Consider the following 72,089-nt stretch of genomic DNA (forward strand, 5'->3'; position numbering starts at 1 on the left):
GCAAATATGTGAAAATCAGGGACCCATAGAAGATAGTTACACCTGTGAGGTGGGAGGCACAGATGGAGAAGGCCTTCCACCTGCCTGCTGCAGACTGTATCCTCAGGATGGCTGAGATGATGCTGATATAAGTCACTGTAATGATGAGGAGCGAACTAAGAGTAAATCCTGCTAAAATAAAAATCACCAATTCCGTGCCAAATGCATCTCTACAGGACAGCGCCAAAAGAGCTGTGGTGTCACAGAAAAAGTGATTGATGCTGCATTCACAGAAGTCCAAACTGCTGATCATGCAGACAGATATCAGTGAGTTTGTGAAACCAATGGCATAGGGCATTGCTCCTAGCCAGATGCACACTTTCTGGGACATGACTACCACATAAAATAAAGGATTGCAGATAGCTACATAACGATCATAAGCCATCGATCCAAGAAGAAAACATTCACTGCACACCAAACCAACAAAAAAATACATTTGAACAAAGCAACCGAGAAAGGAGATGGATTTCTGTTTGGATTGGAAATTTACCAGTGCCTTGGGAGTTACAGTAGAGAAATAAAATATGTCAATGAATGCTAGATTGCTAAGGAAGAAGTACATAGGTGTGTGCAGCTGAGGGTCAGTTCTGATTAGCACAATGAGTCCAAGGTTACCCAAGACAGTGAATAGATAAATGAAGAGAAATATTAAGGAAAGACTGATGTTTAATTCAGGGTGATCTGCCAATCTAGAGAGTACAAAGAGAGCCATCTTAGTGAAATTGTTCCCAGCCATCATAACTCAGGGCTTTGATTGTACCTGCTAAAGAACAGAAGGAAAATGAGAGATGAACTCATGTCAAAAGGTCCAACAACTATCAGAGTTGACAGCCTCCAACACTGAGAACATTGTGAGTGGAACAAAAATATTTAGTGACAGCAAGTTAGTTGTGACTTATGCATGGGTTTATTATTTACAGAGATGGCAGACCTGGTTAAAAAAAAATCTAATTCATCATTAAGTAGACTTGGTAGTACTATGGAAAATAATTGCCTGTCATGATGTAAAGAGATTTCTCTATAAATATACCACTTCTATCTAAGACTACCATTGGGCCCCACATTCTATACTTAGTAATTTATTTACTAGAATTAATTGTATTGTTTTCTTAAAAAACTAAAGCTGGTTTAAGAAAGAAAACTATAATTGTGACTTTAATGATTTTTTTAAATTGAAATCTTATTTTCTTGGCATCTCATAGTTTACAAGATAATTTAGGATCTTAATTAAATCTCAGATGGACACACCTAATAATCTCTTTGGCTCAATAAAGCCTGCCTAGGAAATAGTAAATAGTAAAGGAAAATTAGAAAAATTCTTTACTATTGCATAGCAGTCCAAATATTCTTTGTGCTATCTTTACCCCTTGTCACTGCTGGTGAACTAGGACCACTTGAGGACTTTAATTGATAATGTAGTTAAAATTATTTTATGTGTATAAATACAAAGCAGGCTTGTTGCCAAGATAAGGCATACATAACCTCAGGAAAGGACAAATTCATTGTGGAATATTTGTTTCCACATTAGTGATAAGAAGGCTACAAATTCTTAAACCAAAGCATTTAAATGAAAGGTGATCTCACAGAAAGTAGAATCATATTTTCTTAATCAAATTGACCTAAATACATGATGAATACAGAAAACATAAACTAGCATGCACGCTTAAAACAAGTTTGTTTCAGACACGTAGCACAGAAAAACAAAAGAGACTTGAGCTGCGTTAAGCCTACTTAATTATTCAGTGTGCACCATGTTCACAAGTGATCCTATATATTCTTTCAACAAGTCCTTGTTCAATGTAAAAATATTGTTTTGCCAGTCACTAAAACCACTTTTCTTAACACCTACTTGATGATCCAAATACACAAAAGATAACGAGAATTCTAAGCATGAGAAAGCTGCACATATTGCATATACATGCACATTCAGAGTTATGGAAAGGAGAGGACTTACCTAGGATTCAGTCACTGAAGAAAGAACCCTTCTCTTCTAGCTATCTTCCACCTATTTTTACATTTTTTATCTTTCCATCATCCAAAATACTCAGTTTCATGAATTGTAAATATAGAGACTTGTATCTCCTATTACTGGTGATGCTACTTCTCTTATTTTTTAGAAAAGAACTACATTTCTTCTATCATGAACCCTTATCAATATTATAATATTGATAAAATATTATTGATGATAGTACTGGATATTCTATGTGTTACCTTCCATTGACAGATTAGAAGGAAAAGACAAATTAACCAAGATAATTATTTTCATGTCCTTCTTAAAAATTAAGACTTATTTTCCGTTCAAACCTCATTCATGATCAGGACTAGGTTTTTTGTTTATTTTTTCCTGGTGTATTTCTAAAGAAGTCCCACAACAAAGAATTTTCATTTGTAACACAGTGTGTTAGACTTCTAGCAGAATTACCACCTTCTCAAACTCTTAAACTCATCTCATAAAGAATTTCATCAATTAATGTCTTTGCTCTCTTGTGGTTTGTATTTTAATTGTACCCTGAGGTGAAACCTAATATGTTTGGGAAAATCTCAAATCCAAACATTAATAGATGCAAGTTCCTCACTTACATTTATTTCATTTATATAGCCTTGGACATATTGAAAAATGTATCAAGTTTTGAAAATGTTTACATTGATCTTATCAGTAAAAATGTACATGAAACACTTCCAAAAACATTTCCTCCTTATTATAATCTATGAGACACACTGTGCTACAGAATCTCAAATGAACTCTGTTTCTACTTGGTCTTCCCAGATACCCTTACTGCAAGAATCCAGTTTTTCTGTTCACTGAATTACATTTGTTAATGTATGCTGAAATTACAAAATCCTTGGCTGAGAATAGAATATGATCTCAGAAACAAGTAAGGAATCTGAAGAAAAAGTAAAACTTGTGGTCTCAGTTTGATGCTCAGATGATAGGTCAATACTCTTAAAAGCTGAATCACATTATTTTACAATTTTCGTTTGCTTGTTTTAAAGCAGCTTCTTGGACAACATACCTATAAAGAGTTGGTTTCTTAGTTCTGATGGTGGCCAATAAAAGTGAAATTTTCAAAATGGCCCAGAGCATGGACTATGATTTATAACCATTAATTTAAAAGGATCTCATTAGACTTGTCTAATTGATTTCGTCTAGTGTGATTATAATATCATCTTCTTTATTTTTAAAAGAATTCAGTACCACATAGTGGAATATGCAAATTCTCCATGTAGACTTCCATTTGTAGGGAAAATATTCTCCAATCTTCTCTGTCATATTAGATATATTAAAATAAATAGAAGCTCTTATAGATATGACTTATTGCTTCCTAATAATCAACATAATCATATAGTAGGACAAAAGAAAGGATGCAATATATATTCTCCTAAAACCTACATCTTAAGAAAACAAAACTTTGAAAGTGTTGTGCTGTACACCTGAAATCTCAAATTTCATTTCATTCTCTTATGTACCCATTCAATAGACATTGGTTTAAGAGGTGTTAGAGGAGAACCACTTAGCTTAGTGTGAACTATAAAGATGACAATGAGATTGCACCTATTTTTGCCTTAGACTTAATTGCTTGTTTCAATTTTCAAAATTTGTCTACATTATTAACTAATCTGATACTTGATGAACAAATAAATGGTCACTAAACTAAAACTGGTATATGGATACCAATGTCCATATTAGAGTATAAATGAATATAATATGATTGTTGGCTCAGTTTAATCCATAGCTACCTTGTCCAACTTGAATGTTATAATTTAAGTATTTCTAACCTTTTATTTAAATGTTTTAGACTTTAAAAAGTTTGTATATATGCTTTACTATCTACAATGACATTAATATTCTACATAATAACATAACAGTAAAATAATTAGCATTAAGAAATTTGCCATCATACAATTATATAACTACAGACCATTTAATCTCACCAGTTTTTCCACTAAAGTGTTTTTTTTTCTCTTTCAGTATCTAACACATAGTATTGTATTACAATTAATATTATCTCTCCTAAGTCACATGTACTATGGTTGGGATGTATTTTTTCTCCTTTTCCTTGCAGAACTGTGAGATATTTTTAGAAGCATTGGTAAAGTATTTTATAGAACGTTTCTCATCTGTATTTTACCTGATATTTTCCCATAATTGATTTGTGTTAATTCAAACTTTGTAATAAATTATGCATATGGGTTTTTCATCTTTTGACAAGGTATATGGTGTTGATAAGTGATATTATTTGTTATATTAATCTTGACTACTTAGCCAATGTAGTGTCTGCCACACTTCATTATTAAGGTATGATTTTTTCCTTGTAATGAAACAAAAATTAGGAGGAGATAATTTAGACTCTACAAATATTCTATTACAACTTTTTCCCATTGTCCGTCTGTTACCCATAGCAGTTACTATGTTACTTTGGTAGATTGTTCCTATTTTCTTATTCTGTTAACACACATTAACTGAAATAATTCTGTGAATAATGGTGATATTTCTTCCCTATATACTTGTTTATTCAGTTATTTGTATATAACAATATAAACACTGATAATGATTTTTTTAATGTTGGGGAGGTACCAGGAATTGAACTCAGGGGCACTCAATCACTACACTGCATCCCCATTTGTATTTTATTTAGAGACAGGGTCTCACTGAGTTGTTTAGCCCCTCATTTTAGCTGAAGTTAGCTTTAAACTCACGATCCTCCTGTGTCAGCCTCCCCAGCTGCTGGGTTTACAGGCCTGAGCCATTGCACCTGGCCTAATAATGATTTTATTTGGGGTTATTATCCAATAATTTTTATTTTTTTCTCAAATTATTGTAGCTTTGCTAATAGAACTATCAAATTGTGTCCTGTGTACTTTGCTTTTTCACATGTCCCTCTCTTTTAAAAATTATTTTATTTTTCTTAATTCCCTCGGGTATCTTGTGTTTTCCTCACCCACCTTAGCTCAAGATTTGAGCACATCTCTATGAGTCCTTGCTATCATTTGGAACAATAATATTTAGGAGATAGACTTTGAGAAACATCATGGTATTGTTTTATGTCTATCTATAATAATCTTTTTAGAGTGTATCATGTTATAATCTAATTTATTGAATTCCTAAGGTTTTATACTTATATTTTTTCAAGTGAAAATTATGATATTACAGAAAATGTTTATTTTGGGGAACCATAATTCTGATTTTTTTCCAGGAATTTCATATACTATCATTTTCACAATTTCTGAACTTTTCTGATTGTGTCTATGACTGCAAATAACAATAATATACTAGCACCTGTCTCATGCAATTGTAAAGATTATATAAAATTCTAGGGGCTGGGGATGTGGCTCATGTGGTAGCGCACTCGCCTGGCATGCGTGTGGCCTGGGTTAGATCCTCAGCATCACATACCAACAAAGATGTTGTGTCCACCGAGAAATAAAAAATAAATATTAAAAATTATCTCTCTCTCTCTCCTCTCTCACTCTTTCTTTAAAAAAAAGATTATATAAAATTCTATATTCAAAACATCAGCATGATTTTGAAAATATAACAGGTATTAAATTAATATTTGACTTGTGTCTTTAACATTCGTGACTTTAGAGTAATCTATTATATTCAAACATTAATATTCACTGAACTGTTCTCTCCATTTTGGGGTAATTATATGAATAACTCTACTTGACAATTTTTATGAAATGCAAAATAAATAATGATTTTTTTCTTTAAAGAAGTAACCAGAAGTACAATTCTAGATCCAAACTATGACTTTCTAGTACCTGGTAGGTGGAGGCAAGCTAGACTGGCCAGGCAATTGTTTATGTCTCTCACCATTGGTTTTATCATTAAGCACACACACACACACACACACACACACACACATATATGAGCAATTAAATTGTTTCGTAAAAACCATTCAAGAGATCAATTTGCAATAACTTTTTCAGTGTAAAAATCTCACCATTACAGATTAGTTAATGAAAACCATTCATATGAAAAATAAATTTTGCAGTAGTTTTTCAGGTAAAAATCTCATCTTTCTCTCTGACTGAAATGTGGATAGCATTGGATGAACTCTCTTTAACCATGTAGAACAGAAGAAGAATTGGCGGGTAATAGAGCAATAAAATGGGAGAAAGTAACAGTCCCAATTACCTTGTGAAAGAAAAAAAACTAGCCATCACAAACTATTCCTATTGAACAAGTCAATACAAGATGTATAAGATTAATACACAGACAAACTGCAGTTTAACCCAATGATTTTTTTAGTGTGGTTCCAGGGATTGAACCCAGGGCCTCCTAACTACTGAGTCACATCCTTAGCACGTTTTATATTTAGAGACAAGGTCTTACTAAATTACTTAGGGCTTTACTAAATTGTTGAGAATGTCTTTGAACTCATGACCTTCCTGCATCTGGCTCTTAAACCCCTGAGATTACATGCATGCGCCACCCCTTCTGGCTCAAGGATCTTTTTCTCTCTGATGATCCACTCTGTTTCTGAATTCCTTTATTAAACTAGAAAGCCTGTGTCCTAATACATTTTGAGGCCCCAGCATGCTCCCATCATCTGATAAATTGTTCTTGTATCTGTAATGCTATATTAATGAATTTATAGAGTAAATGCAAACAGCTGAATCTTTCATATTACATATAGATTATATTGAAAATTTTTAAAAAATCATATAAATCCGTTTTAATCCATAGTATAAAGAGAAAAATGCAGCCTTAATTTAATTAAACTTCAAGAATTTCCTCAACTTACTGTTGTCTTCTAATGTGGAGATTCTGTTGACCATCTGTACCAGCACAAAATGTAGCGAAAGATTTCTAAATCATAGAAATAAATGCAAATGGAAGCAATGTGAAACAAGATCTCATAAAAATAACTACAAAGGTGAAAAGAACCCATAAAGAAATGGATTGAAATGAGGAATATAGAGGGTAAGAAAGGAAACCAAACAGCATTTTTAAACAATAAATGTTTATTATATTCTTACTTCTAATAGAAAACAAAACCAGCCAGAAATACCTACAAACAAATTATGCACATCACAAATGTCAAAGAAAACCTAAATCATAATAATTTTTATATCATTGATGTAGGATAAGGAAAAATTTGAAATAGATTAAAAATATAGAGAAACATAATAAAGTCTAATTGATTTCAATACATTTTTGACAGCTTTGAATTAGGGGAAGATTGTTTAATTAATTAACTCAAAATAGATTTCACTTTAAACACACAAAAAGCACTTGGGAAAAGTTATCAAAGATAATTGTACCAAAAGCACTGTAAAATTTTAAAAAAACAACTTATATAATCAATCTTTGGCATAAATAATCTCAGTAGTAATTATAGAATTTTAAAAAATAATTACATAAATAGAAAAGGGAATTATACTTTTTCTTGTACTGGAGAATGAATCCAGGGTACTTTGCCATTGAGTTACATTCTAGCCCTTTTTATTCTTGTTTTTTTTTTTTTATTTTGAGACAGGATTTTGCTAAGTTTCTGAGGTTGAGTTGGAACTTGGGAATCTCCTGGTCTCAACCTTTTGATGGGGAACTATACCTTCTAAAACAACATTTAAAGAACAGAAAGAAAATTAACATTACAATTTCAGAATATGCAATAAAAATTTTTAAGTAAAGGAGATTTTAGTTTTCTAACTGACTAAAATTTATGGAATACCACAAAGTATACATTCATTGTCAATTATTTGCATTATAAGTTTTCTTTATTAAAATGTAGAAAATTAATCAAATTTACTTTAAAAATTTATTTTTAAATAACATTATTAAAGGAACCTGGAGAAAATAAATGAAGTAGCCTACTGTATATGTTACAGAGAAGAACTTTCTTAAATGTTCAGAAGGTACACACACAGGAGATTTAATTACTCACAGATTTTTAAATACAGCAGTAGATGACTAAATTTGATCCTGTACCCATTTATCCAAAAGCTTTCAAAGACAAAAATACTTTTGAGTATTAAGCATTCAAGAGAGTACAGCTGTAAAGAAGTACATAGGAAATGACAAAAATGTTCATTATATATGCAATATATAGACATAAATTAAGTTACTATTCTAGAAGGAAGTCACAAATATGTCAATAATTGCTACAATGTTTCTCTTTCTCTTACCATCTTTTACTACTACTAAATTGTCTTCAACATTAGCATATATTTTTCCCATTATTTAATTTCTACTTTATTATGTTACTTTATTCTAAATTCAAAATTAGGAATAGTAATAGTTTTTCCTTTTAGCTATTTGAGTGTTTTTCAGTTAAATTAACCAGAAGTAATTTTTTTAATAATAAAATTATCTGAAATTGGAGTGTTCAAGGAATATTTTCTGATATAGTTTTTAGAATGAAACTATATTTTCTTATTTTGCATATTAGTTGCCGTTAAAAATACATATATTGAGATCATAGATTTAATACATATTTAATGATTTTCAATTGTGATATGGATTTCTCAAAACATATTCCTAGGAATGTCAAAATTCTTGTTTGGTTAAGTAAAGAGCAGTTCCTGAGAAATCATAAAAAGTAGATTAAATTGTTTTTAGAGAAAGATCAAGTAAATACTCAAAAGAAAAAGATGAATTAAAATCCTTAGCATCACTTTCATTGCCTGGAGCCCTCTCGCTTCTGAATGACTCTAATGAGAGCGTTTTTCACTTCTTTGTTTCTAAGACTATAGATTAGTGGGTTCAGCATGGGAATCACAATAGTATATAAAACAGAAGCCACTTGATCCTTTCCCAAGGAATAGGACTTATTTGGTTTTAAATAAGTAAAAATCATAGTACCATAAAAGATGGTGACTCCCAGGAGATGGGAGGCACAGGTAGAGAAGGCTTTCTGCCTCCCTGAAGTGGAATTAATTTTCAGAATAGTATAGAGAATGAATACATAGGACACAGATATTGTAATAAGGGGCACCATTAGTGTGCAACTGGCAAAAATAAATATTATCATTTGAGTATCATATATATCCGTGCAGGACAGGGATAAAACTGGAGGTGTATCACAGAAAAAGTGATGGATTACATTGGAGTCACAGAAATGCAATCTGCTCATGAAAAACAAAGTGACAGAGGAATCCATAAAGCCAATCAAATAGGACCCAAAAAGCAGGGCACAGCAGAGCCTTGTGGACATAATGACTGGGTAGTGTAGAGGACGGCAGATAGCTACATAGCGATCATAGGCCATTGAGGAGAGAAGGAAACATTCAGTAGCACCCAAGAAGATAAAGAAGTACATCTGAGCAAAGCAGCCCATGAATGAGATATTCCTGGTGGAGGTCAGTAAATTCTCTAAGGTTTTAGGGGTGATGACAGTGGAGTAACTGAGGTCAAGGAATGACAACTGAGTGAGGAAAAAATACATGGGAGTGTGAAGCTGGTGATCCAGGCAAATGAGCAATATCATGCCTACATTCCCCAGCACAGTAATCAGGTATATCAGGAGAAATAGCATGAAGAGGACTACACGGATCTCTCCAGAATCTGTCAGTCCCATGAGGATGAAGTCAGGCACATTTGTGTTATTCCATCTGCTCATAGTGTCTACCTCTGCACTGTGGAAAAACCAAAGTCGAGACTTAGCAGAAAAGGTTTCAAAATGGTTTTGTCTATAGGAATGACCCAATATTTTTTATTATTAATTTAGTGTTTCTAGGAATTGATAAAAATTTATAACTTAGGACTAGAAAAATTTGATTGGCAAATATAGATAGAGACATCAATTTACAATTGGATATGATATAATGATTAAAGGTAGCATGCTACTGTTGTAGAATCACCCCACTATTTTTAGGAATGCTCTTTTTATTAATACATTTAGTTCTTCTGAAATGTGTTACCATATGTACTATTACTATCTACATATTGATGAGAAAAAGGCACAGAAAATGTATAATTCACCTGAAGTCAAAGCAACTAAATGCTGACTCTGTGATTCTACCAAAACACTGCAATTCTAGAAAGTGTATTCATACTACTACCACATTCCCTTTTGCAATTAGTTTGAACAAACCAGAGCAAGGTTATGTCATAAACAATAATATAACCCTGTTTTAAAGTACCACTTGCTGTTCTCAATATCCCCATATCATTTAACAGTAATTACAAATACATTTCACTTCTAGGGGACATTAAAAAGGGACATTAGAATTAGAGAATACACACAAGTAATAATTTTCAGAGGATATGATGTGTTCCTAACTTGCCTAACTTGACAATTGAAAATTAAATTTCTTCCAAAATTGTAATTTCAAAATATGTCCATTATTTGTAGACTCTGATTCCATCAACTCTATACCTCTGCTTCCATAAATCATGAAATTTCTTAGGACAAGAAATTTCAATGGGTTGTGTGTGAACATTCTTTAGAAAATGTCCCCATTTTATTTAACATAATTTAACACCGTAAGATTTTAAACAGAATACTTACTGTGAGCCAAAGTGAATGAAAAATACTTTCTCCAATAATATAGGTCTAGGAATTTGTTAACCTCCAATTTTTCACAGAAGCAAAATTTATAAACCATATGAGCTGAAAATTTTGGTAAACACCTATTTGTTTTTCTTTTAAGTTCTTTTTACATTTTTGTGCTTTCATTATTTTTATTATTCTGAGATAAGATAAATCACCCTAGAAATTAACACCACAGATGTACCATTAAGGTAAACAGAGCAGTGGACACCTTGCCTCTCAATCTCATTATTCTAGGGTTCCCCATATAAAGGGCATGGAGCATAGTGCAACATTTAGTCATCCTCAGGAATCACTTTCCAATGAAAATCACCTGGCATGTTTCCAACAACAAAATGCAAGGATTAAGTAAGCACACATTTTGCTTTAGAAATCCCCCAGGGGATAAAGTAGAGAACATGATTATTTTGTGCTATTTTGTGATGCTCTAATTTTTTTAAAAAAATAATATTAGTTTTAAAATTAATGCATAATGTGCAAACTTACAATGCATAATATTTACATTATATAGGCAACAAATCAGGAAATTTTTGAGTAGAGAAGAGTATAATATATTTCTAGACAAATACTTAGTTATCTTATGATTGACATTATTAAGGATGGAATTATAACTTTTTGATTAGAAATATATTAAATCTAAAATAGTCATTCAATCATAGGATTTAACAAGTTCATTACTGAAAAAAAGAATATACAATCTAATTTAAAAAACAATTAAAGCAATTCAAAACCATTATTATTCTTTTAAATTACTGCAATTCTTAAAATCATTTTTGTGACATACTACTTATTTGTATATGTACTTATATACTCACATAATAATTTTACCATTGTATAATTACTGTTAAATAAATTATATAAAATATATAAATATATAAATATATGATATAAACTATGTGATATAAATATATAATATATAATTATATAACATTAATATGTAAATATTATTCCATTGTACAACTTTAATTTTATAATATGCCATGACTTTCATGTGTTAACCTTTTACAAACCCCACAAATTCATATGTTATGCATACCCATCATTCATAAAGATAAGAATGGTGTGAATGTGAGGTTAAGAGAATAATTCTATAAATGCGCCCACGATGCTAACCACCAAATATTTTCTATGCAAAAAATCAATTTGCCTGCAGCACTGTCTGGCCTAAAGGGACAGGACATTTCATATTCCTCAAAAAACTACCTGTTTCTGCAAGGAAATGCAGGCAGGAAATAACATTGATAAAAGGAACCTAACTTACTTTGAAGGGAGAGATTTTATGACCCTTTTTACAAACCAGATCCTAGAATATAAGGATAATTTCTGTGTTAAGCCTACTTAATCATTCAGTGTGCACCATGTTCACAAGTGGTCCTATATATTCGTTCAACAAGTCCTTGTTCAATGTAGAAATATTGTTTTGCCAGTCACTAAAACCACTTTTCTTAAGACCTACTGGATGATTTTTTATTTTTGGCTACTGTTGGCTAGCAAATTTATTTTTATTTTTTTATTGGTTGTTCAAAACATGACAAAGCTCATGACATATCATCTTTCATACATTTGATTCAAGTGGGTTATGAACTCCCATTTTTACCCCAAATACAAGTTGCAGAATCACATTGGTTTAAAATCACATCGGTTTCAATATATAAAACATAAAGAGAATTCTCAGGATGAGAAAGCTGCACATAATACATATACATACACACTCAGAGTTATGGAAAGGAGAGGACTTAGACTTACCTAGGATTCAGTCACCCAAGGAAGAACCCTTCTCTTTTAGCTATCTTCCACCTATTTTTACATCTGTTATCTTTCCATCATCCAAAATACTGAGTTCCATGAACTGTAAATACAGGGACTTGTATCTCCTATTACTGGTGCTGCTGCTTCTGTTATTTTTTAGAAAAGAACTATATTTCCTCTATCATGAACCCTTACCAATATTATAATATTGATAAAATATTATTGATGATTGTAATGGATATTCTATGTGTTACCTTTCATTGACAGATTAGAAGGAAAGACAAATTAACCAAGATAATTATTTTCATGTCCTTCTTAAAAATTAAGACTTATTTTCAGTTCAAACCTCATTCATGATCAGGACTAGGTTTTTTGTTTATTTTTTCCTGGTGTATTTCTAAAAAAGTCCCACAACAAAGAATTTTCTTTTGCAATCTAGTGTGTTAGACTTCTAACAGAATTACCACGTTCTCAAACTCTTAAATTTACCTGATAAGGAATTTCATCAATTAACGTTTTTGCTCTCTTGTGGTTTGTATTTTAATGTACCCTGAGGTCAAACCTAAGATGTCTGGGAAAATCTGAAATCCAAACATTAATAGATGAAAGTTCCTCACTTACATTTATTTCATTTATATAGCTTTGGACATACTGAAAAATGTATCAAGTTTTGAAAATATTTACCTTGATCTTATCAGTAAAAATGTACATGAAATACTTCCAAAAACATTACCTCCTTATTATAATTTATGAGACTCACTGTCCTACAGAATCTCAAATAAACTCTGTCTCTACTTGGTCTTCCCAGATACCCTTACTACAAGAATCCAGTTTTTCTGTTCACTGACTTACTGTTGTTAATGTATGCTGAAATTAGGATAGTATCCATGCTAACAAATAGTGTACAGATTTAACACAGGCATTCAGCGATTTGTAATAGATGGCATGCAATGGTAGATACACAAAAGCCTTGGCTGAGAATAGAATTCAATCTCAGAAAACAAGTGAGAAACCTGAAGAAAATGTAAAACTTGTGGTCTCAGTTTGATGCTCAGATGATAGGTCAATACTCTTAAAAGCTGAATCACATTATTTTACAATTTTCGTTTGCTTGTTTTAAAGCAGCTTCTTGGACAACATACCTATAAAGAGTTTGTTTCTTAATTCTGATGCTGGCCACTAAAAGTGAAATTTTCAAAATGGCCCAGAGCATGGACTATAAACATTAATTTAGAAGCATCTCATTAGACTTGTATAATTGAGTTCTTCTAGTGTGATAATAATATTATCTTCTTTATTTTTAAAAGAATTCAGTACTACATAGTGGAATATGCAAATTCTCCATGTAGACTTCCATTTGTAGAGAAAATATTCTCCAATCTTCCCTGTAACATTAGATATATTAAAATAAATAGAAGGTGTTATATATAACATTGCTTCCTAATAGTCAACACAATCATATAGTAGGACAAAAGAAAGGATGCAATATATATTCTCCTAAAACCTACATCTTAAGAAAACAAAACTTTGAAAGTGTTGTGCAGTACACCTGAAATCTCAAATTTCATTTCATTGTCTTATGTACCCATTCAATAGACATTGGTTTAAGAGGTGTTAGAGGAGAACCACTTAGTTTAGTGTGAACTATAAAGATAACAATGAGATTGCACCTATTTTTTCCTTAGACTTAATTGCTTGTCTCAATTTTCAAAATTTGTCTACATTATTAACTAATCTGATACTTGATGAACAAATAAGTGGTCACTAAACTAAAACTGGTATATGGATACCAATGTCCATTTTAGAGTATAAATGAACATAGTATGATTGTTGGCTCAGTTTAATCCATAGCTACCTTGTCCAACTTGAATGTTATAATTTAATTATTTCTAACTTTTTATTTAAATGTTTTAGACTTTAAAAAGTTTGTATATATGCTTTACTATCTACAATTACATTAATATTCTACATAATAACATAAGAGTAAAATAATTAGCATTAAGAAATTTGCCATCATACAATTATATAACTACAGACCATTTAATCTCACCAGTTTTTCCACTAAAGTGTTTTTTTTTTCTCTTTCAGTATCTAACCCATAGTACTGTATTACAATTAATGTTATCTCTCCTAAGTCACATGTACTATGGTTGGGATGTATTTTTTCTCCTTTTCCTTGCAGAACTGTGAGATATATTTAGAAGCACTGGTAAAGTATTTTATAGAATATTTCTCATCTGTATTTTACCTGATATTTTCTCATAATTGATTGTGATCATTCAAATTTTGTAATAAATTATGCATATGGGTTTTTCATCTTTTGACAGGGTATATGGTGTTGATAAGTGATATTATTTGTGACATTAATCTTGACTACTTAGCCAATGTAGTGTCTGCCACACTTCATTATTAAGGTATGATTTTTTTTCCTTGTAATGAAACAAAAATTAGGAGGAATTTAAACTCTACAAATATTCTATTACAACTTTTTCCTTTTGTCCGTCTGTTACCCATAGCAGTTACTATGGCATTTTGGTAGATTGTTCCTATTTTCTTATTTTGTTAACACACCTTAACTGAAATAATTCTGTAAATAATGGTGATATTTCTTTCCTATAAACTTGTTTATTCAGTTATTTGTATATAACAATATAAACACTGATAATGATTTTTTTAATGTTGGGCAGGTACCAGGAATTGAACTCAGGGGCACTCAATCACTAAACTGCATCCCCTTTTGTATTTTATTTAGAGACAGGGTCTCACTGAGTTGTTTAGCCCCTCATTTTTTCTGAAGTTAGCTTTGAACTCATGATCCTCCTTTCTCAGCCTCCCCAGCTGCTGGGTTTACAGGCGTGAGCCATTGCACCTGGCCTAATAATGATTTTATTTGGGGTTATTATCCAATAATTTTTATTTTTTTTCTCAAATTATTCTAGCTTTGCTAGTAGAACCACCAAATTGTGTCCTGTGTACTTTGCTTTTTCACATGTCCCTCTCTTTTAAAAATTATTTTAGTTTTCCACTTAATGCCCTCTGGTGTCTTGTATTTTCCTCACCTACCTTAGCTCAAGAATTGAGCACTTCTCTATGGGTCCTTGCTATCATTTGAAACAATAATATTTAGAAGATAGACTTTGAACAATATCATGAAACTGTTTATGTATATTTATAATCATCTTTTTAGAGCATATCATGTTATAATCTAATTTATTAAATTCCCAGGATTTTATACTTATATTTTTTCAAATAAAAATTATGATATTACAGAAAATGTTTATTTTGGGGAACCATAATTCTGTTTTTTTCCAGGAATTTCATATACTATCATTGTCACAATTTCTGAACTTTTCTGATTGTGTCCATGAGTGCAGATAACAATAATTTACTAGCACCTGCTTCATGCAATTTTAAAGATTACATAAAGTTCTATATTCAAAACATCAGCATGATTTTGAAAATATAACAAGTATTAAATTAATATTTAAGTTGTGTCTTTAATATTCATGACCTTAGAGTAAACTATTATATTCAAACATTAATATTCACTGAACTGCTCTCTCCATTTTGGGGTAATTATATGAATAACTCTATTTGACAATTTTTGAAATGCAAAACAAATAATGATTTTTTTCATTAAATAAGTAACCAGAAGTACAATTCTAGATGCAAACTATGACTTTCTACCACCTGGTAGGTGGAGGCAAGCTAGACTGGCCAGGCAATTGTTTATGACACTCACTATTGGTTTTATCATTGAGCATTTACATCAAGCCCCACATTTAGTAGAGATTGACAAGTCAAAATTATCTTACTAGATATTTTTTTAAAAAACATGCATGAAGAACACTTCCACATGTTTATTATTAAATGTTGAAATGCCCATTTCTAAATATTATTGAAATCTTTGTTACACACACAAAAAAAAAAGAAAAAGAAAAAAAAAGCCCTAATGATTATTAGAGAAAAAGAACCTTATGGAAGGACATAGGGGAGAAAAATCCTAACCTAATAAGTCTTTAGAGAAGGTAAGACAAATGAATTGATGAATCAAGATCAATCTAGGGTAATGTTTCAGATATCTGGCTTGTGTTGACTGAGTGTATAGAAGGTCAAATATACTACAATGTATATAGAAAGTTTAAGTAGAGGACTGGATGACACTATCTGCAAAAATAAAATACTGGTTGTGATTTTCATATCAGAGTTATAGCATGTAAGAAGAGTCTCTTATTAAACAAAAAGAAAGCACTTTGCAATGATTAAATTTAATTCACACTGGTGATTTAGAAGTGAGTTGTATCTTTTAAGGGATAATGTAGAAACTGGCATTGAAAAACTGAATGTTTTTATATACAAAATGAGAAGAAAGAAACATAGAGAAGACTCCAACATTAGGCAAACCTAATTATGTCTCCAAAAATATTTTTAGTCAAGAACATATTCAAGACAGATGACAAACTACACAATATAAACCTTTTTATAGGCATTTATATTAAACTTTAACACCAAATAAGAAACGACTCTCTTCTGATTCAACAGTATCTGAAATAATCATGGAAAACTGTCATACATTAGCTGCAAAGAGATTCTTTTTTTTTTTTTTTTTTTTTTTTTTTTTTTAGTTTTTTTTTTTTTTTATTGGTTGTTCACAACATTACAAAGCTCTTGACATATCATACTTCGAACAATAGTTTCAAGTGAGTTATGAACTCCCATTTTTACCCCAAATACAGATTGCAGAATCACATCGGTTACACATTCACATTTTTACATAATGCCATACTCGTGACTGATTATATAGCAAACAACATAAACTAAATTTTGTTAAGGAAAAATAAAAATTTAAAAACAGAACTTCTGGAATCATTCCAGTTACATATGTAAAAACAAACTGTATAACCCTTCTGAACCTAAAAGAAATAAAAGGGAAATAAAAAATAACATTTAGAATATGACTTATTAAAATATGTGGAATGCCACTAACCCACTGTTCATTAAAAATGTGTGCGTATTTCTGATTTCTGGACTTCTTAGATTTTATAGTTAATGAAATCTAGGAAGGAACTGAAAAATTGACTAACAAGAAAGAAGATGGAGCACAAAGGAGATGCCCCAAGGGGAATATGACCCAATTAATTTCTGGTTCAAAATAATAGCATGATGATTCAATTCATAATAAAAGAGACAATGGCACTGGAAAAAAAAAAGACTGTGTATCGATGAAAAAATAAATGGAATCATTTTGTGTTTGATTCAAAATATTGGTTTATGAAATATACTTAAGATGCTTTAATGCTAGCTATCTTAAGACCTGTGAAATCACTGTCACATAGATTTAGCATTGTTATTATTTCACTTCTCTGAAGCCCAGTTTTCCTCACACAGATGATATAATCCATTCAACATTGCAAAAAAGTCTGTAATTATAGTAAACAATAATAATGTAAAATCACCATATGTTTTTCAATAAATCTAGCAAATAGGTTTTCAGTCTTCAAATATTACTCTGTTAAAAATATACACTGTTGTCTTTGAAGTGAATAAATTATGAATTTTGAGCTTATCAGAGATTATTATTAAAGTTAACTGGCAAACTACAAAAGTGACATTTGTCTAATAAAATGGTTACAATTTTCACATAATCATAATCTCTTATACTTCTTCTGCAAAGTATTTGTTCAATTCATGTGTCCATTTATGAAAGTGTTGTGTGCACATGTTTATGTGAAGATTTCTGAGTACTGTTTATTCATCCTTGTAAGAAGTATAGCTAGCAGGTTTTCCTCCATTCTGAAGGTTTTCCTTCAATCTGATCATTATTTCCTTTACTGTGAAGCTTTTAAATTTGATGTTATCAACATATAAGAGGAAAGAAGGGGTAAGACAAGATAATACAAGTGGAAGAAATGATTTACAGTAGAGGGGGTAGAGAGAGAAAAGGGGAGGGGAGGGGAGGGAAGGGGAGGGGGGATAGTAGAGAATAAGATAGACAGCAGAATACATCAGACACTAGAATGGCAATATGTAAATCAATGGAAGGGTAACTGATGTGATACAGCAATCTGTATACGGGGTAAAATTGGGAGTTCATAACCCACTTGAATCTAACTGTGAAATATGATATATTAAGAACTATGTAATGTTTTGAACGACCAACAATAAAAAAAAATGATGTTATCTCACTTCTTAATTCTTGCTATGATTTCCAGAGCTGTAGGAGTCCTAGTCAGGAAGTCCTTGCTTATGCCTATGTGTTGGAGTGTTTTTCTTGTTTTCTTCAAGCAATATCAATGTTTCAGATGATATACTTAGGTCTTTGATTCATTCTGAATTGATTTTTGTACAGAGTGAGTGATAGGGATCTAGTTTTATGCTTCTACATATATATTTCAGATGATACAGGCACCATTTCTTAAAAAGGCATTTTTCCCATGTATGTTTTTCACAGTGGGTCAAGAATCAGATCGCTTTTACTGCATTAGTTTGTATCTTCCTCTACTCTATTCCATTATCCAAGTATCTATTTTTAAGCCACTACTATGATGTTTTTTGTTACTAAAGCTCTAAATATATTTTGATGTTGGACAGGGAGACACCTCCAGTATTGTTCTTTTTGCTCAGGATTGTGTTGGCTATTCTGGATCATTTGCTTTTACAGGGCAGTTGTTTCTAGTTCTTTGAAGAATGTCATTGGTATTCTTTACAGCATCTTTCTTTTTTTCATTTATTAGTGCATTATAGTTAAAACTATAATGTATAGTTGGGTTCATTTTGAAAAAATCATACATGCACAGAATTTGATTACTCCATGTCATTTCCCGGTGCTCCTCTCCTCCTTGCTCTACCTAGTCTCCTTTCTCTACTCTATTAGTCTTCCTTTCACTTGTTTATTTATTATGATTTTCACAATCTCTCAGAATTTCTGAACATTTTAACATACTTGTTATTTTTATAAATTTGAAATACTTTTTTGACATTTTTTTCATAAAAAAATTTAAAAAATGATAATATGTTCACCTAGCTCAAAAACCAAAATGTACAAAAATTACACATTAAAGTGGCCCTTTCATTTGTCCAGGGCTCAATCATTCTCCCTTACCCCAAACACTATCTCCTGAACTTTAAAGATTCATAGACCTTTTGTAGCTTTATAATTGTATAATTGGTATTTTAATGGGGAGTGTATTGAATCCACACATGACATTTAGTAATATGTCCATTTAACAATATTGAGTTTTTTGAACCATAAACATGGAAGTTCTTTCCATTTACTATTTTTGCAGTGACAATATTTGTCATAAAATAGGAAATAGATTCAATCAAAGTATACATACAAATAAAAATGCATGTTGTACAAATTTGTAAGTGAAGTAGATGCACTTAAGAGTCAAATCTGCCAATCAGTGGATCCTGACTCTGAACATGCTTCCCTTTTGTTAGTATTCATTTTAACTAGAATCTAGATAAATGATAATGCCCAGTCTCTCAGGCTGATACTGCCATCATAGAATGAAAATAAACAAAGTTAATGGACATGCATTCCATGGTTTTATGACTTATGGACAGGTCTAGAAAACAAAACAATGTGTCATTGTTAAAAAAGTAGACCAATAAATAACTGATGCAGACTAAGGAGTCTAGTAAGACATCTAGGCTTTCTAGGTCAACTGACATTTGATGAAAATGAAAGGATGCTCTTGTGTACAAATGGTGCTGGACAATTTTCAAACCAAAAAATGAATCTGACCCTTACCTCATAGCATATGAAAAAATGAATTTGGAAATGATTACATTCCTAAAAGAGAACACAAAAACTACAAAATATACAAGAAACTTAAAAAAATAGACTTTATCAAAAGCATAAAGGTTTGTTCTTCAAAAGAATCTGTTAAGAAAATGAAAAAGCAAACCACAGATGGAAAGTAAATCTTTGCAAAACATATACTAACATAGTGATGATTGTGAAATATACTGGAAGTATCTAAATTATGTATATTTTAAAAGGATAAAATTTATGTGAATTATACATCAGCAAAGCCTTAAACAACAACAACAAAAAACTATCTAACAAAGGTATTGTATCTAGATTATATAAAGAATTCTCACAGCTTGATGACAAATTATGTTGTAAAAATTAAGCAAAAGTTTTAACAGATGCTCCACCAAAGGAGATACACCGGTATCTCCATTATTTCATCTCTAATTTTGTTGATGTGCATCTTTCTTTGCTGTGGTTGGTTTGGCTAAGAATTTCTAAATGGTATGCATATTTTCAAAGTAGCAAATTTGTTGTTTCAATTATATCTCTATAATTTTCCTCAATTTCATAAATTTCAGCTCTGATCTAGTTTCCTGTTTTCTACAAATTTTGAAAATAATGTATTCATGGTTCAGTAGGGCCTAGAGATAAAATATTATTATTATTTTTCTTTAATTAAACCTATGGGCAATTTGGCATTGAGCTATATGCCCAGACCTTTTTTCATTATTATTTTTATTTTGAGACAGGGTTTCATTAAGTGTCTCAGCATCTCACTATTTTGTTTGATTTAAATTTATAATCCTCCTGCCTTAATATCTGGAGCCACTGGGATTATAGGTATGTTTCACTGCTTAAAATCTCCATTATCCAACATTTTCCATCCATTCCCCTCAGCCAGTGGATATCTTTGCCTGAAAGGTAAGTCTCTTGTAAAGATAAGTTTTGGTCTTGTTTTTCAATCTCTTCTGCAAATCTATATCTTTAGATAAAATTTCTTAGACCATTTATATTCAGTGTTATTATAGAGAAATGATTTTTATTTCATATCATTTTGATTTATTTTTAATGCTTAATTTGTACTTTATCATCTTTTAATCAACTATTTTTTCTAGTGAAATCAACATACATTTGCCATGATATTTATTTATTTATTTTTAATTTAATCTGTATGAAATATTTCATTGACTATATTTTATACTGCTGACTTAATGATTATGAGTTATTTAGTTTTACTTAACATGACAAATATTTATTTCATCTTCACATCAGAAGAATGTACTTGCTAGATATAAAAATCTTGGTTGATACCTGATATCTTACATTGAAAAGTAACATCAGTCACTATAAACACCCTGAGCAGAAGCAAATATGAAAAAAAAAGAACACAATGTCATGCCATCATATGAAAAGGTTTAGCCTTTTTTTTTTTTTTTTTTTTGGACAGGGGTTTGAACCCAGGATCTTAGACAATGAGCCACATCCCCAGCCTATTTTGTATTTTATTTAGAGATAGGATCTTACTAAGTTACTTAGAACTTGATAAATTGTTGAGGCCTACTTTGAATTCATTATCTCCTATCTCAGCTTCCTGAGCTCGGGATTACAGGGTGCTGTACTGCACCCAGGTTAGCCATAATTCAGAGAATGTAGAAATGCCCTCAAGGAACATTTGTCACGTGAGCACTAAAGCTAATGTATAGATGAAATGAAAAACTGAGGATCTTTAACATATTTAAAAATGAACAGACAACAAATACTGCCAGAAACATGTGTAAGGAATTCGATGATAATAGAAAATTGATCAAAACTGAGACAAAACAAGTAGAAAGTTTAAAATACATACACACTCGCACACATACACACACACACACACAAAAAAAACTGTTCCTTGAAACAGTTCATAAGAAAGAAAATTACAAAAAAATCCTCAACAAAATACTACCAAAACAAATTCAAAAGCATATTAAAAGGTTAATTTTATCAAATGAGATTTATCCCAGGAACAGAAAGGAAGCCAGAAAACAATAATGTGATCTCTGTATATGCAAAAAAGGCTTTTGAAAATTCAACATTCCTTCGTGATAAAAAAAAAAACATTGAGTAAATTATATGTGGAAGGAATGCAGTTCAACACAATGAAGACCATGTGTAATAAGCCAACAACCAACATACCAGATGGGGAAAAGCTAAAAGGTTTTTCTCCAAGACCTAAAACAAGAGGAGGATGTTCCTTTTCTCCATCTTTGTTCAATATAGTACTGAAGTCCTAGCCAGAGGACTCAAGAAAAACAAATAAACTTTACTTATATTAGAAAAACTGTGTCAAATTGTCATTGTTTTCAGATGACAAAATTTTAAATGCATAAAATCCCACAAACACACCAAAAAGTCTTTTAGATCTAGTGAATGAATTTATCAGTGTTGCAGAGTAAAATAATCAACACAATACCAGCAGAAACTTATCAGAAATGGAAATGAAGAAAGTAGTCTTATTTATAACACATACAAAACCAAACCCCAAAAGCTAGGAGTAGATTTTACCAAAGAGAGGCATGATTTCTACAATGAAAATTTTAAAACTATTGATGAAAGAACTTGAAGAGGATATAAAAAAAGTGATAAGACATTGAATGTTCATGTATAGGGTGAATCTATATTCCTAAAATGTTCATACTACCTAATGTGATCTATGAATTCAATAAATCCCTGTCAAAATACCAGTGGCATTCTTCATGAAATTAGGGACAAAACAATCCTAAAATTCTTCAAAACTTCAAATTTATCCTGAGAATAAAGAATAAAGGAGAAAGCACTGTAAAAAAATGTTGAACTGAGACTACATAAGAAATAATTTTCACCCTCTTTTTCTTGTCTCAACTAAACATGGTCTTATAAGTGTGATTGCGTCAATTAAAAAAAAAAAGAAAGTTTAATGGAAATCATCCCATGGACTTTGTATGGAACCCAGAATATGCTTTCAGTTTGTGAATTTAAAGATGATGTCCTGTGAAAACAGGTAAAGACATTTGGCAGAAAATAAATGTAAATTTAAGGAAATTTAATTGGCAGATTTTTTTTAAATGTGACAAACATATCCAACAACTGACTAATTTCTTAAATTCATTTAAACAGAATAATGCCTCCACTGGAATACATCATCTTTATTATTGTACACTCTTTAATGGCAAGATTTTGCTATGCTTTTCCAAAGCCCAAACATGAAGGTGTAATTGAGTGGATTCTACTTTTGCAGGATATTACTCTTAGAAAACCAAAGTGTTAACTTAAATGTCAGGGATACCATCAAATATGGATTTATCCAGGATTCAGTTCAACAATGCTACTGAAGTCACAATGTTTATATTATTAGGCTTCACAGATGATTTTTACCTGCAAATTTTCCTATTTCTTGGCATCTATCTTTTTACTTTGATAGGAAATTTGGGACTGGTTGTGTTGGTCATTGAGGATTCCAGGCTCCACAACCCCATGTACTACTTTCTGAGTGTCTTATCATTCTTGGATGCCTGCTATTCCACTGCTGTCACCCCAAATATGTTGGTCAATTTCCTGGCAAAGAAAAAATCCATTTCAATTGTTGGATGTGAAACACAGATGTTTCTCTTTGTTACTTTTGGGACCATGGAATGCTTTCTCTTGGCTGCAATGGCTTATGATCGCTATGTGGCCATCTACAACCCACTTCTGTATTCAGTGAGCATGTCACCCAGGATCTATGTGCCACTCATCATTGCTTCCTATGTTGGTGGCATTTCCCATGCTACTATACACACAGTGGCCACTTTCCGCTTGTCCTTCTGTGGGTCCAATAAAATCAGACATGTTTTCTGTGATATCCCTCCTCTCCTTGCTATTTCTTGTTCTGATACTCACACCAACCAGCTTCTCCTCTTCTACTTTGTGGGCTCTATTGAGATAGTCACCATCCTGATTGTCCTGGTCTCCTATGGCTTCTTCCTGTTGGCCATTCTGAAGATGCATTCTGCTGAAGGGAGAAGAAAAGTGTTCTCTACCTGTGGCTCCCACCTGACTGGAGTGTCCATTTATCATGGGACAATCCTCTTCATGTATGTGAGACCAAGTTCCAGCTATGCCTTAGATCATGATATGATAGTATCAACATTTTACACCATTGTGATTCCCATGCTGAATCCCATTATATACAGCTTGAGAAACAAAGATGTAAAAGAGGCAGTGAAAAAATTATTTGAGAGAAATATGTTCAAAAATAAAGTGCATTTAAAAATTGATTTAATCTAAAAATAGTGTTACCTGTAATTTGATATCTGCATGTTCAGCAACTAGGGAAAAACACTGTTGATTTCAGTTGATAGTGATATATTTGTTAGACTATGTTCAAATAAAATGTTAATTAGCCCTCTAAAGCAGCACAGTGTGTTAGAAATGATGATATATTAAATTATTTGTATACCTTCCTATGTTCAAACTGATCTGCATTTAATAATCATTAATGTAAATATATTTGTTGTTAATTTATTGATAAACATGTTGATTTTCAGTGACTATAAACTGAATAATGTTCTCAAGACTGTATGACTTCATATATGTGTGCATTGGTTATATTGATTTTCTATCAGTCAGGATGAATTTAAACCTGATTGTTCAATCCCTGTTCTGCCAAATGTTACTACAATTGCCCAATTTATCCTACATACTCAGATAAAACCAGGCGTCTGTTACATGTTTTGCCCTGTTTGACTTGAAACCATAGAATTTTCTTCTATTATTAGTCAATTTGCCTGTTCAAAAAGAGAAATTGAATAGATCTATTCCAAGACTACAAAACATAAATGAAAAGCCTATAGCATTTTTTTAAGATTATACTTAAGTACTGGTAAACAAGTGAAAATATGGCTTAAAGAATAGCATAGAAATGGCTATTACATGTGACTATTTCAAGATCAGAAAGTTAACATTTCTTAGAAGCTGTGATCCTTGTTGCTATATGCAAGATTCGAGCTCAGTTCCAAGACATGTATTTGTCCTGTATTTACAAGGAAATATCTTAAATTTGTTCTCTTTCCACAAATCTGTAGCCAATAAAAAAGACCCATAAATGGAAACACTCTTTTTTTTTACTGTAATTCATATCTCTTTCTGCATTATTACACTGTTTATTTTTTATTGGTTCTTTTTATTTTTTTTTCAAAATTTGTTTACATAAAAAGTAGATATTTACTTTTTAAAATGAAACCTGATCTTTTTTCAAAGGAGTAATTGTCCTCTGATTCTATGAGAATATAGCAATCAAAATAAAATTTCAGTCATGCTCAATGGCACACACCCACAATTCAGCAATTCTTGAGGCTGTGGCAGGAAGATTATAAGTTGGAGGCTAGCCTCAGCAATTGAACAAAATGCTATCTCTAGATAAAAAATTAAAATGACTGTGTATGTATCTCAGTTATAAGTATTCTTGGATTTAATCCCCAGTAATGAAAACAAAAACAATAATCCCAAATTCCTTTTATGATATAATTCATAAATGTGTGTTTGAGATTTCTATTAATAGCTTGTGTTACTTCATTTTCTAATTTCTTCTAACCTATTATGGGAAGAGGAGCCACACAATTCTATTTGAACAAGTTTATGTTTGAAAGTAAAATGTACACTCAAATTCTCCTTAAAAATAAAGCAATACAATTTTTAGAGACATATACTGACAACATTGTAGACAAACTTTAAATCTATAAAAATCAAGCTTACATCTCTATATATAAACATATAAATATGTATAAATATATATATATGATTTTTACAGCCAAAGAACCTGAAATTTATTTTTCATAATTTGAAATGAGGATAATTTTCTGTAAGAAAAAACCTACTTTAAAATATTTCTAGATATTTCTTATAAAATTATTATAAAATATTTCTTATAAAATTTAAAAAATTACATCCCACCAGGATCATTCTTCAGGATTCAACCAAACTAGCATTTTATAATCCTTTATGTAATGTTTTACTCCAGGTTGTATTCTAATTTATTGGTTTTATTGCTGTTTCAAAATAGAATTTATAATCATTATGAGGACAAATAAAATATGAGCACAGGTATCTGGGATGATCTTATTTATAACTGGTTAAAAATCCATGTCAAGTTTAAATACATTAAACCTACCATATATCTCCTTTTACAGCCATACCACAGAAGCCAAATTATGGGTGATAATCATTCCCCCATCATTTGCCATTGTCTAGGTCAGTATAAAGGAATGACTATATTTAACACCCAAGTCAATAAAATGTTATTTTATATGTTTCAGATAATTATGTTTGCCTTTAAAATAACATTTTGACTTCTCTGGTGCTCATGGGCCTTTTATCATTTAAGGATTTTTACTTGTTATATTTTTCTTATGAGTATTTCATCAATATAAGATCTTCTACTACGTCACTGTAACTTTCATAAAGATAAGTAAACGTCTACTAGATCTCACTGTCATATCTCTAGGCTAAAACATATACCTGGAACAGTTAATGGAGAAAACAAAACAACTGAATGACTTTTATTTACTGAGTGAAGTCATGGAAGACATGAGATTGGTTCTTTTGTGCTTAGACTGTTCAATGGACTTCGATTTGGTCTCCTTTGTCATTCTCCCTAATCTACCTTCTCTCCCTTTGCAGATCAGCTGTCACTCATGGACTAATCCAGCTCTCATCTCCACACAAGCTCTGCTCTTAATTTTTTTTTAACCTTCTCTTGAAGTTTTAGATGGAAAAACAGGGGCTCAGTACTTGATGCTTCATAGTGTATCACCTTGGCAGCTGAGTACCTCTAAATGAAGGAGGCTGCAAGGGTCTTAGAAGCACCCTCCTTTCTTGTGTTCTGCTTTCTCCCCCAGGTAGGCCATAGAATCCCTCCTCCTCAAGGCAGGGTTCATAAACTACAGCTCCTCTTCCCCAAAGCAACTTATGAAACCTAGAAATATCACTCTGACCTTCTACGACCTTTCTGTGTACAGATGGCTATAAAGAATTCTCTGGCCAACCTTCTCTGAATATTAATATTCTGACCCACAATTTAGAAGGGTGCTGATCTATGCCCATTGGGGGAAAAAAAACAGCTATGCAGAAAGGCCTAAAATCTGAGGAGAAAGGCCTTAAGAAATCATGCTCCTGTAGTCTCTTCTCAATATATTCTTCTATTCAATAACATTTCTACATAACTGTGACCTGTGACGTCCATTCATTTTTTTATTATTTTTATTTTTTGGTAGCTGGAATTGAACCCAGGGATATATAATAGCTAAGCCATATCTCTAGTCTTTTTAAAAATATATATATATATATTTTATTTAGAGACAGGTTATCACCAAATTGCCTAGGGCCTCACTAAATTTCTGAGGCTGGCTTTGAACTCACAATCTTCCTTCCTCAGCCTCCAGAGCTGCTGGGAATCATGCACCCAACTATCAATTCCTCATGAATATAAAGACCAAAGTAAATAAGTTCCTCAGGATCTGTGAGTCTTTATTTTGGCATTTTAACTATGTCATGTAAAACTTTTATGGAATGAATTTGCATGCTTTCTCTAAAACTGTCTTTGCTAGTTTTATTTTCACACTTAAACAGAGAACCTAAGGAAATTTTCCTACCTCATAATACTAATAATTTTTGTAGCTAATGAGATACTGGACCTCATGTATTAAATCATGAGATCTTTATAATAACTCCAATAAATGGTGGTAGTAGTACCTTTTATCACAGATGAAGAAACACTTAAATAATTTGATCAATGCTACACAGTGCTAAAGAGTCATGGCAGAATTCAAATCAAATTGTAAGGATGCAGTTTCTGCATTTAAACTCACTACATATAGAATGAAAGAATTATAGTTTCACAAATATTATCATTCTTTTCTTTGAGGGACATACCCGGAATTGAACTCAGGGTCACCAGACAACTGAGCCACATCTCCAACCCTTTTTTTATAGACAGGGTCTAGCTAAGTTGCTTAGTGCCTCACTATGTTGCTGAGGTTGGCTTTGAACAAACAATTCTCCTGTCTCAGCTTCCTGAGCTGTTGGGATTACAGGCATGAACCACCACACCTGGCTTTTCATTCATTTTTGAGATAATATTTTAGGAAGTATTGAAGTTATTTAGTAAATCAGTGACAAAATGAGAGAAAAAGGATTATATTTAAAAGTTCTGTATAAGTGGTTTTCTTTGGATTTGATGATTTATTTCATTCATTAAAATTCATGAAGTTTACAAGTTCTGAGCTTGATTGATTCAAAAGATAAAAATTAAAAAGGGAAGGAAGATGGAGAAAGGGAAGAAGATAGGAAGAAGCAAAGAAGCGAGAAAGCAGTGTAAGAGCAGAGTGGATGAGATCAGTCATGTCTGGACTGATTTTGAAATTCCTTTGCATTTTCAAGTTTCAGAACATATTGCCCTGGTGAGTGGGGAGTTATCCACACAAGCAATATTTAAAGTCATGGCAATGGACAGAATTTAAATGCATATAGAACCCATCCCATACAGGATGTAGAAACCTTCAAAGCAACTTTATTCTACCCTCTTTTTAAAATTCAATATATTAAAAAATAATACCAGCCAGTCATGGTGGCACATGTCTGTAATCCCAGCAGCTCCAGAGGCTGAGACAGGAGGGCCAGGAGTTCAAAGCCAGCCTCAGCAAATTGAGAAGCTAAGCAATTGAGCATGACCCTGTCTCTAAATAAAATACAAAATAGGTCTGGGGTTGCAGCTCAGTGGTCAAGTGTCCCTGAGTTCAATCCCCAGTACCTTCCCCACCAAAAAAACCCTCAATATTCTGTAATCTATACCAGTGCTAAATTTGCATTGATCCAAATAATCTGAATTCCAAGGAAAAAAGAAGAGGACATGGAGCACATGAATTACTTCATTTAGGGAAAAGGGTAAGAGGAAGATATGACCACCTTACAAACATGTAGGAATATCTTAGTTATATCTTAAGGAACTGTTAAAACCAACTGTAGGCAGTTGGAGAAAGCAGACAGGCATGAGATGAACAAGTTTACAATTATTCTTAAAGTCTATTCTGCAGGCCTTTAAAAAGTGATTATTAGATGACTAATAAAATCTAGTGTTTCAAATATATGTGTTCCTAGTGGTGAGTCATTCATTAAGTCATTGAGAATTACTTGGGAAAAAAAGAAAGTTCTACTGGAGAAAAGAAACAGCATGCATGGACAAACCAGCAATCTCTCCAGATAAAATGGATATTATACACTGTCCAATGAAACTCTGTAAATAAAATATACACACTCCCCCCACCCACAAAATCAAAGAAAACAAATTCCTCCAAAAGGAACATCAACAAAGTCAATACAGACTTGGCAAGAAAATGCACACTAGAAGCTTGAAAATAAACCAACAGATATTTACCAAATAGAAAAACAAAGTGGGAATAAAAGTGTGCAAGTAGTGCATAAGCACTCTATTATAGATAGAAGTGTACAAGAAGTGTGCAAGCAGTTTAATATAGACATAAAGAATAAAGCAGGATAAATATAAGAAGGCATTGTAGTCCATACTTTTCTGAAGACAGAAATGCATCAAACCATTGATTCAAAAAGATGGGAGAACATGGTAAGGATAAATGTGAATGAAACAAAAGGGAAACAAGAAGTGAAACTCAGACTGATTAATCTCAGCAATGAAAAGCTAAGATAAATAGAAAATTGTGAAAGCATTCAGAGGAAAATACATATTAAACACAGAAAAATTTACAAAAATTATATCATTTTGAACAAGAAAATATACATAAAAGTAATAATGAAGATTAATATTTATAGTAATAAAAGATATAATCCCAGACTTTAACCTTTAACATTCATTAAAATAATTTAAAAACTATCAAATATATAAATACAAAAAGAAATCCTTTGAGGAAAATCACATATATACTCTCTCTCTCTCTCTCACTCACTCTCTCTCTCTCTCTCTCTCTCTCTCTCACACACACACACACACACACACACACACATATATAAATATATATATACACATATACATACACACACACACATACTTAGGCTGAATAATTTATAACAGATTCATACTTTAATTATTTTCCAAGTAGTCATTTTGACAGTTGAAGGACATGTGTATCTATGTAAAGACAGAAACACCAAAAATGTGAAAAAAATATATATAACAGATAATGGACATTTTAATTTTGTTTTAACAAATAAAAGACTAAATCAATACTATAGTGTTGGATTTTAGCTTTAAACTATTCATACAAGTAAAATTTATGAAAAAATAGAATAAAATGAAAGAGTAAAATTAAATTTATGCATTTCATTTTTGGTAGAATATATTAAACTTGCCCTTATAAACAATGGTCACCGTAGAGAAGAAAAAAAAAAAATTATCAACATCAAGAATGAAATGAGATGCCACTATGATGTCCATAAGAGCAGAATAAGAGATATTATAAACAATCTCATGCTAATAAATTTGATAATTTGAAAAAGTATAGTTTTTTTTAAAGTTACATCAGAATAGGTAATCTGAGTAGTTCTACCCACCCCTTTCTCTCTCTATCTCTCTCTCTCTCTCTCTCTTTATATATATATATATAAATATATATATATACACATTCATATACACACACACACACACATATATATGTATATACACACATATATGTGAGCAATTAAATTGTTTCATGAAAACCATTCAAGAGATCAGTTTGCAATAACTTTTTCAGTGTAAAAATCTCACCATTACAGATTAGTTAACGAAAACTATTCACTTAAAAAATAATTTTTGCAGTAGTTTTTCAGGTAAAAATCTCATCCTTCTCTCTGACTGAAATGTGGATAGCATTGGATGAACTCTCTTTAACCATGCAGAACAGAATAAGAATTGGGAGGTAATAGAGCAATAAAATGGGAGAAAGTTGGGGGCTGGGGATGTGGCTCAATGGTAGCGCGCTCGCCTGGCATGTGTGCGGCCCGGGTTCAATTCTCAGCACCACATACAAACAAAGATTTTGTGTCTGCCGATAACTAAAAAATAAATATTAAGATTCTCTCTCTCTCTTTAAAAAAAAAAAAAAGAAAAAGAAAATGGGAGAAAGTAACAGTCCCAATTAGCTTGTGAAAGAAAAAAAGAAAAAAACTAGCCATCACAAACTATTCCTATTGAACAAGTCAACACAAGATGTATAAGATTAATACACAGACAAACTGCAGTTTATACCCAATTCTTTTTATTCATTGTTGTTCCAGGGATTGAACCCAGGGCCTCCTAACTACTGAGTCACATCCTAAGCACATTTTATATTTAGAGACAGGATCTCACTAAATTACTTAGGGCTTTGGTGAATTGTTGAGAATGTCTTTGAACTCTTGACCTTCCTGCATCTGGCTCTGAGCCACTGAGGTTACATGCATGCACCACCCCTTCTGGCTCAAGGATATTTTTCTCTCTGATAATCCACTCTGTTTCTGAATTCCTTTATTAAACTACAAAGCCTGTGTCCTAATACATTTTGAGGCCCCAGCATGTTCTCATCATCTGATAAATTGTTCTTGTATCTGCAATGCTATAGTAATGAATTTATAGAGTAAGTGCAAATAGCTGAATCTTTCATATTGCCTATAGATTATATTGAAAATTTTTTAAAAATCATATAAATCCGTTTTAATCAATGGTATAAAGAGAAAATGCACCCTTAATTTAATTAAACTTCAAGAATTTCCTCAACTTACTGTTGTCTTCTAATGTGTAGACTCTGTTGACCATCTGTACCAGCACAAAATGTAGGGAAAGATTTCTAAATCATAGAAATAAATGCAAATTAAAGCAATGTGAAACAAGATCTTATAAGAATAACTGCAAAAGTTAAAAGAACCCATAAAGAAATGGATTGAGATAAGGAATATAGAGCGAAGAAAGGAAACTAAACAGCATTTTTAAGCAATAAATGTTTATTAAATTCTTACTTCTAATAGAAAACAAAACCAACTAGAAATACCTACAAACAAATTATGCACTTCATAAATGTCAAAGAAAACCTAAATCATAATAATTTTTATATCATTGATGTAGGATAAGGAAAAAATTGAAATAGATTAAAAATGTACAGAAACAATACAAGTTTAATTGATTTCAATACATTTTTTGGCAGCTTGGAATTAGGGAAGATTGTTTAATTAATTAACTCAAATACATTTCACTTTAAACACACAAAAAGCACTTGGTAAAAGTTATCAAAGATAATTGTACCAAAACATTATAAAATTAAAAAAATGCCTTATATGATCATTCTTTGGCATAAATAATCTCAGTGGTAATTATACAATTTTTAAAAAATAATTACATAAATAGAAAAGGGAATTATACTTTTTTCTTGTACTAGAGAATGTATCTAGGGTACTTTGTCATTGAGCTACATTCTAGCCCTTTTTATTTTTTTATTTTGAGACAAGATTTTGCTAAGTTTCTGAGGTTGAGTTGGAACTTGAGAATCTCCTGGTCTCAACCTTTGATGGGGAACTATACCTTCTAAAATAACATTTAAAGAACAGACAGAAAATTAACATTACAATTTCAGAATATGCAATAAAATTTTTTAAGTAAAGGGGATTTTAGTTTTCTAACTGACTAAAGTTTATGGAATACCACAAAGTATACATTCATTGACAATTATTTGCATTATAACTTTTCTTTATTAAAAATGTAATGAAAATTAATCAAAATTTACTTCAAAAATTTATTTTTAAATAACATTATTAAAGGAACCTGGAGAAAAGAAACGAAGTAGCCTACTGGATATGTTACAGAGAAGAACTTTCTTAAATGTTCAGAAGGTACACACACAGTTAATATCATTACTCACAGATTTTTAAATACAACAGTAGATGAGTAATTTTGATCCTGTACCCATTTATCCAAAAGCTTTCAAAGACAAAAATACTTTTGAATATTAAGCATTCAAGAGAATACAGCTGTAAAGAAGTACGTAGGAAATGACAAAAATGCTTATTATATATGCAATATATAGACATAAATTGTTACTAATCTAGAAGGAAGTCACAAATATGTCAATAATTGCCACAGTGTTTCTATTTCTCTTAACATCTTTTACTACTACTAAATTGTCTTCAACATTAGCATATATATTTCCCATGATTTAATTTCTACTTCAATATGTTACTTTATTCTAAATTCAAAATTAGGAATAGTGATAGTTTTTCCTTTTAGCTATTTGAGTATTTTTCAATTGATTTAACCAGAAGTATTTTTTTTTTTGTACCAGGAATTGAATTCAGAGACACTCAACCACTGAGCTACATCCCCAGTCCAATTTTGTATTTTATTTAGACATAGGGTTTACTGAGTTGCTTAGTGCCTCATTTTGCTGAGGTTGGCATTGAACTTGTGATCCTCCTGTCTCAGCCTCCAAAGCCGCTGGAATTACAGGTGTATTCCACTAAGCCTGGTCAACCAAAACTAATTTATGAAAGAAAAAGTAAAAATTATTCAAATATGGCATCATGCATTAAAAATATTATGTAAATGTAAGTCTACTATTAATGGTCAACATTTACCATTATTGCTTTAAATGGTTTACATCTGTCCTCAGATGCACATGGAATCACTATTTAACTTGTGAATTTGGGTGAACTGACCATTTAACTGTCATTGACTTTTTAAGAGTTGTACAGTGAGAGAACTATCAGATGTAAAATCTAAATCCTTAAATTGTTGATTCCAAAAGAAATGCTATTAACCACATGTTGTATTTCTTATTATTGTTATGAATAGAGTGACTTCTAAAGGCCTTATCTTTGTGCCAAAATCATAGCTCTTTTTCTTATAAAATTATTTGAAATGGGAGTATTCAAAGAATATTTTATGATATAGTTTTTAGATTGACATTCATATTTTCTTATTTTTCACTCCAGGTGCCTTTAAAAACACACATATTTAGATAATAGATTTAACATACATTCAATGATTTCCAATTATGATGTGAATTTCTCAAAACATATTTCTAGAAATGTTAAAGATCTTGTTTGGTTCAGTAAAGGGCAGTTCCAGAGAAATAACAAATGATAGATTCAATTGTTTTTATTGAGAGATCAAGGAAATATCCAATAGAAAAAAAAATGAAAAAGATAAAGATGAATTAAAATCCTTAGCATCACTTTAATTGCCTGGAGCCCTCTCGCTTCTGAATGAATCTAATGAGAGCATTTTTCACTTCTTTGTTTCTAAGACTATAGATTAGTGGATTCAGCATGGGAATCACAATAGTATATAAAACAGAAGCCACTTGATCCTTTCCCAAGGAATAGGACTTATTTGGTTTTAAATAAGTAAAAATCATAGTACCATAAAAGATGGTGATTCCCAGGAGATGGGAGGCACAGGTAGAGAAGGCTTTCTGCTTTCCTGAAGTGGAATTAATTTTCAGAATAGTATAGAGAATGGATACATAGGACACAGATATTGTAATAAGGGACACCATTAATGTGCAACCGGCAAAAATAAAGATCATGATTTCAGTATCATATATATCCGTGCAGGACAGGGATAAAACTGGGGATGTGTCACAGAAAAAGTGATGGATTACATTGGAGTCACAGAAATGCAATCTGCTCATGCAAAGCAAATTGACAGAGGAATCCATAAAGCCAATCAAATAGGACCCAAAAAGCAGGGCACAGCAGAGCCTTGTGGACATAATGACTGGGTAGTGTAGAGGACGGCAGATAGCTACATAGCGATCATAGGCCATTGAGGAGAGAAGGAAACATTCAGCAGCACCCAAGAAGATAAAGAAGTACATCTGAGCAAAGCAGCCCATGAATGAGATATTCTTGGTGGAGGTCAGTAAGTTCTCTAAGGTTTTAGGGGTGATGACAGTGGGGTAACTGAGGTCAAGGAATGACAACTGAGTGAGGAAAAAATACATGGGAGTGTGAAGCTGGTGATCCAGGCAAATGAGCAATATCATGCCTACATTCCCCAGCACAGTAATCAGGTATATCAGGAGAAATAGCATGAAGAGGACTACACGGATCTCTCCAGAATCTGTCAGTCCCATGAGGATGAAGTCAGGCACATTTGTGTTATTCCATCTGCTCATAGTGTCTACCTCTGCACTGTGGAAAAACCAAAGTCAAGACTTAGCAGAAAAGGTTTCAAAATGATTTTGTCTATAGGAATGACCCAATATTTTTTATTATTAATTTAGTGTTTCTAGGAATTGATAAAAGTTCACAAGTTAGGACTAGAAAAAATTTGATTGGCAAATAGAGATAGAGACATCAATTGACATTTGTATATGGTATAATAATTAAAGGTAGCATTCTACTGTTGTAGAATCACCCCACTATTTTTCTGAATGCTCTTTTTTATTAATATGTTTAGTTCACCTGAAATGTGTTACCATATGTACTACTACTATCTACATATTGATGAGAAAAAGGCACAGAAAATGTATGATTCACCTGAAGTCAAAGCAATTAAATGCTGACTCTGTGATTCTACCAAAACACGTCAATTCTTGAAAGTGTGCTCATAATACCACATTCCCTTTTTGATAAATAGTTTGAACAAACCAGAGCAAGATTATGTCATAAACAATAATATAACCCTGTTTTAAAGTTTCACTTGCTGTCCTCAATATCCCCATATCATTTAAAAGAAATTACAAATACATTTCACTTCTAGGAGAACTTAGCAAAGGACATTAGAATTAGAGAATACACACAAATATTAATTTTCAGAGGATATGATATGTTCCTAACTTGCCTAACTTGACAATTGAAAAGAAAATTTCTTCAAAATTATAATTTCAAAATATGCACATTATTTGTAGACTCTGATTCCATCAACTATATACCTCTGCTTCCATAAATTATGACATTTCTTAGGACAAGGTAGAAAATGTCTCCATTTTATTTAACATAATTTAACACCATAAGGTTTTAAATAGAATACTTACCGTGAGCCAAAGAAAGTGGAAAACTTCCTCCAATATTATGTGTTTAGGAATTTGTTAACTTCGAATTTTTCACAGAAGCAAAATTTATAAACCATATGAGCTGAAAATTTTGGTAAACTCCTATTTGTTTTTCTTTTAAGTTCTTTTTACATTTTTGTGCTTTCATTATTTTTATTATTCTGAGATAAGATAAATCACCCTATAAATTGACACCACAGATGTACCATTAAAGTAAACAGAGCAGTGGACACCTTGCCTCTCAATCTCATTATTCCAGGGTGCCCCATATAAAGGGCATGGAGCATAATGCAACATTTAGTCATCCTCAGGGATCACTTTCCAATGAAAATCACCTGGCATGTTTCCATCAACAAGATGCAAGGATTAAGTAAGCACACACTTTGCTTTAGAAATCCCCCAGGGGATAAAGTAGAGAACATGATTATTTTGTGCTATTTTGTGATGCTCTAATTTAAAAAAATAATAATATTTATTTTAAAATTAATACATAATGTGCAAACTTATAATGCATAATATTTACATTATATAGGCATCAAATCAGGAAATTTTTGACTAGAGAAGAGTATAATATATTTCTAGACAAATGCTTAGTTATCTTATGATTGACATTATTAAGGATGAAATTATAACTTTTTGATTAGAAATCTATTAAATCTAAAATCGTGATTCAATCATAGGATTTAACAAGTTCATTACTAAAAAAGAATATACAATGTAATTTAAAAAAACAATTAAAGCAATTCAAAACCATTATTATTCTGTTAAATTATTGCAATTCTTAAAATCATTTTTGTGACATACTACTTATTTGTATGTGTACTTATATACTCACATAATAATTTTACATTTGTATAATTATTGTTATATAAATTATATAAAATATATAAATATATAATATAAATTATGTGATATAAATATATATGAATATATAATATATAAATATATAATATTATTATGTAAATATTATTCCATTGTACAACTTTAATTTTACAATATACCATGACTTTCATGTGTTAACCTTTCACAAACCCCAGAAATTCATATAGTATGCATGCCCATAATTCATAAAGATGAGAATGGTGTGAATGTGAGGTTAAGAGAATAATTCTATAAAATGGTCCCACCATGCTAACCATCAAATATTTTCTATGCAAAAAATCAATTTGCCTGCAGTACTGTCTGGCCTAAAGGGACAGGACATTTCATATTCCTCAAAAAACTACCTGGAATATAAGGATAATTTCTCCTAACCATAAAACCTGTAAAAAATGATTAAGAATCCAATTAGAAGTAGTCAGCAATGGACAAGGGGACCTAGGTTTGAAATGGCAATAGCTACTTGAAAGCCTGTCATCTTGCTATCAGTCAAAAGGGGTGGAGCTGGGCAGGACTCTCTGAAAACTTCTAAGGGATCCCCAGTAAAACTGGCATGCAAGAGAAGCACATTGTCCCCCTTCTTTCTAAGAGGACCCACTCTCTCCCTTGATAGTGTCCCTTTTCTTTTTTCCTATCCTTTCAATAAGCTTGTTTCTGTTGCTCTGACTGACACATCTGAACTGAAATGTTTTTGAATTGATTGCAAGAATTAGGGTTCATGATGCCTCCGTTTTCTGGAAGTCCGCAGTTCAGTAACATAGGTAGGCATCTGACACCACAGAAATGGTGCAGGCTCTTTAATATGTTTTGACAGTGGCACCTCCTACATCCACATGTAATACTTGTGAAATAAGTTTTACTATCTTAGTGTAGTTGACTTTTAAATATATTTTATAAAGGAAAAATAGAAGCAAAAAGACAAGATTAGCCCTGAGTGTAGTAAATATTTAGTAATTAATTTATTGGTCAAAAACTCATTAACTCTGTAAATATTCAGGTCAAATGATTTTTTAAAGGAAGAATAAAATGAAATTAAAATATTAGAAAAGCTGAAATATTTCATGGAGGAATGTTTGTCCAAGATGAGGAAGCAAAGGGAGAATATAAAAAAACGTATACAATGAAAATCTGTGTAAAAGTTTTTCATAAATCTTGCATTGAGTTAAGAAAAACTTGATTTTCATATAGATATAAAAATGGCTCTCTAAGTGGTGGAATGAGATGGACATCACTACTCTAGGTACATGTGTAACTGCACACTTGGTGCAATGCTACATCATGTAAAACCAGAGTAATTAAAAGTTGTGCTTCATTTGTGTACAATGAATCAAATGCATGCTGCTGTCATATATGCCTAATTAGAATAAATAAATAAACAAATTTTTAAAAGGGCTCTGTTATGAATGGTACTGGCATAAAAGAGACACACTGATCAATGGTACAGAATATAAGGCACAGAAGTAGACCCAAACATCTGTAGTCATCTGATTCTTGACAAATGTAATAAAAATAACCAGTACAGAAAAGACAGACCTTTTAACAAATAGTGCTGCACAAAATCCAACTCAAACTGGATCAAAGACCTAGAAATTACACCAAAAACTATGTAACTCCTAGAAGAAAATATCAGGTCAAATCTCCAGTATATCAGTGTAGGCAATGACTTTCTCCATAGGACTCCTAAACCTCAGGAAGTAATGCCAAGAGTTAATAAATGAGATGGAGTCAAATTAATGCTTCTGCACAGCAAAGGAAACAATTAGGAATATTAAGAGAGAACCTGGAGAATGTGAGAAAATCTTCTCTAACCACTGGTCTGAGAGATGATTAATATCTAGAATAAAGAACTCAAAACACCAGGAACAAAAACAATTAATAAATGGAAAAATTAACTAAATAGTGTCTTCTCAAAATAAAAAATATAAATGGCCAACAAATATATGAAAAAAATCACCAACATCATCAACAATTAAGGAAATACAAGTTAAAGTAACTGAAATTTCATCTCACACCTGTCATAATGGCAGTCCTCAAGAATACAAATTATAATAAATAAAGGAGAAAATGTGGAGAAACAGAAATATGTTCACCCTATTGGTGGAACATAAATTAGTACATCCACATGGAAATCACAATGGAGATTTCTAAAATACTAGGCATGAAAACACTGTATGACCCATCTATACCATTTCTTCATATTTATCCTACAGAATTAAAGACATCTTACTCCAGCAATACATGAATACCAATGTTTAAAGCAGCACAATTTACAATTGTCAAACTATAGAACCAGCTTTGGTGTATATCATCAGATAAATGCATAAAGAAAATGTGGTATATAGAAAGAGTGGAATTTTATTCAGCCATAAAACAAATGAAATTTCAGGAAAATGGGTGGAAATTGAGGCCAATATATTAAATGGAATAAGCCAAACTCGGATTGTCAAGGGTCATATGTTTTGTTGTTGTTGTTGTTGTTGTTGTTGTTTATATATGTAGAAGCTGGAGAGAAAAAAAGAAAGAAGAGAAAGTTGGGAGGGGGTGATCACATGCATGAAAACCAAAGAGAGATCAGTAGAACAGAGGAAGAGGAACATGGTGTGGGAAGAGAAGAGGGAGGGAGAAGTGCTGGCAGTAATATTGGCCAAATTATAGTGTTATATTGTGTGCATGTATGAATATGCAAAAACAAATGCAACCATCATGTACAATTACAATGCACTAACTAAAAACTGTGGCAAAAAAGTAACTTTTTGGAAAGGGTGTTTGTACCCCAGAAATTCAGGTGATAATTTATATGGATAAAGAATTTATTATTGTATCTATTGACTCTTTAAAGAATTTTGGAAGGGCAACTATATTCATCAAAATTTTAGCTGATTCTGAGACAGGCTAATTTGTAGATTTAAAAGCCCCTATCAAATTATGTGACAGATTAGAGACAAAGGGTGGTTTCCTGTGTGGATGCTTCCCCAGTAGGCACAGTGATCGCAAAATCTCCCTGAGCATGGTTTTCTTGTGTAAGGTTTTCTTAACACTGAAACTCATTTGGATCAGGTTTAGAGCTCTTTGTGAAGGGTGGGTGACTCCTGTATCAGTTGTGTGTAAGAGAAGTCTGAGAGAGATTTTTAAATCTCTTGCCTTTTAAACAATGGCATCATTTAATTCCTAGCTCATCCCATTTTAAAGCACATATATCTTTTTCTCTCTCCCCATTTTGTACTCTCCACCTAGTTCCCCCTAAATTATTCTTATTATTTTTTCATCTATGGATCAATAGAGAAGAGAATGACCTTTTTGTCTTCCTTTTATTTTGTTTTCTGAATGACACATAATATTTGTATATATTTATGAAATAGAGTATAATGTTTTAATTCATGTACAAGATGACTAGTGAGCAACTCAGGGTAATTAGAATATCTGTCACTTTATAATTTTATAATTTATCTACTATGAGTACATTGATACTCCTTTTCCTTTAACTCTCCCCCCTTTTTTGAGAAACAATGTTCATTTATTCACATTTCTAATTAATGTTTATTTGAATGTTATTACTCTATTTTCTCTACTATGTTGAATTCAATATTCTTTCTCTAGCCTCCAGTAGTAATTATTTACCTTACTTTTAATCTGTTTAATAATGATATAATTTAATAACTGTCAATGATCGAGTGCCATTTTCTTTTTGACTAGTATGTCCTTATCTAGATTAGATTTATTCTAGTATATTATATAGAGATTCTAAAGATGAATTTAAAATTTTTAATTTGACTAAGAATAATTTAAAATTGTGATTCAAATTTTTAAAATATTTTTCTTGGAATCTATTTTGGTAATTTTAAAATATTAATTTAAAATTCTGTCTCTGTGTGGTCAGATTATATGACCTCTTTAAATTAGTCTTTGCAAATTTATTGAAATTCATGGAGTACTTGTAATCACCTGTTATAAATAGCACATAGATTCCTGGAAAGAATGTTTCAAATGCTGATATGGACCTGTGGTGGTATCAATTATTTTGCTCATAGATTCTAAATCCTCAGTAAGAGGAAACAAAAATTACACAAATAAGGGGTAAAGCATATAAGAGGATGAAATATATTATAAATAAATAAAGAAGTAACATGTGAAACAGCGTAGAAGATGGTGATTTGAAAGTGAGATTTGAAAAAAACAAAGAGAGAAATCATGTACACACATGCACATTGAAGAAAGTGTTGCAGGTGGGAGGAAATCAGGGCAAAGGCCTGTGCAGAAGATGGTTGTGTCATTTGAAGACCAACAAGGAAGACTCTGTAGCGAGAGGGTCATTCTTTGATAGTGATGAAAAAGACTAAGGGAGGAACTATATGAATAATCTGATAGTGGTAAATACTATAAAATTTAAGGAAAAAAAGGAAGCAGTACTTGGAGACTTGAGCTTTCTCTCTAAAAATAATTTTCAGGGATATTTCAGTGGTTTGTATTTTCAATCACTAATCACTTTAGGCTTTTTAGGGAAATTTGTTAAAAAAATAAATACAATTTTTTTCACTAGGGTAACTATTTTTCATTATATGTTTAAAGGTATTTACATCTCGTAATATTAAGAGATTTACAGCATTTTCAATTTTGAAGTACACTTTTTTTTTTTACTTTAGCTGCTTTCTTTAGCTATTTTTAGATAGTCCTGCCCACATTCTCCTTGTCCACATATTCTGAGACAAATGTCCTGAGCAAGACCTTCATTTATTCTATAAAACTTTCCTCAATTAAGTAGTATTAATCTGGAATTCATTTTTAATAGATCATTAGTATTTGTACACAGGTATAAAAAGGTTTCTGAGTGTATATATCAGAATCAAATTCCTGAAATTGATTTTATTGTTGATTTTTATTTTCATTGTCTGGTTTGTTTCTTCCAGAATTCCTGAAATGTTTCCCAATATAAGATAACATTTACAATAACTTTATTTTAAAGGTGGTGAAATAGAAGACAAATTCCAAGAAGACAAGTAGTTAGCACAAACATTACAAGGGCATCTGGCACCCAACAGAAGGGGCAGAAACTCAGGACACATCACAAATATTTTAAAGGTGAGAAGTTCCTCAACCCTGGCCCCAGCTTATTAAAAAAAGAGGATATCTCACAAATTTCACACCCCATGTTACTGCTGGGGGCTGGACTAGTCCCAAAGACTGCTGATCTTAGTCATTTGAGAGAGGAGAGACCACAGCAGGCAGACCATGTAGGAGCTAGGAGAATGAAGAAGAAAGATTGAAGAAGAGGTGAGACATCCTCTGGAAAGAGATGCACTGTGGAGCAAGCAGAGAGAGGAGGAGCAGAGAAGGGGACTAGAGGAGAGAATGGTTCATGTGTGATCGTATTGAATCAAAGTATAATGAATATTTCAGCAAAACTTTGGGAAAATAAAATAGACTGCTGTCTTGTTTGATGAGTTAAAAACATAGTGTAGAATGTTATTGCCTCCCTGATGTGTACTGGCAATAAATTATCAATAACATTAAACAGAATAATTAGATACAAAGGTTATTAATGAAAACTAGATAAACAAGGTTATTAGATACATAACTTATTCAATTTCAATATATAAATACTGATATTTGCAACTATTTATGAAGTAATTACACATTTGATATGATTGAAAATAAATTAAATACAATTAAAATCAGGAAAATATAATAAGGTATCAAAGCTGTGAGTTTTCATATACATAAAAAAGTAATAATTCTATTTTGAATGCATGAATAAATATCCAGGTAGCAAAATTTTAAAAAGTAAAATGTCATCCATCAAATATTTTCGAATGATCATGATAGAAAATCTCCTTAGCAACTAGTCTTAATCAGAAACTACAATTAAGGGAAACAGATTTATGTAGCATTAAAAGAGGAAGTGATTCATGAAGTAGACTTATGCATACCAAAAATATTGCAGCAGAATGTTTCTAAGTTGTTGCTTCTAATAGTTTATAATGAAATATATTACATTGCAAAGTTTAGTTTGCAAGAATCATACCTCAGAATATAAACAGATAAGAAAACAAAACAAATTAAAATAAATAAACAAAAGAAAAATAAAACATGCATATGTATACACACACATACTGTCATTAAAAATTGTGTCTCACAGATAAATGATAAAACTTTTATCTCTTATGACCAAAGGACTCCACAAGATTGAGACTTTGCTCTGATTTACTTGCTAATTTATGTTATCTACATTGGTGACTGAAAGGAAATAATTTCAATCTTTATTTCATCTTTTATTTTTTTTAAAGTTCTGTACTATTTAATCTACTCTTGGGTAATGGGTGATGAGATCCTATTTTGGATTTCTAATAACTCTCAGGTTCATATGGCTTAATCTTTCACTTTTCTACTCTTACAAATACTCAAGAAAACAGAAGGTTTAACCATATTAAGGTCAATTTCGCCTTTTTTAAACATCTTTCAGTGAGATGGCAGGCTTATATATGTACATCTTTACCTCTTTGTAAAATGTATTTGCTGAAGTGAGGTCCCAGTGCAGTGACTCAGTGGTCCACATGAACAAATTGAATAATTCACATCCCACATTTTAAGAGTCTACATTCTACATTCTCATTGAGTCTGTGTCACATGGTTTGAAGCCACTGCTTTCCTATGCTTTGGAGTAATCAATGGTTTACTGTTTAAACTGCAGCATGCAATATCTGTTGAGGGAAAAGTCTTCCATGCAGGACTCTCAGGAGGGCATTTTTCACATCTTTGTTCCTCAGACTATAGATCAAAGGATTCAGCATTGGAATGACAATAGTGTAGAACACAGATGCCACCTGCGCCTGGGTCAGGGATGATGTGTTGTCAGGCTGCAAATATGTGAAAATCAGGGACCCATAGAAGATAGTTACACCTGTGAGGTGGGAGGCACAGGTGGAGAAGGCCTTCCACCTGCCTGCTGCAGACTGTATCCTCAGGATGGCTGAGATGATGCTGATATAAGTCACTGTAATGATGAGGAGCGAACTAAGAAGAGTGAATCCTGCTAAAATAAAAATCACCAATTCCGTGCCAAATGCATCTCTACAGGACAGCGCCAAAAGAGCTGTGGTGTCACAGAAAAAGTGATTGATGCTGGATTCACAGAAGTCCAAACTGCTGATCATGCAGACAGATATCAGTGAGTTTGTGAAACCAATGGCATAGGGCATTGCTCCTAGCCAGATGCACACTTTCTGGGACATGACTACCACATACAATAAAGGATTGCAGATAGCTACATAACGATCATAAGCCATCGATCCAAGAAGAAAACATTCACTGCACACCAAACCAACAAAAAAATACATTTGAACAAAGCAACCGAGAAAGGAGATGGATTTCTGTTTGGATTGAAAATTTACCAGTGCCTTGGGTGTTACAGTAGAGGAATAAAATATGTCAATGAATGCTAGATTGCTAAGGAAGAAGTACATAGGTGAGTGCAGCTGAGGGTCAGTTCTGATTAGCATGATGAGTCCAAGGTTACCCAAGACAGTGAATAGATAAATGAAGAGAAATATTAAGAAAAGACTGACGTTTAATTCAGGGTGATCTGCAAATCCCGAGAGTACAAAGAGAGCCACCTCAGTGAAATTGTTCCCAGCCATTATAACTCAGGGCTTTGATTGTACCTGCTAAAGAACAGAAGGAAAAATGAGAGATGAACTCATGTCAAAAGGTCCAACAACTATCAGAGTTGACAGCCTCCAATACTGAGAACATTGTGAGTGGAACATAAATATTTAGTGACAGTAAGTTACTTGTGACTTCTACATGGGTTTTATTATTTACAGAGCTGGCAGACCTGGTTAAAAAAAATCTAATTCATCATTAAGTAGACTTGGTAGTACTGTGGAAAATAATTGCCTGTCATGATGTAAAGAGATTTCTCTATAAATATACCACTTCTACCTATAGTATTGGGCACCAAATTCCATACTTAGTAATTTATTTACTAGAATTAATTGTATTGTTTTCTTAAAAAAATAAAGCTAGTTTTAATTGAAGTCTTATTTTATTGGCATCTCATAGCTAGTTTACAAGATAATTGTAGGATCTTAATTAAAACTCAGATGGATACATCTAATAATCTCTTTGGCTCAATAAAGCTTGGCTAGATTTTATTTTGAAAGGAAAATTAGAGAAATACTTTACTATTACATAGCAGTCCAAATATTCTTTTTGCTATCTTTACTTGAGGACTTTAATTGATAATGTAGTTCAAATTATTTTATGTGTGTAAATACAAAGCAGGCTTGTTCCCAAGATGAGGCATATATAACCTCAGGAAATGACATATTCATTGTGGAATATTTGTTTTCACATTAGTGATAAGAAGGCTACAAATTCTTAAACCAAAGCATTTAACTGAAAGGTGATCTCACAGAAAGTATAATCATATTTTCTTAATTAAATTGACCTAAATATATGATAAATAAAGAAAACTGAAACTAACATTCACACTTAAAACAAATTTGTTTTAGACATGTAGCACAGTAAACTAAAGAGACTTGAGCTGCCTTAAGCATATTTAATCATTCAGTGTGCACCATGTTCACAAGTGGTCCTATATATTTGTTCACCAAGCCCTTGTTCAATGTAGAGATATTGATTTGCCAGTCACTAAAACCACTTTTCATAACACCTACTTGATGATCTAACTATATAAAAGATAAAGAGAATTCTCAGCATGAGAAAACTACACATAATACATATACATACACACTCAGAGTTATGGAAAGGGGAGGACTTAGACTTACCTAGGATTCAGTCACCCAAGGAAGAACCCTTCTCTTTTAGATATCTTCCACCTATTTTTACATCTGTTATCTTTCCATCATTCAAAATACTGAGTTCCATGAATTTTCAGTACAGGGACTTATATCTCCTATTACTGGTGCTGCTGCTTCTGTTACTTTTTAGAAAAGAACTATATTTCCTCTATCATGAACGCTTATCAGTATTATAATATTGATAAAATATTATTGATGATAATATTAGATATTCTATATGTTACCTTCCATTGACAGATTAGAAGGAAAAGACAAATTAACCAAGATAATTATTTTCATGTCCTTCTTAAAAATTAAGACTTATTTTCAGTTCAAATCTCATTCATGATCAGGACTAGGTTTTTTGTTTATTTTTTCCTGGTATATTTCTAACGAGTCCCACAACAAAGAATTTTCTTTTGCAATCCAGTGTGTTAGACTTCTAGCAGAATTACTATCTTCTCAAACTCTTAAATTTAGCTCATAAGGAATTTCATCAATTAACGTCTTTGCTCTCTTGTGGTTTGTATTTTAATTGTACCCTGAGGTCAAACCTAATATGTCTGGAAAAATATCAAATCAAAACATTAATAGATGCAAGTTCCTCACTTACATTTATTTCATTTATATAGCCTTGGACATACTGAAAAATGTATCAAGTTTTGAAAATGTTTACCTTGATCTTATCAGTAAAAATATACATGAAACACTTTCAAAAACATTACCTCCTTATTATAATCTATGAGACTCACTGTGCTACAGAATCTCAAATAAACTCTGTTTCTACTTGGTCTTCCCAGATACCCTTACTACAAGAATCCAGTTTTTCTGTTCACTGACTTACTGTTGTTAATGTATGCTGAAATTAGGATTGTATCCATGCTACCAAATAGTGTACAGATTTAACACAGGCATTCAGCGATTTGTAATAGATGGCATGCAATGGTAGACACAAATAAGCCTTGGCTGAGAATAAAATACGATCTCAGAAAACAAGTAAGAAACCTGAAGAAAATGTAAAACTTGTGGTCTCAGTTTGATGCTCAGATGATAGGTCAATACTCTTAAAAGCTGAATCACATTATTTTACAATTTTCGTTTGCTTATTTTAAAGCAGCTTCTTGGACAATATACCTATAAAGAGTTGGTTTCTTATTTCTGATGCTGGCCACTAAAAGTGAAATTTTCAAAATGGCCCAGAGCATGGACATGCATTTATAACCATTAATTTAGAAGGATCTCGGTAGAGTTGTCTAATTGATTTCTTCTAGTGTGATTATAATATCATCTTCTTTATTTTTAAAAGAATTCAGTACTACCATAGTGGAATATGCAAATTCTCCATGTAGACTTCCATTTGTAGGGAAAATATTCTCCATTCTTCCCTGTCATATTAGATATATTAAAATAAATAGAAGCTCTTATAGATATGACTTATTGCTTCGTAACAATCAACATAATCATATAGTAGGACAAAAGAAAGAATGCAATATATATTCTCCTAAAACCTACATCTTGAGAAAACAAAAATTTGAAAGTGTTGTGCTGTACACCTGAAATCTCAAATTTCATTTCATTCTCTTATGTATCCATTCAACAGACATTGATTTAAGAGATGTTAGAGGAGAACCACTTAGCTTAATGTGAACTATAAAGATGACAATGAGATTGCACCTATTTTTGCCTTAGACTTAATTGCTTGTTTCAGTTTTCTAAATTTGTCTACATTGTTAGCTTATCTGATACTTGGTCACTAAACTAAAACTGGTATATGGACACCAATGTCCTATCATATTAGAGAATAAATGAACATAGTATGATTGTTGGCTCAATTTAATCCATAGCTACCTTGTCCAACTTGAATGTTATAATTTAAGTATTTCTAACCTTTTATTTAAATGTTTTTGACTTTAAAAGTTTGTAGTATATGCTTTACTATCTACACTGACATTAATATCCTAAATAACAACATAACAACATTAAAAAAATAGCATTAAGAAATTAACCATCATACAATTATATAATTACAGACCATTTAATCTCACCAGTTTTTCCACTAAAGTGTTTTTTTTCCTTTTTCAGTATCTAACACATAGTACTGTATTACAATTAATGTTATCTCTCCTAAGTCAAATGTACTATGGTTGGGATATATTTTTTCTCCTTTTCCTTGCACAACTGTGATATATTTTTAGAAGCACTGGTAAAGTATTTTATAGAATATTTCTCAATTGTAGTTTACCTGATATTTTCTCATATTGATTTGTGGTCATTTAAACTTTGTAATAAATTATGCATATGGGTTTTTCATCTTTTGACAGGTTGATAGGTGATAATATTTGTGATATTAATCTTGACTACTTAGCCAATGTAGTGTCTGCCACACTTCATTATTAAGGTGTGATTTTTTTCTTGTAATTAAAAAAATTAGGAGGAGATAATTTAGACTCTAGAAATATTCTATTACAACTTTTCCCCTTGTCTGTCTGTTACCATAGCAATTACTATGTTATTTTGGTAGATTGTTCCTATTTTCTTATTCTGTTAAAACACATTAACTGAAATAATTCTGTGAAGAATGGTTGATATTTCTTCCCTATATACTTATTTATTCAGTTATTTGTTTATAACAATATAAACGCTGATAATGATTTTTTTTAAGTGGTGGGGAGGTACCAGGCATTGAACTCAGGGGCACTCAAACACTAAGCTGCATCCATATTTGTATTTTTTTTAGACAGTTCCTCACTCAGTTGCTTATTTTTGCTGAGGTTAGCTTTGAATTCATGATCCCCTCCTGTCTCAGCCTCCCCAGCTGCTGGGTTTACAGCAGTGAACCATTGCACCTGGCCTAATATTGATTTTTTTTGGGGGGGGGTTATTATCCAATACTATCATCATGTATTTTTTTTCTCAAATTATTCTAGCTTTGTTAATAGAACCATCAAATTGTGTCCTGTGTACTTTGCTTTATCACATGTCCCTCTCTTTTAAAAATTATTTTAGTTTTCCACTTAATGCCCTCGGGTATCTTGTATTTTCCTCACCCACCTTAGCTCAAGAATTGAGCACTTCTCTATGGGTCCTTGCTATCATTTGGAACAATAATATTTAGAAGATAGACTTTGAACAACATCATGGTATTGTTTATGTATATTTATAATCATCTTTTTAGAGTGTATCATGTTATAATCTAATTTATTAATTCCCAAGATTCTATACTTACAATTTTTCAAATAAAAATTATGATATTACAGAAAATGTTTATTTGAGGGAACCATAATTCTGAATTTGTTTCCAGGAATGTCATGTACTATCATTGTCACAATTTCTGAACTTTTCTCATTGTGTTTATGACTGCAAATAACAATAATATACTAGCACCTGCCTCATGCATTTTTAAAGATTATATAAAATTCTATATGCAAAACATCAGCATGAGTTTGAAAATATAACAGGTATTAAATTAATATTTGAGTTGTGTCTTAATATTCATGACTTTAGAGTAATCTGTTATATTCAAACATTAATATTCATTGAACTGTTGTCTCCATTTTGGGGTAATTATATGAATAACTCTATTTGAGAATTTTTTTATGAAATGCTAATTGAACAATGATTTTTTTTCTTTAAATAAGTAACTAGAAATACTATGCTAGATACAAACTATGACTTTCTACTGCCTGTCAAATGGAGGCAAGCTAGACTGGCCAGGCAATTGTTTACATCACTGACCATTGGTTTTATCATTGAGCATTTACATCAAGCCCCACATTTAGTAGAGATTGACAAGTCAAAGATTATCTTACTAGATATTTTTTAAAACATGCATGAAGAACACTTCCACATCTTTATTATTATTAAATGTTGAAATGTCCATTTCTAAATATTATTGAAAGCTTTGCTACGCGCGCATGCACAGCACACACACACACACACACACACACACACACACACAAAAGCCCTGATGATTATTAGAGATAAAGAACCTTATTGAAGGATATAGGGGAGAGAAATCCTAACCTAATAAGTCTTTAGAGAAAGTAAGACAAATGAATCGATGAATCAAGATGAATCTATGGTTTTGTTCCACTTATCTGGCTTGTGTTGACTAAGTGTATGGAAATGATTCATCAGAAAAATATAATAATACTATAGGTTCAAGGAAAGTAGTGACATCAGTTCAGAATATTGAGTTTGAGAAACTTAAGACATTGAGAAATGGAACTATTTTATGATTTAATGTTAGAATGTGTCTATTCAGAAATTCTTAGCTATCTTGATTAGCTACAGTGACACAGTAATGTTTCACAGGGTATTGAATAACAAGAGACCTGTGCTGAATTCAGAATTCATAATGAGTAAGGAGGCCTAAAGCAAATATGTATGTTCTCTCCAGTCTGGTCATCCCTTGGCCTTTTGGGGGGGCTTTGATCCTAGGCTCCCTTTCCCTACCAAACTCCACAGATGCTCAAGTTCCTAAGGTGAAGTGTGTAGTATTTACATATAACTTAGGTGTATCCTCTCATATACTTTATGTTAATCTGCTGGTAATATCAATCACAATTACTTGTAATACCTAGTGCAAGGCAAATGGTAAGTAAAGTGTCGCTATACTGTGTTTTATTTTTATTTATTTATTTATTTATTTTTGGAACTTCTCCCCAAATATGTTCAGTGAGCACAATGATGTAACATACTTGTAGCCAGGAGTCACCCAGATTTGCTGGCTGCTCTGGACTGATGGCATTGATGTCTGCTGAAGTCAGCCTGTTGATGGCAGGCTGGAGATGGAGGTCTGGGTGCTAAACTGAAGTCTGGGACTAATCTTACTATCAGACACTAGGGCAAGTCCCCATGTCCCAGCCTGGAGTATAGAGCTGTGGGTATGCACAATGCTGAGTTTTCCTGGGGTGGACCAGTGTTGGTGTTGAAGGTGAGCGCTTGTGTTTACATCACAATGACAAAAGTTAACAGATCTTCCAGTGTTGCCAGGCCTTGAGGGAGCTAGGAATGTGAGTAATGCAAAGCCATCTTCTCTCTCCTCTGCAATGCCTGTTTCTTATTATTGGGAAGTCCCCTGGTTTCCTGACTCTGTGTTCTGCACAGAAAGGCATCAGTAAACCAAAGGAGTGAGAATCAGCTGGGAAATTAAAAGTCTGAAGAATATTTAGAAATAAACACAAAAGATATGGACAATGCAGGAAGTGAGAGGCTGTAGGTAAACTGGCCTGATTGCAGACTTACCACTTGATCAGTAATTTTTCCTCCTGTAGATAACTGGCACCTTAAGGCTATTTGAGTGCACTGGTATCTCTTTCTACCTCCTGGTGCATTCATTTGAACCTAGGATTGTCTGAACCAATAAATTCCACTCTCTTTGAGCAGGAAGTTTCTAAGGCAAGTAAACAGCTCAGACAGGTGAGATGACACTGATAGTTCTTTGAGGGGCACATCTCTGCTATGGCTCAGAAAAGTCATTCCCTGCTGCCAACAGTTTCCTTGCTTTTTCTGAAGGTATTTTTCTGCATGGATTGTGGTTTAAATTGATGCTATTGACAGGAGGGATGATCACTGAAGAGTCAATCCCTATCTATTACTCCACTCCTCTACTCAGTGCAGTTCTTTAAAGGTCAAATATACTACAATGTGTATAGAAAGTTTAAGTAGAGGACTGGATGACACTATCTGCAAGAATAAAATACTGGTTGTGATTTTCATATCAGAGATATAGCATGTAGGAAGAGTGTCTAACTAAACAAAAAAAAAGCAGTTTGCAATGATTAAATTTAATTCACACTGGTGATTTAGAAGTGCATTGTATCTTTTAAGGGATAATGTAGAAACTGGCATTGAAAAACTGAATGTTTTTATATAGGAAATGAGAAGAAAGAAACACAGAGAAGACTCCAACATTAGGAAAACCTAATATGTCTCCAAAAAATATTTTTAGTCAACAACATATTCAAGACAGATGACAAACTACACAATATAAACGTTTTTGTAGGCATTTATATTAAACTTTAACACCAAAGAAGAAAGGAATCTCTTTTGATTCAACAGTATCTGAAATAATCATGGAAAACTGTCATACATTAGCTGCCAAGGGATTCCGATATAGCAAACAATATAAACTGAATTTTGTTTAGAAAAAAATAAAAATTTAAAAACAGAACTTCTGGAATCATTCCAGTTACATTTGTAAAAAAAAAAAACTGCATAACCCTTCTGAACAAAAGAAATAAGAGGGAAATAAAAAATACCATTTAGAATATGAATTATTAAAATATGTGGAATGCCACTAACCCACTGTTCATTAAAAATGTGTGCGTATTTCCGATTTCTAAACTATGGATTTCTGGACTTCTTAGATTTTATAGTTAAGAAATCTAGGAAGGAATGGAAAAATTGACTAACAAGAAAGAAGAAAAACTAAAAGAGAAAAGAGTAAACAAGGAAATATGAAAGTAAATAATATTTAAATTAAATTGTTAGTTATTTTGTCTTAATTGAAAGAAACTGTTTTTGACAGAAATAGTTACTCATTAAGGAAGAATTTATTGAGCAATATTAAGTATCATTCTCTTAGATTTGTAAAATAGTAGATGAAATATTGATCTAAATGTATGTTATATAAAATAGTGAAGACTGCAAAAGACACATTTAAGGAAGAAGGAAGATGAAGAAATAAGACACAATACGGTAAATTTCAATGATCTTAATGTATTGAAGAGACCTTAATCAATACGGAAAACCTAGGGTGGTAACTAAGTGAACTATAAAGGAGAGTCTTCCAAACAGGAGAAACAAATGCAAAAAAATCATGGCAGGAATATTTTGTGCTAAGAGATGTTATGTATTTGTGTTGTTGAGATGTTGTTTAAACTTAGTCCCAGTTTTTAAAAATAGAATTAAATTGCATGCTATAATATGAAGGTTGTATTATTAAAATTAAAAAAAATGTTTTCAATCATTGATTGAGACAGTGACTTTGCTTTCTTTTTTATTTGTTATAATTATGCATATCAATAGGATTTATTATGCCATATTCATGCATTCACATAACATAATTCACTAAATCTCATTCCCCAGGACCTTCCTTTCCCCCTCATTTCTTGTCTTGATCTGTGCAGGTACCATGGTGACTATTATCTTTATTTCAAAATGTCAAAAGGAAAACAACAACAACAACAAAAAAAACCCTCTTAATAAAATACTACCTTTCTTTCTCAGAACTGATGATTGGGGCACATTAATAATTAGTTTTCATTTTTGTCACTTAAAAGTTTAATGTGAAATATTCACTTTATCCATGCACTATTTTTTTCTGAGCACTCTATTTATTGCTTCTTTTACATCTTTGTTTCTTAAACTGTAGATGATGGGATTCAACATGGGAATCATGATGGTGTAAAATATTGATACTATCATGTCATGTTCCAGAGCATAGCTAGAACTTGGTCTCATATACATGAAAAGGATGGTCCCATGATAAATGGACACTCCAGTCAGGTGGGAGCCACAGGTAGAGAACACTTTCTTCTTCCCTTCAGCAGAATGCATCTTCAGAATGGCCAACAGGATGAAGCTGTAGGACACCAGGACAATCAGGATAGTGACTATCTCAATGGAGCTCACAAAGATGAAAAGCAAGAGCTCATTTATGTGAGTGTCAGAACAAGAAAGGGCAAGAAGAGGAGGAATGTCACAGAATATATGTCTAATTTCATTAGACCCACAGAATGACAGGCTAAAAATGGCCACTGTGTGTATAGTAGCATGGGAAATGCCACCAACATAGGAAGCAATGATGAGTGGCACATAGACCCTGGGTGACATGCTCACTGAATACAGAAGTGGGTTGTAGATGGCCACATAGCGATCATAAGCCATGGCTGCCAAGATAAAGCACTCTGTGGTTCCAAAACTAACAGCAAGAAACATCTGTGCTGCACATCCAAGAGATGAAATGACTTTTGTTTTTGAAATAAAGTCTATTAACATTTTTGGAGTAATAACCGTAGAAAAGCAGGCATCTGAGAATGATAAAGCACTCAGAAAATAGTACATTGGATTGTGGAGTCGGGAATCCCCAGAGACCAATATAATCAATCCTAAATTACCTATGAGAGTGAAAAGGTAAATTGGAAGAAACAGGAAGAAGAGAATGACCTGCAGTTCATTGCTGTCTGTGAAGCCCTTGAGTACAAACATGGTAACTTCAGTGACATTCTTCATGCTGAAATCTCATAGTACAAACTTGAAGATATTCAGGAGTTTATAGTTTATGCTGCTATGAAAATAATGAACAATATTATAAATCAAGGGGAAATAAAATTATATTGATATATTATCTAGTGGGCATAATAAGCAGGCAGAGGTGGAGGAGGCAATGACAAGATGGTAGGCCAAGGGTGGAGTACTCATGCATGATCAGCTGCAAGGTACTGGGGGGATCCCTGACTCAACACTTACCATTCCTAAAGCCTTAGCAGATTTAGTATTAAATCATACTGAAGCACAAAGTGAGTAAAAATATAAATTAAAAAAATTTTTCTAATATCCAATCCCACATGTGTTCACATCATATGAAAAATAACTTCAGACTTCTAGATCTTTCAGTACTTGTGTAAAATGATTTGATATAATCTATGCTCTTTCATAATTAGAGCATTATAAATTCTATAACAATAAATAACAATAAAATGGCATTAATAAAATTTTATTTAAAATAAAGTCTATATACAATATGCTGATTTGCATTGTTCTTATAAAGTAGCAACTGCTTGTATTCTAATGTTTATGAGCTAATTTTATAAACAAACAACAAGCCAAAAAGCTATCTCCATTAGGGCTTTTTGTGATGATTATTAGTAGAATTCATATTTGTGGGGGAAGAAAGTTCATGAAAATTTTATGAAAGCATCTATTTTATTCAAATTTCTTTCTTAAATACTTGGCATTGTAATGTCTTTTTTTTAGTTAAGTTGTTGGTCATTTCATTTCTTTTGGAACTCTAAATTCTTTACATGCTCTATATTTTTGCACTGTTTCAAAACTCTGGTAAAAGTTAGTAGAATTAATCTTAAACTACATATGAAATATGTGATTTTTTAAAGCTTTCACATTTTTTAGGTATTGTTTGTAGATTCTTTACATGAAATAATAGCAATGTAACTATTCATTAAGGAGCAATTAAAATATTTCAAAAATAACAAAAATTGAATTTAAGTTAAGGAATAATTTTATAGCAAGATATAAAAATGAAAATTTAAGAGCAAATGTTGGAATGAAAAAAATAATTAAAATAAATCTGTCTTCATTAGTCTTATTGTTAAACAATGTGTCTAAGAGTTACCTATATATAAGTTCAATTTCTAGTTGTCCATAAGTTTTCACTACTTGCATCATCAATTGTATTACGATTATGTATTGATTCATTTTATTTATTTATTTTTGTGTCCCCCAAACAACAGGAAATTTGAATCAGTTCTGGAGGCACATGACCTGCTGCAAATGATGATCTAATAGCTACTTAGAGTCACCAATATAAGTCAAATTCCAATTGCAATAGATTGAAATTAATTCCATCAGTAAGAGAAGGAGATATTTGGGGAAAAAATAGTAAGAGATTAGATTAGTGATAGATTGGAAAGAGTGACAGCATTGGAGGACACCACATATCAACAATCTTTTGGGACAGGTTACCAGGAATAAGAAAAATAATTTCTAATAAAATATTTTCATAGAATTGTTAGAAACAATAAGGCGGAGAAGTGAAAATCCACTCTTGGGTAAGATGAATGCCTTCCTCTTTACTCTGTCTTCTTCTGATTCCTTCATTTCCTTCTTTCCTTTGTCCTTTCTGTCCTTCTTCTATTCCCTCTTTGGTTTATTCTTACTGATGATTTTTAACTTTGAATTTTAACTGTAATTTTGTGGAAAATTATTCTCTTTCTCAAGGCAGCACCAATAGGACAATAACATTAGAACATAGAGTGTCATCATAGTGTGCTTTCCTATATGCAATGCATAAATGTAATGCTTACCCTTCTGCAGAACAGAGAAAACCTCTCTTGTCATGAGAGTCTCCTCATACAATATCCCCATGGTTTCTTTCTGCTGTCTGAATAACTTTCTACTCTCCATCCACATGGTTACATCCCTCAAGTGTCAAAGCTGCCAATTGTGCATACCCAAACTTTGCAAAGAAAGAGTGAGTTCATCACTCATCATCTAAGAGATCCCCAAATACACATCAAATTCACAAAGATTGATAAGTCTTAGATTTTATAACCTTAAATATCTGTATGATAATATCATCACATATGGAGTAAAAGAATAAGTTGCAGACTGAAGAAAATAGGTAGACTTATGCTTTAAATGACACACCAAAAATCCATAGAAAAATGGACATAATATACCTGTAGACAACTCACATTAAAAGATCTCTCTATAGCCTATGTGTATGTATTACTTTAGCAATGATCTGAAAAAATGAAAATGTAAGATGATAGAAAACTTTCCATAACACTTGAACAATAACAAAAATTTATCAAATGATGGTGAACCAATAAAGTAAACAAAACATTCCTACACTGCTGGTGGGAGTGTAGTTATAGCCATTTGGAGAGGAAAAAAAAGAATTTAAATGTATAATAACCGTATATATCTACAAAATCAGGGAACAACATATACTCAAATGAATTAACCAGGAGAAAAATCAAAGGCATATATTTGAATGAAGAGAAATTTACAGGAAAAGATAGTAGTATATCACATTAATAAATTTAGAATTTCCCAAAACTATCATTTATTTTGTTAGTAATTTTCATTTGTTAATTACAACTTACATATTAATCACAAATTATATATATACTCACCTCTGGGAAGGAAATAATTGTATAAAATCAGAACCACATTCAATAGGAACAGAAAGAAATATGCGAAGAATTTCTAGTTTAAGAAATATTAATTTCTGTGGGATAAATAAAAATAAATCAAAGATTATTTAACGTCAATACATAAATTATACCTTATATGATATCCATTATAAAAATCATATATATTTAATTTAGAAAATGCAAAGTTACATTTTTAATGTTTATAATCTCTTAAGGTTAATAAAAGTTCCTTAATTTTTTTAAAATTGATAATTTTCAATACAAAAATGTTATTATACCAAATTTGAAACTTTTACAAAATAAAAGTTATTATGATCACATTAAAGGACATCTTTTTTATTGCACACATAACAGATTTAATTTACTTTCAAAGATACATACTTATAAAATCGGGCACTTTACCAAAAACAAAACAAATAAAAATTGTGCAAATTAAATCATATTTAGAGTCATTTTTATTTAAACAGTTTACTGAGGGGAAATACCCATGTCACAAATTTAACCATTTTAAGGAGAGCAATTCAGTGGCAATTATTATATTCATAATGTGCCACAACACCAGCTCCACCTACTCCCAAAACGTTTTACTGCAGTTATATAAACTTATCATATCACCTATTTTAAATTTCTTGATTTTATATGTAGAAGTTAATTATAGTGTTATTCAGTAATTATATATATATATGCATATACATACATATATATATATAAATACATTATTTTAATGTATTTTTTGATTGTAGGTAGACACAACACATTTATTTGTTTGTTTGTTTGTTTTAATGTGGTACTGAGGATGAAACTCAGTGCCTCACCCAGGCCAGCACTGGTACCTCTGAGCCCCAGCCCCAGCCCCAAGTAATTCTATATTTAACTTTCTGAAGAATTACAAAACTGTTTCCCAAATAACTGATCCATTTCGCATTCCAACTAACAATTCAAGAGAATCCATTTATCCATATTCTTGCCAATACTTGTTATTTCTGGATTTTGTTGTTGTTATTTTTGTTGTTATCTTAGACATATCTCATAGTAATTTCAATTGATGTTTTCCTAATGGCTAATGATGTTAAACAATTTTCCAAGGTTTTCTCTATTATTTAGTATATTTTTTTTAGAGAAATGTGCCTTTGCACTTTTTGCCCAATTTTTAGTAGGTTACTAAAGTTCCTGTCATTTGCTCTAATGGTTTTATACATTTTGAGTATTCAATCTTTATCAAATGTATAATTTGAAAGTTTTTTTTTTAATTCTGTTAGTTTTATCTTCACTTGCTGGAAGACATCATTTGATACATTTCTTATCTATTTAATGTTGGTATAACAATATACCTGAGACTGGATCATTTATAAAGCATAGAAGTTGATTTGATTTATGATTATGGAGCCTGGGAAGTCCAAAGACAAGGGCCCACATCTAGTCAGAGACTTCTTGCTGTGTCTTAGCGTGACAGAAGCATGGCTAGAGAGCAAGAACCTGTAATCTCAGGTAATTCTTACCCTTCTTATAATATCAATACTTCCATCATGAGGCATCACCCTCAGGTTCTCCTCTAAATTAACTACTTTCTAAGTTCCCACCTCATAAAAACTATCAGCATGTGCCTTTGTGGATTTAGTTTTCAACAAATGGACTTATAATTGACATATTTAAGCTATAGCAATGCAAACATTTTTGTTGAGTTTTGATGATAAATCCAATTCACTTTGTGTGTGTGTGTGTGTGTGTGTGTGTGTGTGTGTGTGTGTTTGGACTTTTCTTTTGTTGTTTGTGTCATGGTTACAAATCTATTGCCAAAGGGACTAAAGATATAGTTGAGTGGTAGAGTGCAAAATCCTAGGTTCAATTCCCCCAAAAACAATCTACTGACAAATCCAGGTATATGAATATTTACCCATATGTTTTCTCTTGAAAGTTTTAACTTCTATTTTTTATACTTAACAGTATTCATATATTTCTTTTATTTAAGTTTTTTATCAATTTACAGGTATTTACTATTATGTTGTCAGTAGTAGTCCTGCTTCATTATTTTGCCTGTAGGTATCCAGTTGTACCTGGGTTCTAAATTTACTTTTAATCAGTATTAGAAATAACACAATTATATGTCATTACTTACTTTTATTTGGCAAAATTTGAAATGTTGTCAATATTATAAATCACTACAGATATGATTTAAATAAATGTCCTAAAATTCTTTCCAGTGTTATAAATGGATGACTCCAATATTAAAACATTTGTGCTACCCCTAGTAGATTTGAAAATTCTTGTACCATTTGACCTGATAATTTCCACAAATGACCCAAATATTTAGATTAATCATGTGATTGCATGTCAACAAAAGGAGAATAAAAATATATGAATGATTATTTGTAATCTTGATAATTGCCATTCTGACTGAGTGAGATGAAATCTCTGGTGTTTTTTATTTGAACCTTAACATTTTTTCATGTGTGGTCATTTGTTTCTTCTTTTGAGAAATGTCTGTTGACTTCTTTTGCCCATTTATTGACTTGGGTTATTTGTTTGTATTTTGTTTTGTGGTTTTTTTTTTATTTTGGTGGGTGGTATTAAACTTTTTGAGTCCTTTGTATATTCTGGATATTGATACTCTGTCAAAGAATAGGGCTTCTTAAGGAAGAAGGTGCCTGTGTCAATGTGTTGGAATATTGACCTTATGTTTTCTTCTAGCAGTTGCAAAATTTCTAGCCCAATTCCTAAGTCTTTAATCCATATTAATTTGATTTTTGGGCAGAGTGAGATAGGGAATCTAGATGCTGGAGAGAATGTGGAGAAAAAGGTACACTCATACATTGCTGGTAGGACTTCAAATTAATACTCTATACTAGAAAAGCAGGATGGAGATTCCTCAAAAACCTAGGAATTGAATTAATGTATGATCCAGCTATCCTACTCCTTGGTATTTATCCAAAACAGCTAAAATCAGCATTCTATAGTGTTACAGGCTCATCAATGTTTATAGCAGCAAAACTCACAATAGCCAAGATATGGAATGCGTCCAGGTGCCTGTCAACAGATACATGAATTAAGAAAATGTGATGTATATACACAATGGAGTTTTACTCAGTCATAAAGAAAAATGAAATTGTGATGTTTGCTGGTAAATGGATGGAACTGGAGAACATTGTGCCAAATAAAATAAGCCAGACTCAAAAAAAAATATATATATATATATGAATGACATTACTATTTGTAATCAAGAAGGTTGAGAAACAACCAAAATTTTTTCTCACTTAAATTTATAAGCCAAACTTGTAGCCATCAAGATAATTAAATATCAAATTTTTATGGCTAAATGGGAACAAAAAGATCCAGGTAAAATCTAATGTGAATATTATAAATCACTGTACAATTATTAAGTCCCTGTAAAATCAATCAATATATGTTTTCATACACATGTATATATATGTATATATATATATATATATATGTATATAATTTATGTATTTAATAAAGTAACAGAAAAACAATTTTATAGAAATTTGGAAAAGCATAAACTGTGGTGGTCTATAGTGATTGCTTCTACATGCAGTAGAGGGAATGAGAATAGAGAGGCTGGAATGACACAAAATTAATTTACATGCATTAGTGTATCACTTAAGAACAATAATACATTCATAGTTTAATGAGGGAGATGAAAATTTGACATTTCTAATGTCATTTTCTACTTCAGTCATGTGTGTGTTTGTATTTGTGTTGTGATCAGATAACTCCTCTTAAGTTTTTTGACTGCTTGACCAAAGCTCATGCAAGTGAGGTACAGGGAAAAAAAAATTAAATACAATTTTGTTCAGTCATATAAAATGTGTCCATTTTAAAATGTGATTAGAATTCACAAGAGAAAGGTCAAGACTAATGTAATTCTTGCTAGCAGTTAGATGATATATTGTGTTCAATGTATACAACAGGATTTGGAATGTGAAAATTAATGGTCATCACTCAATGTCATGATTAAAAGCCATATGTGATAAGACTTTTCCCCAATGATTTTTCCTCTTTAAAATATCAATATACTTAATTGAACAAGCAGAGCAATGATACACAGCAAGTAGACTAATTAAATATACCAGAAAAAAAATTACACAAAGTGATTTCCTTCAGTGAGCCACCGTGGATTATAAATTTAAGATGACTACATAATAGAACATTTTATTTTCAGACATTTTGTTCAAATTAACAAATATTGGGTTACTAAATTAAGACTATAACTAAATTATTGAAAATATATATGTGATTAGAACCCTGAGTTAGGTATTTCATTATTTAACTATAGGATTTTTATTTGTTGTGTAATACACAGTCAAACATTATTCTATCAGGATTTAGTCCAATTAACACTGGATTCAATATTTGATTATGACTTTTCCCACTGCACACTCTTTATGCTTCTTGAGTTTTCTTCAGAGAATATAGAAATTTTATAGATTGGGTGATCTGTTCACACCAAAAATACACTGCAGATTGCCGTAAGTGGACTTCACTGTGCTTTGGGTGTATAAAATATAAAGAGACTATGATGTTAAGTTCTTCAACCAAATTTCTATTAAAACTGGAATTTCCTTTAATTTTATTCAAAATTTTATTTAAGGTATTATTTGTACATATTACTAGAGTTGAGTATGATATTTTAAGAGTACATATGGTATGCCTTGATCAATTCTACCCTCCAATTAACCATGCTCCTCTTGCCTTCCAAAACTTGGGTAGTCAGTATCCTACAGTGTAAACAAACTGTTTGTAACTTCCATGACACTAGATGTCAAAAAAGGAGTTATTCTAGATTGGACTGGAAAAATATTAGCCCATGTTGAAAGGACTTAGTGACAGAGAAAATTTACTATTAAAAAAAATGAGTGATATGATTTTGGAGGTTGACGGTCCCAAGATCTGCAGTCAGCAAGTTGGATGGTCAGTATTTTAGGTTGACTTCAAAGGCTGGAATAAAACATGCTCCAGCTCAGAGGTAGTCAGCAAGGAGAATGCCCTCTGCCTCAGCCTTTTTATTCTATTCAGACCTTCAACTAATTTGATGAGGCCTGCTCACACTAGTGAGGGAGGGCAAGTTGCTTTACTCAAGTCTACCCATTTCAAATGTTAATCTCAAACAGAAACATATTCACAAAAAAGAAAGAGAGAAGGAAAGAAAGAAAGAAAGGAAGGAAGGAAGGAAGGAAGGAAGGAAGGAAGGAAGGAAGGAAGGAAGGAAGGAAGGAAGGAAGAAAAGACTTAGTGTGATTCTTAAAGAATTTAATAAAATAGTATTAACTTTTGAAATTAATATAAATCCATATCTAGAATGGAATAGAAGTCAGAAAACTACAAATATCTTTAGTTTCATGTTAATATATTAAGTTTTCCAAGAAGGAGAAACAGCCATTTTTGGAAGACTTACCACATCAATGAATTTTGTGAGCAATTATTTCACTTTTGAGGCAACTCTTACAGATAAATTTTAGAGGCAAGGGTCAATACAATGTCTCCCTCATGATTCATTCCCTTTTGACAGTTGTACATTGCCTCTTCTTAAACCTCAGCTCCCTTCTGTGAGTGACATCCCCAACCTCCTTCATCCCCAGTGAAACAAAGCAAGACATGCTCCTTGACCTATTTGGATATTTTAAAATATTCAGTGAAAGAAACATTAGAAATTACTAGTAATTATGAGTGGCTTCTGGATTATATAACTAGAAAAACAAAGTTAACAGAATTATTATTTTTCTCATTAAAATAAAGTAAATGCTCCCATTATGTATATAAGAAAAATATGCTTTTATTTTTTATTGGTTAATTCCTGCTTGTTCATAATTTGAACAAAGCCATCTTCGTCCATTTTGAAATTGAAAATGTGGTATATTTATTACATTTTCATTTATCTGTACAAACATAAATTCAGCATTTTTTATTTTCTCTGTTGCTTTCCTTGATATGTTGACTTTGAAATCTTAGGTGGAGCTTTTTATAAATTAGATTTTAATAAATACATTTTATTCACCTATGTAATAGGAAGAGATAAGGGCTTTGGGGCTAGGGATTTAGCTCAATGAAAAAAATACGTGCTTAGCATACCAGAGACCTCAGGATCAATCCTCCACAATAAACACACACACACACACACACACACACACACACACACACACACAAACACACACACATTTCATACTACATATTTAATATATAAATAGTTTAAAACAAAATAATATATTCAATTTTCATTTTTAGTGTTCCTAAAATATTTTGATAATGATCTGAAAATTTCTCTTACCTGAACAAATAGTACATGCAGGTTTGATATCCTTAGGAATATGGTTCATTTAGAATGTTTATATCTACTTACTAAACTGTTGATGAAATACTCCCACAGGACATGCTCCAATGGGAATGTGATCCAATTTTCTTCTCGTTCAGAAGGCAATACAATGATTAATTAAATAATAAAGTGTAAAGGACTCTGGAAGAATACATTACTACAGACATTTATGCAATAACTAGAGTTTTTTTTCAGCCTTTGGTTTAAAAGTTATAACAGAAAAAAAGTAAAATATTTTAATGTTAGACAAGAAATCTTAAGACATGAGACATAATCTTATAACATAGCTGGGATACTGGGCAGTAATTTAACTTTCCTGCTGCCCAGTTTGCTTATGTTGGCAATAACAGACACTTTTTTTTTTTTAATACCAGAGATTGAACTCAGGGGCACTTTACCACTGAGCCATATTCCAAGCCTTATTTTGTATTTTATTTGGAGACCTGGTATCGCTGAATTGCATAGTGCCTTGCTTTTGCTGAGGCTGGCTTTAAACTCACAATCCTTCTGCCTCTGCCTCCAGAGCCACTAAGATTTCAGGCGTGTGACACAGCACCAGGCTTTGGACACTTTATATTGTAACAAGTTAATAATTATGATGAGCTATAGTAATGTACAATCACAATATTTCTTGCAAAATTTGCAATCACTCAAATGCATTGTAATATTTTTATATTTGGATTATAAACTGCCCAGAAAACTGGACATGACAGCAGGGAATTTAAATTATTATCCCAGTATCCCAGCTATGTTATAAGATTATGTCTCATGTCTTAATATTTCTTGTCTAACGTTAAAATACTTTACATTTTTTTCTGTTATAACTTTTTAACCAAAGGTTAACAAAAGAGAATTCCAATTACTGCATAAATGTCTGCATTAATGTGTCCTTCCAGAGTCTTTTACATTTTATTACTTAATTAATCATCGTATTTTCTTTTGAACCAGAAGAGAATTAGATCACATTCCCTCTGATGCATCTCCTGTGAAGTGGGAGTGCCAGTCTATAGCTTGCTTGAGAAATGACACACACATGCAAAAAAAAACAAGCCTGTGGACACCAGCACACTCATACTCACCTGCACTGCTAGACATACAATAAATGAGTTTAATATCTATAGGCCCGGAAACATAAGATATTTTCTCTTTTTCATCTAATTTCCAAATGCTTCTCATGACAGCCAATTTGGAATTGACAGTGGAGTTTTTCATTTTATATATGAGCAAATTAAATTTTAGAATAGTGAAATTATTTGCATAATCCTTTACATATTTATAGTCACGGATGCATTTGAGGATCCACTATTGAAGAGAGAAATGGAAAAAAAATACCAGGTATGATAAGCACATGAACAGACGAGAATATGAAAAAAGTGATAAAAAAAAGTTTGGACATCTTTTAGAGAGAATGTGGGGTGCACCTCTATGAAGTGTGAACAACGGAACCAAATAATTAATGAAGCAGTTAAGCATGACACTGAGCATGCTTTTCAGGAAGTCACATCAAAGATGAGCAAAGATTGCCACATATGTAAATACTCTGTTGTAAAAAGTAGATCAAAAGAAGAACACACAAATAAAACATTTTTAAAAATTTCAGTAAACCCAGAATCAGCCTTAGCACACTTCCCAAAAGATAAAACATATAAACAGCAAGTAAGGATAGAAATTAGAAAATAGTGCATTAAAATAAAAAAAAAATTTTGATAAAATTTTGATCTGGAGAATTTCTATTAACCACAGATTGAGGTTTATTTAAAGGTTGAGATACCAGAGACCAAAGAATCACTGGGATCAGTAGTTTTGCCTCAGAAAGATAATGAATAGGCAAAGTCATAATTTATCTGAATGCATGACACATCAAACCCAGGCATAATCAAAAGCCACCGAACAAAGGAGAAGATAAATTACTGAGTTTGAATTTTAGCAAAATCAAGATGAAAAAAGGGACCAACCTTTATGTGCCCGAAGAAGCAGGTGAATGAACAACTCACACTCTCCCAGGCTTAATATGTCCCATAGGAACTGAAGTGGTCCTTTAGATTTGAGGGTTTCAAAATATGCTGCACATACTAGTTAGTTACAGTAGGACATGTGGTACAGAAGAACATTCTGAGAAGAACAAGTAAATGAGTAGGACAGATACACTACCAAGGACACTTTCATGGAAATAAGGGGGGATGATCTGGAAAATATCTCTTGACATGTGATGGAAGCACCTAAGGTGTGCACTGTGGTGGGCCACTTTGAAAGGCAAGATCTGTTCAGGTATGGGGCTCAGGGAACTGCAGGTAGGATGCACTCATGGACAAGATTAGCTCTTAGAGTTAAAGAAGCAAAATAAACCATGATTTGTTTTCTTTAGATCAATAACTACAAGTAGCCAGTCATGGTGCTGCACACCTGTAGAACCAGCAGCTCGGAGGCTGAGGCAGGAGGATCATGAGTTCAAGACCAGACCGAGCAATTTAGTGAGAACCTTTCTTAAAAAATAAATTAATAATAATAATAATAATAATAATAATAATAATAATAATAATAATAATAATAAATAACAAGTGCTGGGGATGTAGCTCAGTGCAAAGCACCCCTAGGAGCAATCTTGAGTACCCACAATACCACCCCTCAAAAAAGCACTAGTAATAAAACAGTGTTCTGGGACCAAAACTATGGCTTTCCTCCATATATTATTAAATTAATGTGGAGTGGCCAAGAACACTTCTTCCATACACTTTATCCAGAATAGATAATGTGATTATAAAAATTTGGTGTTAGTTTTACAATATTGAGTTTGAGAGGGACTGAGGGACTTTGAGAAAGGGAGCCCATTTGGGAGGTAGATATAAAATGTTCAGATGGCAAATAAAAATATAAATGTATCTGTAGTCAGATATTCTTAGTTACTTGGTTAGCTTAAGCATCTAATTCATGTTTCACAGTATTTACCATAAAAAGAGAGGTGTGCTGGAATTCAGAATGTCTAAGAAGTAATGAAGTCTAATGCAAATACACACATACAAACATATCTACAGACCTCTACAAATTCTGTCCAACAGAAACTTCCCTTGGCATTCATAAGGGTTTGGTTTCAAGATCTACTATCAATACGAAATACCTAAGTCACTTACATAAAATAATGCAGTATTCACATTCAACCAATGTTCAAATTCCCACATACTTTAAATCATCCCTTATATTACTTTTGATTATTTACAATGTCTAATAAAATATAAATGGTATATATATATTTTTTTTGTTATATTGCATTTTATATTTATTTTTATTATCAAATCATTCTTATTTATTTATTTTTCCCACATATTTTCAACCTGTGGTTGGTTGAGTCCACTGACCTGGAAATGTGTGTAAAAAGAGATGAAGTGCTACTTTCTCCTATCCATGCATATCTATGACAACGTTTAATTTATGAATGGGGCACAGGAATTGATGAACAATAATAACTAGCAATAAAATAGAGCTCTTTCTGTGAAAATATCTTTACCATGTCCCCTCTTTTCCTTACACTCAGTGAATAATTGAAACCTTAGTAAGTGAAACTGCAGGTCAGGGCAGAGGCTACTGTACAGAATTCATTATGCCAAAAATTACTTGGTCAGATGAAAAAAATCAAATTTCTAACACCCAAAACTAAGTGCATGGGTATATAAAAATACAGATTTAAGTTTTAATGTATGATTTGGGAATATAACTCGGAAAGCATCTTGTCATATTCTAAAAACTTTCAGGCAAACTGTTTTGTGTTTTAGAAAGCTTGGTTATGACAATAACAGCAATTACTTATATTTTGGCACATAAAGTGCTATTGCAGTTATATGTAGTCAATATATTTAACAATTTAATTATTCTGGAAGAAACTATTAAATAGAAATAATAAAAAATTCACTTAACATTTTATTATATTTACATAAATTTAACTGTCAAGCACTAGGAATAAAATATATTTTAACTAGCAGATATATTTTATTCATAAATTATTATTTAAAAACATTTAGCTAGTATTATATTATAGATATAAACATTCTTTTTGCAAACTCAAAATTGTATTCACTACATATTGCAAAAGTGGTATTTAACAAAATCTGTGTTTGCTCTCATTTCAATTCCAGGCATAATGATGACTCTGGATTAGGCTTTTAATGCTGAAGTGACCATAAAATGATTGCCATTTGAAACAATGTGATATGGTGTTCTAAACATTACTTTGTTAAAAAAATAAAACCATTATCATTTTCAATTTTTTTGACTGTTTAATGGAAATTTCCTTAAGTCTAATTTTTCATAGATTCTAATCTACTCTAATACAATAAAATATCTTTGCATTATTATTTTGTTATTTCTGTAAAACTGAGAGCTATAGAATTGCCATAGAAAGAAACATTTCTGTGTCTATTAAAATGTTTAAATCAAATAGTCCAATTTTCAAGAGTTTTAGGTAAAAAAAAATAGCATGTATAGTACACACATACAATTCTACTTATTACTGTAAAGTGTGAACAAGGTCTGCATGAAAGTGTACAGGTACTGTGTGTTTGAATTCCAGTTCACATATTTAATGTTATTGGCTCTCTGGTATTCTTTCAAGTCCCTTAATCCTTAGTTTTCTCATCTGTAAAATGGTTCAGTCTAGAAGGTTCTAAATGTGAAGGGGAAGATTGAGCTTCCACTCTTTAACAAATTCTTCTCAAGGTGGTGGTGGTGGTGGTGGTGGTGGTGGGGTGTGTGTGTGTGTGTGTTTATCAGATATTTGTGCTATTGTCCATGTGCTGGGTTCCTCTATATTTAATTCATAGAAAATTATCTCAATTTGTTAGATAGAAAATTAGATTATTAGAACCATTACCAAAGTGACAGAAAATTGTTTCTAATTGAGACACAAGATACACAATGAAGTTTTTTAGAGGTTTCTTTATGTGACTAAATATAGAAATTGCCAAAAATAGTGCTCATTAATACTCTCTCCAAGGCTTCTTCACTGCAGGAAGGAGAAGATAGAAAAACTGCCTTTGCAGGCTGAGCAGTTTTTTTTTTTTTTTCCAGAAACAAGGGAAGCCCACTTCTAACTACACACACACAAAAAAGCACTATACCAAACTTCTTTGTCTCCAATTTGTTCCATTAGAAGCCTATTTTTCCCATAAACTTTTTTTTTGTCCTGCCTCCCTTTTCCCTGTTATATTGAGTATAGAAATCTCTGTCGTTAATTATTCATCTAGTTGCATCTCAATAAGCTTCACTTTTTCTTCTGTTAATCTCTCTTTCACCAGTTTACTTCACAGGCCTTTCAATGGTAAACCAAAGAGATTAAAGAAAACCATTTCCGTGTAAACATGCGTATGTATGTTCACATGGATGCATGTGAGAGTTGTGCATGTATGTTCCTAAAAGTAATAATGCATCTTTGCACAAAAGCTACTTCAGATTACTTTCCTTTCCCTCCACAAGCTGTAGGTATTGTTTTTACTGCCTGCAGGTTCAATAAATATTCCTTAAAACGTCCTTGAAAACTCATATTCAATGGAAAAATATTTTTCTCTTCATTATTCTTGTCATGGCTTCTTTGGCCTCTCTGTTTCTAATGCTGTATATTAGAAGATTTAGTATTGGCAGCAAAAGAGTATAAAAAACAGACAGAATTTTCTGTCTGTCCTGCGGGTAGTGAGCGCTGGTTCCCAGGTAGGTAGACATCACTGTTCCATAGAAGAGAGTAACCACGGTCAGGTGGGAGGCACAGGTGGATAAGGCTTTGTACCTACCCCTGGAGGAGTTCATTCTCAGGACCATGATAAGAATTCCCAGGTAGGAACTAGCTACCAACAAAAAGGTTGTCACTGAGGTCGCTCCAGAGAGGACAAGGAATAAAAGCTCATTGTGGTGGCTGTCAGAACAAGAGAGTCGGAAGAGTAAAGGAATATCACAGAAATAATGGTCAATAACATTGGGCCCACAGAAAGACAGCCGGAGCAAGCCGCTCAGGTGGGTGAGTGAGTTGGCACAACCCAGCAGGTAAGAAGCAGTCACCAGGCAGATGCAGAATGTGGGGGTCATGAGACCTCTGTAATGCAGGGGGTGGCAAATGGCAAGGTATCGGTCATAGGCCATAGCAGCCAGAAGGAAGCATTCAGTGGTCAAGAAGAGGCTGACAAAGGAATACTGAAGGAGACAACCATGATAGGAGATGACTTTCTGTCCTGCAAAGTAGTTGAGCAACATTTTAGGAATAAAGACTGAGGAATAGCAAAAATCCAAGAAAGCCAAGTGGCTCAGGAAAAAGTATTTGGGAGAATGAAGCTGGGCACTGGACACAATTACCACGATAATCCAAATATTTCCTACCACGGTAACCACATAGATCAAGAGAAACAGCACAAAGAGGACTGTACTCAGTTCAGGGTTATCGGTCAGACCCAGGAGGATGAATTCAGTTATCACACTGATGTTTCTGCCAGCCATTTATGTGGCTCTCCTACGAAGGATCTGCAGGGAACAAGAGAAGACGAAGAAAAAGAAATAACCAAAGAGCACAGCTTGAATATGTGAGTTCAGTCCATAGCAACTTTAGAAAACTGAGCATCTTTTATTTTGTGAAAATTATCCATGGTGAAATAAACTCTTGCAAGTGTGAAAAGTTGTCCTAATACAAACTTACAGGTGAATGCTCTGGAGGGTCTAAATTGGCCTAATGTAACACATAAGAACCTGTGGAAAAATGACAATCCCCTTAGAAGGTCCTAGTAAGAATGTTTGATAGAGAAAGTTCAAGAAATTGATCTGGAATATTCTAGATTCCAGAATGAAAGACAAAGACTTTATCTTTTAAGGAAGAATGTCTTTTTTTTAATTTTTAATTTTTTAGTTGTTGATGGACCTTTGTTTTATTTATTTATATGTGGTGCTAAGAATCAAACCCAGTGCTTCATATATGCTAGGCAAGCATTCTGCCACTGAGCCCCAACCCCAGCCCCAGAAAGAATGTCTTTTAACAAAGAACAAAGTAATCTAATACAAAAATATTCCTCCATAGGTAACAGATTTCTGAGGAAATGTGAAAATTTGTTATACATGAGATTTGAACAAGTTAAAAAATAAAACAGAATATACATATATGTATAATGTACATGTGTGTATTATATATATATATATATAAAATGTATATATATATATATATATATAATATCCTCTATTAAATCTTAGAGGGTATCCAAAAAAAGGGAAGTAAGAGTCAAATCTATCTGTAATATAAAATAAAAACAGTCAAATATTTTCTAAGGTAATAAATTGTTTAGTTTTAAAGGATAACTTGCTCTGGAAAACAATTATTTCTAATGCCAAACAATATCTATCACTATCTCCTCTGATGCTTCATAGTATTTGTACTCCAAAGACTTGGGTTTGTCTACATCAGATACTTTTTATAATGCTTAGATTTCTTCATTATTGTAGAATTGGAAATCTTCCTCAATATGTTTTAATCCCTAAAGTCAAAGTCTCAAATCTCATTTTAGAGAAAATATCTACGCTTCCTACTTATCATATGCTTCCTACTCATCAGATGACACATGGATCTGAGTTTTTATACAGGACATACTTGATCATTAATTTTATTTTAGACTTTTAGCATCTAGCTCACAATTTAGGAAAAGTATGCTGCCAATATATAGTGTACTTATGAAGTAACTTTTAAATAGTGTTTAAAGGGAACACTCTTTACCTCAGAAGTTTAAGAGTACAAAATATGCCACTGTAGTTTGGAAGTTTTCAGTAAGTAAAAGACATGTTGAACGTTTCCCATGCAACCATCCAAAATACTTGAGAATGATGCACCTCTAACTTTGAATAAAGAGTAATAAACACAAGGATTCAGATTTCCACCTCTTAGCATCAGTGTGACATTAAGTAAATTATGTAATAACAATTTAAAAACTTCAAGCAATGCTACAAGAAAGAGTTGATTATTTTCATTTTGTTGAAACTGTAAGTAATTTAAAAGAATGACTGGTTACATTTTACTGGAGGAGTCTGTATTTGAAACCAAACTATTAGACTCATCTATAAACTATCTTAAGAGAAATTGTGAAAATGACAGAAAAAAAATGTAGAAACTGTCATGTATGGGCATAGAACTCTATAGAAGTACATTGCTCACACAAAGTAAAGCAGATGAAGAAAAGAGAGAATTGTGGTAGAACGCTTGCAGAGCATGTGTGCAGCCCTGGGCACAGTCCCAGAACTGCAAAGAAAAAATAAATTAAATTGAGTATGAGAAAATACAGACTATCTACTCACATACTTGACAAATGACTTTTTGCTTAAGCTAACTTTTAGAATTTTTTTTTTTGTTGTTGTTTTTGGTTTCCTAGTGTTTAGCTACCTTTGGCTTGATTGACCTTCTTTTAAAACAAAGTGAATTTGTGACTGTGAGCTTCTTTTAATTTTAATGATTTCATAATTGTTTCTTTATAATAGTCATTTTCTTCTAGACTACTTTTCATGTTACAATTTTATTTTATTGTAAAATCAAATATGATACAGCAAACTGATATTTGCATCTAAAAAACAGTTCTGGTAACAATGCCAATGAAATTGCTGCTCTATTTCTCAGATTTGGCAAAATCCAATAGATTGTAATGATCAGTCTTAGATATCAAGGTAGTTATTTAAGTACATTTTCTTGTGAATCTCACAAAAAATTAAAGATATGAAGCTTTTTTTTTTTTACAGCTAATTGAAAAAATGTGGAATAAGCCCACTCTCTATATGAAGAAAGCCACCTGACAGGCAATGGCCTAATTCCACTTTGAGTATTTGATACTTGGAATGGATTTAAACCAGATGATTTTACTTCATATTGCATTCCCTGCATGAATTGTGAACTTCTCTTTTTGGAGATCAGAGAAAGCATATATAAATCCTTGGTGAGAACACATGAGCAGGACACGTACCTGGTGTGGAGAGGAATTCCTGGCCCTTTCCTCTTAACTTCCTGACAGTTGGGTTTATGTTTGGCTTTGGGTCTATAGAGGATGGGATCCCCAGTGCTTTGTGAACACTGGGTTTCATTAAAACAGCCACAAATAGACTTGAGTAAATT

General features: G+C 32.0%; 7 protein-coding genes across 7 annotated transcripts in view; 1 reads left to right on the forward strand and 6 right to left on the reverse strand.

The window, feature by feature from the left end:
* LOC101957330 (olfactory receptor 8I2-like) overlaps positions 1 to 775 on the reverse strand; it is a 954-nt gene extending 179 nt beyond the window's left edge. Inside the window, exon 1 of the mRNA XM_013366534.2 lies at positions 1 to 775. This exon is cut by the window's left edge and continues 179 nt beyond it. Coding sequence (XP_013221988.2) covers positions 1 to 775 — 775 coding nt within the window.
* A 7,888-nt stretch (positions 776 to 8,663) lies between these two features.
* Positions 8,664 to 9,605, reverse strand: LOC101975200 (olfactory receptor 8H1). The gene has a single exon (XM_005342384.2). The coding sequence runs from the start codon at positions 9,603 to 9,605 to the stop codon at positions 8,664 to 8,666; it is 942 nt and encodes a 313-aa protein (XP_005342441.2).
* Positions 9,606 to 23,340: 13,735 nt separating this feature from the next.
* On the forward strand, positions 23,341 to 24,333 carry LOC101964936 (olfactory receptor 5T1). The gene has a single exon (XM_005342567.2). It carries the CDS (start codon positions 23,341 to 23,343, stop codon positions 24,331 to 24,333), a length of 993 nt encoding a protein of 330 aa, XP_005342624.2.
* Positions 24,334 to 34,250: 9,917 nt separating this feature from the next.
* On the reverse strand, positions 34,251 to 35,198 carry LOC101963799 (olfactory receptor 8H1). The gene has a single exon (XM_005342563.2). It carries the CDS (start codon positions 35,196 to 35,198, stop codon positions 34,251 to 34,253), a length of 948 nt encoding a protein of 315 aa, XP_005342620.2.
* An 8,432-nt stretch (positions 35,199 to 43,630) lies between these two features.
* On the reverse strand, positions 43,631 to 44,587 carry LOC144376633 (olfactory receptor 8I2). Its single transcript, XM_078044887.1, has one exon. The coding sequence runs from the start codon at positions 44,585 to 44,587 to the stop codon at positions 43,631 to 43,633; it is 957 nt and encodes a 318-aa protein (XP_077901013.1).
* An 8,481-nt stretch (positions 44,588 to 53,068) lies between these two features.
* Positions 53,069 to 54,073, reverse strand: LOC101965226 (olfactory receptor 5T18). Its single transcript, XM_013366333.2, has one exon. The coding sequence runs from the start codon at positions 53,987 to 53,989 to the stop codon at positions 53,069 to 53,071; it is 921 nt and encodes a 306-aa protein (XP_013221787.2). The 5' UTR covers positions 53,990 to 54,073.
* A 14,439-nt stretch (positions 54,074 to 68,512) lies between these two features.
* LOC101965524 (olfactory receptor 5J3) lies at positions 68,513 to 69,451 on the reverse strand. Its single transcript, XM_005342568.3, has one exon. It carries the CDS (start codon positions 69,449 to 69,451, stop codon positions 68,513 to 68,515), a length of 939 nt encoding a protein of 312 aa, XP_005342625.3.
* Positions 69,452 to 72,089: the final 2,638 nt, after the last annotated feature.

This window comes from Ictidomys tridecemlineatus, chromosome 4 (genome assembly GCF_052094955.1).
Source record: "Ictidomys tridecemlineatus isolate mIctTri1 chromosome 4, mIctTri1.hap1, whole genome shotgun sequence".
Taxonomy (NCBI): domain Eukaryota; kingdom Metazoa; phylum Chordata; class Mammalia; order Rodentia; family Sciuridae; genus Ictidomys; species Ictidomys tridecemlineatus.

Excerpts from the sequence above, each read along its gene's own strand:
- LOC144376633 (XM_078044887.1), bottom strand. The coding sequence starts at position 44,587 with ATGGCTGGGAACAATTTCACTGAGGTGGCTCTCTTTGTACTCTCGGGA.
- LOC101975200 (XM_005342384.2), bottom strand. The coding sequence starts at position 9,605 with ATGAGCAGATGGAATAACACAAATGTGCCTGACTTCATCCTCATGGGA.
- LOC101965524 (XM_005342568.3), bottom strand. The coding sequence starts at position 69,451 with ATGGCTGGCAGAAACATCAGTGTGATAACTGAATTCATCCTCCTGGGT.
- LOC101965226 (XM_013366333.2), bottom strand. The coding sequence starts at position 53,989 with ATGAAGAATGTCACTGAAGTTACCATGTTTGTACTCAAGGGCTTCACA.
- LOC101964936 (XM_005342567.2), top strand. The coding sequence starts at position 23,341 with ATGTCAGGGATACCATCAAATATGGATTTATCCAGGATTCAGTTCAAC.
- LOC101963799 (XM_005342563.2), bottom strand. The coding sequence starts at position 35,198 with ATGAGCAGATGGAATAACACAAATGTGCCTGACTTCATCCTCATGGGA.